The sequence below is a fragment of the Aethalodelphis obliquidens genome, unplaced genomic scaffold, assembly GCF_003676395.1.
Source record: "Aethalodelphis obliquidens isolate GAN/ISIS:26980383/991018 unplaced genomic scaffold, ASM367639v1 scaffold35, whole genome shotgun sequence".
NCBI classification, from domain to species: Eukaryota; Metazoa; Chordata; class Mammalia; order Artiodactyla; family Delphinidae; genus Aethalodelphis; species Aethalodelphis obliquidens.
In genome coordinates this window covers 7,843,644-7,915,022 of record NW_020837979.1, presented here as the reverse complement: position 1 = coordinate 7,915,022, position 71,379 = coordinate 7,843,644, and the positions used below count along the sequence as shown (strand labels likewise).

The 71,379-nt window shown below is 46.0% G+C and overlaps 1 protein-coding gene across 3 annotated transcripts; it reads left to right on the top strand.

Annotated features, from left to right (window-relative positions):
• The first annotated feature begins 15,321 nt into the window (after nucleotides 1-15,321).
• On the top strand, nucleotides 15,322-58,980 carry CNGA3 (cyclic nucleotide gated channel subunit alpha 3). Of its 3 annotated transcripts, XM_027128897.1 has the most exons (9): nucleotides 15,322-15,542; nucleotides 30,375-30,514; nucleotides 37,798-37,911; nucleotides 40,165-40,344; nucleotides 43,861-43,914; nucleotides 50,407-50,469; nucleotides 51,791-51,898; nucleotides 52,692-52,798; nucleotides 55,989-58,980. In XM_027128897.1, exons 2-9 carry the CDS (start codon nucleotides 30,411-30,413, stop codon nucleotides 57,377-57,379), a joined length of 2,121 nt encoding a protein of 706 aa, XP_026984698.1. In that variant the 5' UTR covers nucleotides 15,322-15,542; nucleotides 30,375-30,410; the 3' UTR covers nucleotides 57,380-58,980. The 3 variants fall into 3 exon arrangements, with proteins under 3 accessions (XP_026984698.1, XP_026984699.1, XP_026984700.1); XM_027128898.1 differs by lacking the exons at nucleotides 15,322-15,542; nucleotides 50,407-50,469 and adding an exon at nucleotides 51,220-51,228 and having other exon boundaries at nucleotides 30,411-30,514; nucleotides 55,989-57,472; XM_027128899.1 differs by lacking the exons at nucleotides 15,322-15,542; nucleotides 43,861-43,914; nucleotides 50,407-50,469 and adding an exon at nucleotides 41,384-41,392 and having other exon boundaries at nucleotides 30,411-30,514; nucleotides 55,989-57,472.
• Nucleotides 58,981-71,379: the final 12,399 nt, after the last annotated feature.

Here is a 71,379-nt window from a genome sequence, read left to right as displayed (position 1 = left end):
TTAGACATGAAAAGGAATGGGAAAATGTGTTCCATTCTAATGGCTAAAAGACAGTCAATAGAAACTTTTGAGTCCAGCTGTTGTATTTAACAAACTTCAAAGCAACAATCATAAATATGTGCAGAGAATTAAAGGAAAATCAATGAAGAAATGTATAGGGAATCTCAGTAGATAAATGAAGGTATTAAAAATGCAAAAGGAAAATTCTAGAGCTGAGAAGTACAACAAAACATATTAAATGGACTGAACAGCAGGAGGAGAGATTGGAAGAATCATTGAACTTGAAGATAGATTAATAAAAATTTCCCAATTCAACAAAAAGAACAGAAAGGGGATTGGAGAAAAGTAAACAGAACCTCAGAGACCTGTGGGATGATTTCAGAATACGTGAAATTGAAGACCTAGAAGAAAAGGAGACCGGAAAAGAGAAAGAAAAAACATATTTAGAGACAATGACTGAAAACTTCCAAAATGTGATGGAAAACATTAGTAGATCCTAGAAGCCTAAATAATCCCAAGCATGATAAATACAAAGAAAACCACTCCAGGCACGTCACAGTCAAACTGCTGAAAAATGATAGCAAGAAAATCTTGAAAGTGACCAGAGGAGAACAGTGTGTCACATTCCAGGAAATGATGACACAATATCAATGACGTCTCAAAAAAAACTATGGCAACCAGAAGATATTGGGACAGGAAAGTGCAGAAAGAGGAAAATAACAAAAATATGTAACAAGGAATTGTATGTTCAGTGGAACTAACCTTCAACAATAAAGGCAAGAGAAATTCCACTTCCAGTACATTTGAAAACGTAAACTCTTAACACAGAACCGTCTGACAGACAGCATACAAATAACAACTACCCAGAGATCCTGAAAAGTGACCAAAGACAGGCAGATTCTGATGTAGTGAGTTTCCTGTTATTATATTTTTTTAGCTTGAGGGAACCTGAGGCAGGACGTGGTCAGTACCATACGGGCAGGTTTAATCTCTGAATGAAAACATATAGTCTTTCTGTCTTGAAAAACCAGAAAACAGAGCTTGGAGAAACTATAGCTTCTGAAAAGTGCAGAGAGAATCCCAGCAAGGAGAGAGCCAGAGACAGGGAACCAAAAATATTGTGTATACAAACTCTTCCCATAGTTCTGACTGACATCTTAACCACACATGCACAATCAGCTTACAGGATCACCATCCAAGGTTAAAAAATTACATGGAAATTTGAGCTGCCGCCAAAGAGGCAGAGATTTCCATTTAAGTTCAACAAAGTTAATGTCTGTTAAAACAAAAATAACTAGGCTTCTGAGGAATGTTACAGAATCCAGCATCTCTACAAGCTAATATGCACAAAGTCTGAGATACAATTTTAAGTTATTCAATATATAAACATGTGATCCAGTTTCAAGAGAAAAGGCAACAAACTAACCCTGATATGACCCAGATGTTGGATTATCAGACAAGAACTTTAAAGCAGCTATTATAACTATGTCCATTAAGGTAAAGAAAAACATGCTTATAATTAATGAAAAGACAGGAAATCCCAGCAGAGAAAAAGACTGTTAAAAATGCAAATTCTAGAACAAAAAATTATATCTTAAGTTTAAAGGAAAAAAACCACTGACTGGACTTATGAGCAGAATAGACCAAGGAAAGAGTTAATGGAACTGAGGTTGATCAAAGAAATTGTTTGGTCTGAAAAAGAGATAAAAGACTTTTTTCATGGACTTTGGGAACTTTGGAGAATATCAAAAAATCTAATACCCTTTGTAACTGGAGAGAGAGGAAGGAAAGGATATTTGGAGATACACTGGCTGAAAAATATCACAAATTTCTTGAAAGATACAAACTTATAGATTCAAGAAGTTCAGTGAACCCCAAACAGAATAAATAAGAAGAAAATTACTCCATGTGGGTAAAATGTTGAGAACCAAACATAAAGAGAAAATCTTGAAAGCTTCCAGATGAAAAATGACACATCACATAAAGGAACAATAACTAGAAATCACTGACTTCTCATCAGAAACTATAGAAGCTAGAAGGCAGTGAAACATCATTAAATTGTTGAAAGAAAACAAAACCTCTCAACCCAAAATTCCGTATCATCTGAAAATATCCTTCAAAAATGAAATAAAAATAAAAGCATTTTCAGATAAAAGTAAATGAAGAGAAGTTATTATGAGAATACTTGTACTGTAAGAAATGCTAAAGGAAATTCTTCAGTCTGAAGAGAAATGATGCAATATAGAAAATCAGATCTTAAAGATGGAATGAACAGCTTCTGAAATGGTAAGTATCTAGGAAATATTTGTTAACTATTTTTCCTCTCAGTTTCCATGGTATACATATAGACATAATACATATGACAACTATGGCTTGAAAGGCAACTGGTAGAGTGGTAAATGGATTTACATGACTGCAAGGTTTCTACATTTTACATAGGTGTGGATACTAACTTTTTTCTTTTGGCACTTAAGTAGACTAAAATAAAATTTTAAAAATAAAAATAAAATAAAATATAAAATAAATTAAAATAAATAAACAAGATTAACTTAACCACCTCAACTTAAATTCCAAATCCTGGCAAACTTTCTTTTCCAGCATGCGTGGTAGATTTACCAAGATAGCCCATATGCTTGGCCATAAAATAAGTCTCAATAAATTTAAAGGAATTACAATCATACAGAGCACGTTTTTGGACCACAGTGAAATTAAACGAGAAACAAATGGCAATAAGATATTCATTAAAATCTCAAAATATTTGGAAATTAAACACATTTCTGAATAATTGATAGAACAAAGAGAAAACTACAAGGTAAAATGGCAAATTCTAAAGTTAGTCCTTTGAAAGAAATCAACAAAAGAGATGAACCTCTAATCAGTAAGACAGAAGAGAAACAACACAAATTAACACGAAGAGGAATTATCACTAGAGACCCTATAGGCATTAAAAGCATAATGGGAGATTGGTTCAAGATGGCAGAGTAGAAGGACGTGTGCGCACTCCCTCTTGCGAGAGCACCAGAATTACAACTAAATGCTGAACAATCATCGACAGGAGGACACTGGAACTGTTCTGGTGACAAGAAAGATACCCCACATCCAAAGACAAAGGAGAAACCACAGTGAGACGATAAGAGGGGCACAATCACAGTAAAATCACATCCCATAACTGCTGGGTGGGTGACTCACAAACTGGAGAACACTTATAACACAGAAGTCCTCCCACTGGAGTGAAGGTTCCAAGCCCCACGTCAGGCTTCCCAACCTGGGGGTCCAGCAAAGGGAGGAGGAATGCCCAGAGAAACAGACTTTGAAGAGCAGCGGGATTTGATTGCAGGACTTCAACGGGACGGGGGAAACAGTGACTCCACTGTTGGAGGGCACACACAAAGTAGTGTGCACATTAGGACCCATGGGGAAGGAGCAGGAGATGGAACAAGACCTACCTGCTTGTGTTGGAGGGTCTCCTGCAGAGGCGGAGGGTGGCTCTGTTTCACTGTGAGGACAAGGACGCTGGCAGCAGAAATTCTGGGAAGTACTCCTTGCTGTGAGCCCTCCCGGATTCTGCCATTAGCCCCTCCGAAGAGCCTGCAGGTTCCAGTGCTGGGTCACCTCAGGCCAAACAACCAATAGAGACGGAACTCAGCCCCACCCATCAGCAGACAAGCAGATGAAAGTTTTACTGAGCTCTGCTCACCAGAGCAACACCCAGCTCTGCCCACCACCAGTCCCTCCCATGAGGAAGCTTGCACAACCCTCTTAGATAGCCTCATCCACCACAGAGCAGACAGCAGAAGCAAGAAGAACTACAGTCCAGCAGCCTGTGGAACAAAAACCACATTCACAGAAAGGTAGACAAAATGAAAAGGCCGAGGACTATGTACCAATGAAGGAACAAGATAAAACCCCAGAAAAACAACTAAATGAAGTGGAGATAGGCAACCTTCCAGAAAAAGATTTCAGAATAATGATAGTGAAGATGACCCAGGACCTCGGAAAAAGAATGGAGGCAAAGATCAAGAAGATGCAAGAAATGTTTAACAGACATCTAGAAGAATTAAAGAACAAACAGAGATGAACCATACAATAACTGAAATGAAAAATACACTAGAAGAAATCAATAGCAGAATAACTGAGGCAGAAGAACAGATAAGTGACCTGGAAGACAGAATTGGTGGAAATCTCTGCCACAGAACAGAATAAAGAAAAAAGAATGAAAAGAAACAAAGACACCCTAAGAGACCTCTGGAACAACATTAAACACACCAACATTCACATTATAGGGGTCCCAGAAGGAGAAGAGAGAGAGAAAGGACCCGAGAAAATATTTGAAGAGCTTAGAGTCAAAAACTTCCCTAACATGGGAAAGGAAATTGCCACCCAAGTCCAGGAAGCTCAGACAGTCCCAGGCAGGATAAACCCAAAGAGAAACATGCTGAGACAGATAGTAATCAAATTGACAAAGATTAAAGACAAAGAAAAGTTATTAAAAGCAACAAGGGAAAAACGACAAATAACATACAAGGGAACTCCCATGAGGTTAACAGCTGATTTCTCAGCAGAAACTCTACAAGCCAGAAGGGAGTGGCATGATATAAAGTGATGAAAGGGAAGAACGTACAACCAGCATTATTCTAACCAGCAAGGATATAATTCAGATTCGATGGAGAAATCAAAAGCTTTATAGACAAGCAAAAGCTAAGAGAATTCAGCACCAGCAAACCAGCTCTACAACAAATGCTAAAGGAACTTCTCTAAGTGGGAAACACAAGAGAAGACAAGGACCTACAAAAACAAACCCAAAACAATTAAGAAAATGGTAGTAGGATATACATATTGATAATTACCTAAAATGTGAAAGGATTAAATGCTCCAAACAAACACAGGCTCACTGAATGGATACAAAAACAAGACCTGTATATATGCTGTCTACAAGAGAGCCACTTCAGACCTAGGGACACATACAGACTGAAAGTGAGGAGATGGAAAAAGATGTTCCATGCAAATGGAAGTCAAAAGAAAGCTGGAGTACCAATACTCATATCAGATAAAATAGACTTTAAAATAAAGAATGTTACAAGAGACAAAGAAGGACACTACATAATGATCAAGGGATCAATCCAAGAAGATATAACAATTATAAATATGTATGCATCCAACATAGGAGCACCTCCATACATAAGACAAATGCTAACAGCTATAAAAGAGGAAATCGACAGTAACACAATAATAGTGGGGGACTTGGACAGATCATCCAGACAGAAAATTAATAAGGAAACACAAGCTTTAAATGATGCAATAGAGCAGATAGATTCAATTGATATTTATAGGACATTCCCCGAAAACAGCAGATTACACTTTCTTCTCAAGTGCACACAGAACATTCTCCAGGATAGATCACATCTTGGGTCACAAATCAAGTCTCGGTAGATTTAAGAAAATTGAAATCACATCAAACATCTTTTCTGACCACAACGCTGTGAGATTAGAAATAAATTACAGGGGGAAAAAAGGTAAAAAACACAAACACATGGAGGCTAAACATTATGTTACTAAATAACCAAGAGATCACTGAAGAAATCAAAGAGGAAATCAAGAAATACCTGGAGACGGGCTTCCCTGGTGGTGCAGTGGTTGAGAGTGCGCCTGCCAATGCAGGGGACACGGGTTCATGCCCTGGTCCAGGAAGATCCCATATGCCGCGGAGCGGCTGGGCCCGTGAGCCATGGCCGCTGAGCCTGCACGTCCGGAGCCAGTGCTCCACAACGGGAGAAGCCACAACAGTGAGAAGCCCGCGTACCACAAAAAAAAAAAAAAAAAAAAAAAATACCTAGAGACAAATGACAATGAAAACACGACAATCCAAAACCTATGGGATGCAGCAAAAACCATTCTAAGAGGGAAGTTTATAGCAATACAATCCTACCTCAAGAAACAAGAAAAATCTCAAATATACAATCTAACTTTACACCTAAAGGAACTAGAGAAAGAAGAACAAAACCCAAAGTTAGTAGAAAGAAAAAAATCATAAAGAGCAGAGCAGATATAAATGAAATAGAAACAAAGAAAACAATAGCAAAGATCAATAAAAGTAAAAGATGGTTCTTTGAGAAGATGAACAAAATTGATAAAACTTTAGCCAGACTCATCAAGAAAAAGAGGGAGAGGACTCAAATCAATAAAATTAGAAGTGAAAAAGGAGAAGTTACAGTGGACGCCACAGAAATACAGAGCATCTTAAGAGACTACTACAAGCAATTCTATGCCAATAAAATGGACAACCTGCAAGGACTGGACAAATTCTTAGAAAGGTATAACCTTCCAAGACTGAACCAGGAAGAAATAGAAAATGTGAACAGACCAATCACAAGTAATGAAATTGCAACTGTGATTAAAAATCTTTCAACAAACAAAAGTCTTGGACCAGATGGCTTCACAGGTGAATTCTATCAAACATTTAGAGAAGAGCTAACACCCATCCTTCTCAAACTCTTCCAAAAAACTGCAGAGGAAGGAACACCCCCAAATTCATTGTATGAGGCCAACATCACCCTGATACCAAAACCAGACAAAGATACTACAAGAAAAGAGTATTAAAAACCAATATCCCTGATGACTATAGATGCAAAAATCCTCAACAAAATACTAGCAAACAGAATCCAACAACACATTAAAGGATCACACACCATGATCAAGTGGGATTTATCCCAGGGATGCAAGAATTCTTCAATATACAGAAATCAATCAGTGTGATACACCATATTAACAAATTGAAGAATAAAAACCATATGATCATCTCAATAGATGCAGAAAAAGCTTTTGATAAAATTCAATACCCATTTATGATAAGAAAAACTCTCCAGAAAGTGGGCATAGAGGGAACCTACCTCAACATAATAAAGGCCATATATGACAAACCCACAGCAAACATCATTCTCAATGGTGAAAAACTGAAAGCATTTCCTCTAAGATCAGGAGCAAGGCAAGGATGTCCACTCTCACTGCTATTATTCAACATAGTTTTGGAAGTCCTAGCCATGGCAATCAGAGAACAAAAAGAAAAAAAAAGAATACAAATTGGAAAAGAAGTAAAGCTGTCACTATTTGCAGATGACATGATACTATACATAGAGAATCCTAAAGATGCCACCAGAAAACTACTAGAGCTAATCAATGAATTTGGTAACGTTGCAGGATACAAAATTAATGCACAGAAATCTCTTGCATTCCTATCCACTAACAACGAAAGATCAGAAAGAGAAATTAAGGAAACAATCCCATTCACCATTGGAACAAAAAGAACAAAATACCCAGGAATAAACCTACCTCTGGAGACAAAAGACCTGTACTCAGAAAACTATAAGACACTGATGAAAGAAATCAAAGATGACACAAAGAGATGGAGAGATATACCATGTTCTTGGATTGGAAGTCTCAATATTGTGAAAATGACTATACTACCCAAAGCAATCCACAGATTCAATGCATGCCTATCAAATTACCAATGGCATTTTTTACAGAAGTAGAACAAAAAATCCTAAAATTTGTATGGAGACACAAAAAACCCCTATTTTTTTTTTGTTTTTTTTTTATGGTTAGTGACTTTTGGTCCTGTCTAAGAAAATTTTGCCTACCCCCAAATCATGAAAATACTCTGGTTTTTTGTTTCTATGCATTTTGGTTGCAGCTTTTATATTTAGGCCTATCTATGATCCATCTCAAATTAAATTTCCTGTGTGGAGTGAGATAGGAGTTGAGATTTGGTTTTATTCATACATATCCTAGTTGTTTCACCACCATTTCTTAAAAATGAATTTCCTTTCCACACTGAATTGCCTTGGCACCTTTATCAAAATTCAATTGACCATATATACATGGGGTTTTACTGGAGTTTCTATTTTGTTCCACTAGCCTGTTCTCAGGCCAGTACCACACTGTTTTAACTACTGTAGCTTTACAGTCTTGAGATCAAGTGGCATAAATCCTACAACGTTGTTCTTTTTTTTCAAGATGATTTTATCTAACCTAGATCCTTTGCATTTCCATAAAATTTTAGAATCCAATTTCTTTAAATAAAAAAAAAGCCTATTGGGGTTTTGATTGGGACTGCATGAAATATATAGACTAATTTTGTGGGAAATCTTTAAATGATTGAGATTTCATAAACATACCATAACATGATATATATTTACTTTTATTTAGGTCTTGTTTAATTTTTCTTAGCAACGTTTACAAGTCTTGCACATAGCCTTAGATTTATTCTTAAGTAATTATGCCTATGATGCTACTGTAAATGGTATTTTTAAAATTTCCTTTTCTGTTGTTTGTTGCTAGAATATATAGAAGTACAATTGAGTTTGTATATTAACTTTGTATTCTGCAATCTTATTACATTCACTTATTAGTTCTAATATTTTTATAGATTAAATAGGTTTTTCTACATACACAATCATGCTTTCTTTGAGTAATGACAGTTATGTTCTCACCTTCATGCCACTTGTTTATTTTCTTTTTTTCTGTATTGTACTGGCTAGGACTTTCAGAACAGAGGTGAATAGAACGGCTGAAATTGAACATTCTTGCCTTGTTCCTGATCTCTGTCTTCAAATTAAGCATGATGTTAACTGTAAGCTGTTCTAAGATGACTTTTATCAACTTGAGGAAGTTCCTTTCTATTCCTAATTTGCTGAGAGTTTTTTCTGGTTTTTCATTTCTTGTGGTTTTTTTTTTTTTTTAACATGAATGAGTGTTGAGTTTTGTGACAAAGACCATCTGGCCCGAAAGCCTAGAATATTTACTATCCAGACCCTTAAGAAAAAGTTTCTGACCCCTTCTCTAGAGAAAAATATAAAAGACACCCTGGTTCATATCACATTTATCAATTTGGATCTAATCAAGAGACAGAAACCACACAATAATTTAAACAGGATAAGGTTAATATAAAGACCATTCGGGATTCCCTGGTGGCACAGTGGTTGAGAGTCCGCCTGCCGATGCAGGGGACACGGGTTCGTGCCCCAGTCTGGAAAGATCCCACATGCCGCGGAGCGGCTGGGCCCGTGAGCCATGGCTGCTGAACCAGCGCGTCTGGAGCCTGTGCTCTGCAACGGGAGAAGCCACAACAGTGAGAGGCCCGCGTACTGCAAAAAAAAAAAAAAAAAAAAAAAGACCATTAACCCAGGGCTGAAAGGGAGTAACCAAGGAAGGACAAACTTGGAATGGGACCCCCCCCCACCCCGCCCAAGGCTAGCATTTAAGACTTTTTTGGATCTGGCATAATTGCAGCCCAGTAGATGGCAGAGAAGTTCACTGGTTTGCACAGGCCTGAGGTGATCTGCAGTTGCTGGGCCAGCAATAAGCAACTCACAGAATGCAGGTGGGGTAAGCCACAACCAGTGGCTGTGGCCACACCAGTGTGCAAAGAAAGCAGGGGCACCAGTGTAAGATGGAGATCTGGAGCTGTGGTGCTTGTGTCAGAAGGGTTATGGCGCCAAAAGTCCCAGGAGACAAACCTGGGGGGTGGGGCATAGGGAAGCAGATGGACTTGCAGCACCAGTGCCGGCAGGATGGGCTGCAGCATTCAGTGTCCATGCTGAGAGAGCTGCAGGAAGGCGACCACCAGCTTGGGCTGAGGCTGAGACATCATCAAAGGACTGTGTGTTCTAGGCGTATGGGGGGCGGGGGGAAAGCACCACTGGTCATTCTCACATCCTCATTGCTGACCGATGGTGCTGCCGCCAGAAGCAGAAGAGTCCCTTCCTGCTTCCTCTACTGAGAAAGCTTAACATCTTGCACCCTGTACAAAACAAATGCTTAAAGTAATACCGGGAGCAGGTAATACTGGGGAGCTAAAAGGTAATGACTTGATAACTGACATAGTATGGTTGAAGAACGGGGTATGCTGGGCAATCAAGTATTCGACCCACCCAGTATTCTATTAGAGCATCTTGGAATAAAAGTGAAAACTAGGTGCTTTTTTCTTTTTTAACAAATGAAGAACCTGAGTCCCACATTAAATTAATTGCTCAAATTTAAGAAATTTTAAGTAAAATTCTAGACTTTATGTCAAAATAAATCCAGTTGTGTTACAGAGTTAATATTAAGAATAAAAACATGTAAAACCATCAAAATAAGAAGAGTAGACATCATATGTGTAGTGGAATTTTGCTTCTAGGCCTTCAACGCATTGAATGAATCTCAGTGGGAAATGTTTGCAAGTCTGTAGAATAAATATTATCATAGCTCAAATAAAAAGGCAAACCAACTGGGGAAAATATTTTCATCAAATAAACCAGAGAGAATCTCTCCCAGAATTGCACAAAACCTCATGAAAATTGAAAGGAAAAACATCTTTTTTTTTTTTTTTTTTTTTTTTGCGGTACGTGGTCCTCTCACTGCTGTGGCCTCTCCCGTTGCGGAGCACAGGCTCTGGACGTGCAGGCTCAGTGGCCGTGGCTCACGGGCCCAGCCGCTCCGCGGCATGTGGGATCTTCCCGGACAGGGGCACGAACCCGCGTCCCCTGCATCGGCAGGCGGACTCTCAACCACTGCGCCACCAGGGAAGCCCAAAAAACATCACCTTTAATGTAAAGTTGGACATGAACAGATGATTCACCAAGAGGAAACAGAAGTAACAGACATGAGAAAATGTTCAATTTTACTACCTCTTATTGAGATGCAACTTAAAACTATAGTGGGGTACAGTTTAGCATGAAATGTGAAAAATAAAATAGAATGCTGGTGGGAAAAAATGGTGGAACTGGCAAATCTTTGATGGCAATAGAAATTGCTAAAACTTCTCTTGAATTCAGATGTTTATATCTCTGGAGTAATCCTACTTCTGGGAACCTAAGGAAATAATAATTCTACCATATAACCTAAAATAATTACAAAAAATAGGAAAAGGCTCTATGCATGTGTTTTTGGCAGTCATTTAAAGGATTGAAAAATAGGAAATAATTTAAATGTACATAAAAAGTTCAATAATTGTGTAAGTCATTCTATTGATCGTATAATTCATTTGACCATGATCGTGGCCAGTGATAAAAGATTTGGCCCCGACTAAAAAGCATTGGAAACCAATGCAGCAAGATAGGCTATTTCTCAAGATAATTAAAAGCAGAATAACAAAATTGTATTTACATGTTATTACGACTGTGAAAGAGAATATGTGTATGTGAAGAAAATCTAGAACATAACATAAAATGTTATGTTCTCACCTCTTTTCTATGTGATCTATTTCTATTAAGTCAGCTTTATTTCTCCTTAACTTTTTGCCAATTTTGTGGAGACACATCACCCTGAGGCTTAGCGTCACACTGAATGAGGTCTGCTAAGCCACGTCTCCTCTTCCTGTACTGGGGTGGCTGAGTTTTCAGGACCCTAATGCAGAACCTTATACTTGTTCCCGTTACATGTTTTTCTTGGTCTGTATTTTCAGCCCATTGCTGAAAGCGCTCAAGATGATTTTGGATCCCGATTTACACCCCTTATTTGCCATATTTCCTGAGTGCATGTTAGCCATACCTATATTAAAATGTCCAGGAACACTCCATATGTTTACCCCAGGCCCTGATGAGAATGTGGTCCTGAGTAGTACTGAGCTCCAGGGTACATCACATCTATTAATGAGCGCCTGTGATGACGTTCATGCTACCATCCACTAGAAGAGCCTGGCATCCAGTACACATTTGCCAGCTCTAACAATTAGCAGAGGTCATTGTCCTCTTTTGTGGGTGGAAAATGAAGGCTTTAGGCTTAGAGGAAAGCTCGTGTGATGTGCCCAGGCCAGGGCCAGGTTCGGTTGTAATGGGGGTCAAGTTTGCCCTCAGTGTCCAGTGTCTGTCACCTGGGCCCTTGACCCCTCTGATACCACCCACCCCTCTGCCATGGCATCCACGCCATCCCACCCTCACTGGTCTCTAGCATCATCAGATGCTCTCCTCAGTCTTATCAGAACTTTTTATTTGATTCTTTACCCACACTCTATCACCTGGAGCTATCTGCATTTTAACAGGGATCAAAGTTTGAAAATAGAGGGATGAAATTCTGAGGGTGGAATTGCAGGCACTGGTGGTCAGAGAGAGGAGATGGGGGCCTTTTTGGCAGCCCCTACCTGTCCACTGCCTGCAAGGCTGGCCTGAATGGGGTGTCTCCTGGGACAAGGTAGATTAGACCCTACAGCACCACGGTCCTCCTCAGGCTTTTAATGATATTTGGATAGAATTCATAACTCCTCACATTTCATTAATTTAAGTTAATTTTCCTTCTATTCTTCCAACTGCCAGGTAGGTGAGGGAAACATGTCATCATCACTGTCTGAGAAAGAAACAGGCAAAGTGAGCCTTAAAATCTAAAAACAACTGCTTCTTCCCACCTCGGGGACTTTCCTCCCCAGATGACTTTGCACTGATGGGAGAATTTTTGCTGGGGAAATTGGTTCATCATTGCTTCTCTTGTGAACCTTGCCTGCCTCTGCATAAATACTTTATTTCCTAAAAGCCATTCCTACAAATTGCCTTATCATTTACCAAGGATCTAGACCATCTGCCAGGGTAGGCCCACACCCTCCCCCTTACTGATAACTGGGCTTATCTGTCTGCATCTCTACTTCTCATCTGCTAGTCTGGCTTATCTGCTTATCCCATTGCGTGTTCTTTAGCACAATGGACACCATATGGCCCCCAGCAGAAGTAGCTGCCTTGTTGCCCACCTATGGGCACAAATTATGTGCCTTCCAACCCTAGCCTGTAATTATCAGGTCACCAGGACATCTGAAATTTGTTTGTACTGGGCAGATTTTCCGTAATTAGAATAGCAAAAATTGAGTTCCCCTCCCCAGTTTATGAAATCAAAGTGCATCACGTGCACCCAGAATAAATAACAAATTGTATATTTACAGAGTAAAACCGAAAGACCTAAAGCTGCAAGAAACATCACTGACTCTTAATATTGACTGAAAAAACAATCCCAGAACACTATATAGACCATAATTCCACCATTTCTAAATTTTAAAACAAAACTACACATCACTGGGGAGTCCCCTAAGCCACACCTATACAGGCTCATACTCAGACTCAATCCTTCTGGGCATGACGAGTACTTATCCTTTCATTTCTCTGGCATTGAAATCACAGGTGAATAGAACTGGTCTCACCAGTTTCCCTGGGGCCAGCCTTCCTCAGCTCCTGCCGGCTGGGTGCCACCGTTTTCCCCACAGACCCCTTCTCATTTCTTTAGTGAGTCCTGGCTGAGGCTGAAACAACCTAGGATCCACCTAGTCCTCCCCCACTCCCCGTCTCACCTGCCCCATCAGGATGAGGAAGTGATACCTTGTCCATAGCATCCTTCAAACTGTGGACTCCCTCTTCTGGCACAGGCTTTGGGTTTCTGAAGATCCCTCTGCTGGGTGTCTGGATACCATGGACCTGTTAGGACCTCCCACTAACTTGTCTGGGATTGCCTGGTGCTAACAGTGTCCTGCATCTTGATAAAGGATTGCTGACCCTTCCACACTGTGCCATACACACCTGCTTGTACCTCAGATGAAGCGTATTAAGCAATAGGACAGGTCCCCAGAGGCCACCCCACTCAGTGTGCCTTTGGCCCTATCTGGACCTTCCATCCTGGTGGCCCAGGATCTTGCCGCTGGATGCCTTTCCAGGCAAATTCACAGATATAGCTTCTCCCGTCTCTTTCTGCTCATTTCCCATCTCAGTTCACCTGTTTCCACATTTCAGGTGCCAAAAGTTCTTCAGTGGTAACTCTAGCCACCCACATAATTTCCTCCAGGGCAATTACATGCTCCGTCCTGTAGTGGATGCTCTACTTCATCAGATTCAGTGCACCTCTCCATTTTATAGTCAATTTTGTAAGGTCTTGCTTTCCCCCTCATATCTTAGAAATGGTCTGCATTTCAAAAACAAAGTCCAAATGGATTTTTCATTTTTAGTCTTATGCCTTAAAATTGTCTCATGATAACTACTACTTTCTCCAAAATCAGCATTTAAGATTCTTTAGCTCTGAAATGTTTCTGGGCAACAGAGGATTACCACCTGCTTCCTGTCTTCCCTGAGGACAAGGCAACAGGAGACGGCTTTAACTTGTATGGTAAGTTACAGGGATTAGAGGAAATGCAGCATTTCCCAATAATGAGGGCTGAAAACAAAATTGCACAGGGTAACTGATGTATGTGGGAGACTCTCTGGATTGAGGAGACTAAAGGTCTTAATGAGGCCATAGTCTCATGAATTATGTTTTCTCGTGTGTTAAATTCACTTCACATTTCTTCCAGGAGCCCAAATGATAAGAACTCTCCTCCAACATCTGTGGCTTCCGCTTTGTTTTGTTGATTCACCACTTCCATTCATTTGCTTTCATATAACCAGGATCCTTTGAATCTGAACAATTAAGCCTGGCTTTTCAAGGAAATTTTTGCTAGGCTTTACTCCCCTTCTCTAAGATGAATGTGTGTACGTGTGCACGTGCCATTCTAACTCTTTATTTCTCCAGTGAATAGTGTACACTTCATCTCTCCCTTGAAGTGTTGCATGAACTTGAAAACTTGTCTTCTAAAGACAATTTGCTCCATGAATAATAGACAGTGTGATATGTATATTCAGGAAATGCCACATACTTGAAGCCCTCAGGGAAACCTCTGGTTTTCAGGCTGCTGGGGGAACTGCTCCTTTGGAGTTTCTCACTATAAGAGTGTCACTCATGGGAACCTAGAACCCAGAGGCTTCTTGTCCCAGACAGGAAGGCTCCTGGGACCTGTTCCTTCCATCTAGAACCTAAGTGAGAGGGAGGTGAGATTAGGTCTTCATCCTGAATATGTCCTTAGATAAATGACTTCTATGGAGAAAGTGAGTTTGGAGAAATGTGGAGGTTTTGTTAAAGTTATTTTCTTTGAAAAGAGTTTAAGAAATTCATAAACTCTTCCACAGAGGACAATGAATACCAGCTGGATTGATGGGTTTTAATTTTTGATTCGGGGAATCTGTGTTGTCCGGTGTGATAGAAGGAAACCAACATTCTGCAAGGAGAATACACAATATCCCTAAGAGACATTTGTTTCTAAAACCCTCCCCCTAAGATTGTAAATGAGTTTAAGGGGATATACATTCCCATCTTTAAATTTCAAACTCCCAGATCTCTGCTGTGTCCTCATGCCGCATGGATTACACTACTGGTAAAACATCCCAGGAAGGAGTCCAAGGAGGCCGTTCGCGGTTAGGGGAGGGTCCGGATTTGACAGACAGACTTTTCTGCTTTCTTGCTCCTGGCTCGCCCCTCTTCCCTTGGAGGCCACGGTGATGCAAACGAGTGGCTTCTGCCTCTTCGGGGACCGCCTTTGAGGCTCCAGAGCCTCACCTGACTTTCGCAGAGAGAGGCGGGCAACCGGCTCCTTCCGCCACCTGAAGAGGAGGGTCCTGGGGCCCGAGAGTGTGGGAGGGAGTGAGGCCGGAGCTGCGGCCCAGAGCGGGGAGGAGACGCTCTGCCAGACGCAGGCGCGCCGCGGAGAGCTCAAACTTTGAAGTGGGGTAAGGATTTTAGGGGCCCTTGAGCTGGTTGTTCTTGGGGCGCTGGGAGGTGCGCGGGGGACGCGGACTTCAGTCACCGTGTGGATTAAAGAAGTACGCCCAGGGCAGTGGGGTGGCGGAGCCCTAGGGCGGGCGCGGCGCTGTCCGCACCCCCCCGGTGCTGAAACGGGCCACATCTCGGCAGGAAAGGAAGGAGCAGAAGCAAGAGCCAGCTCTGGCATCTGTTCCCACCCGCGGCACACACACAACTCCCTCCAGCAGGGATCAAAGGACTAGAAGGCGTCCCCTGCGCCTCCTAAGTCTATCGCACCCCTTTCTACTCACGTCCCGCAGACGCGCTGGGCCAAGTCGGGCTGAGCCGTCAGGGCAGGAGGCAGAAGAAGCTGGACTCCTTCAGCAAAAGGATGGACACCACCCCCGAGACATCTCCCCAAGAAACCCTGTACCCAGAGGCCGCGCCGCCTCGTTCCCCGGGCTCCAGATTCGGCTCCCGCGCAGAGTCTCCCCGAGTACGCGCGGCGCGGGGGGGAAGTTGTGTCCATGGCTTGGAGGGGGCAGGAGCCAAGGGGACCCCCGCCGGGGTAGGGGGACTGCCTCCGCTGGGCCCTGTTCAGCCGTGAGGATGCAAAGAGACAGGTGGGCTGCGGAGGAGGCAAAGAATGAAAATACTTTGGGGGAGTAAGCACTCTTTTTTTTTTTTTAACGACAAAATCATAATCCGCGATCTTGGCTGCTCTGGCCTTAGGGACTTAGTGCTCAGGAGCGAGGAGAAGGGGCGGGGTGGGGTGGGCCTCAGATCCTTTGCAAACCCCTAACCGGATAATCACACGGGCCCTCTGTCCTCGTCCTCCGGCTTTTCTCTCCAGCTCAGCCCTCACCCCCGCCCCCGACGCCCCGAGGGGGGCGCGGCTAGCAGCCCCTCGCTCTCCGGCAACCCTGGGCAAGGACTGGATGACTGGAGGAAGTGCCGATTCATTTTTCTCTCCGTGTGATTCCCCAGTTCACAGCTGCTCTGCTTTATGCTGTTGTTGAGACTAAAATTTGTCATTCTGAAGTGGGTATCTCTAGTTAGACATGGCATGTGGCCGAGGGTCAGTGGGGCAAGAGCAGAGGGGACCCGGGGCCCGCGGCTGGGACCCCGTGGCGGTGGACGCGGTGCCGGGGACACGCAATTCGCTCGCTCAGCGCTCTCCCTGCCAGCGGTTCCGCCGGCGCAACCCCTCACCCGGAAACCAGACGGCTCGACGGTGGGCGCTCCTCACCAAATGTTCCGGAGGGGCGAAGCTGGGGCCGGCGCCTTCCCTGGTACCTCACACCCTGGGGCAGTGACTGGCTACCTGGGTTCGGGCTCTACCCCGGAGTGTTCAGTCCAGACCCCTGTCTCTATGGACCTGTCCACCAGCCCCTCCCTCGCACACACACGCACACACACACTTTCATTCATAAAAACGGGCAACGACGTCGTTGTCTAGGCGTGGGGTGACATACTCCCTGAATGAGAAATCACTGGAGGGGGCGATGGAAAGCCGGGCTGGGAGGAGGGAGGTGACCCCTGTCACGGCCACTCCCTGCGCTAGGTCCTTGTACGCCAAAGTCCCGGATTCTTGACAATTCCGCTAGGTCAGGGAAGCGAGTTAGCATTTCACTGAGCTAGCGGGACTCCCTTGGCGGGGAGTGGGTGTGGCAGGAAAGACGCGAACTTCCCTTCGCAAGAACGCCCGAGCGCACGCACTTTTCCTTCTTAGCCTTTGTTCTGTCATAAACGGGGCCCTCGTCGGGCGTGGGATGCCAGGAGAGGGCGACTGGCTGCTCTCCGGGTGACTGGTCCCCACAAGATCTCAGTCACTTTATCTGGGACTTTGGCCGGGACTGCGTGTGCCTCTTGCCTTTGATGCGCCAGTGTTTCTGCCTTTTCGGTAGTCATTCACTATCGGCCCGCGATTGCTGCGGCTGGTTAATAATGGGGTTGCCACGGCGACCAATTTCCCGTCGCCATGGTACCCAGGAGGTAAACAGTTGGAAGCCACAGAGGCTCTTCAGTAGCTACCCCCCCCCCCCCCGCACACCCAGATCTTGCACAGGCTGCGGGTTTCCTGTGGTTGTGAGGGAGGGATGGCAATGATCAGGTGCTGTGGTCCCCTCTTCCCTCCCAACCCACACTGTCTAGCCGCCTGTTCACCTGAAACCCTGAAATCCCTGCCAATCACTGCGGCCTCCAGGTTGGGATGGGTCAAGCTTTTACCTCCATCCCCCAACTGCTACAATGAGGCCGGGGTAAATGGTCTTCCCTCTGACCTAATTCATGTCAGCTGCACACTGTCTACTCCTGAGTACAAATGACAAGACTAAGCCCTGCGGGAGACAAAATTAATTAAACAAACACAGCCCCTGGCCTCTGGACATCATGGTGTAGAGATGGCCTCTGCTCTGGGCTGCAATAAGGGTGATAACAGTGTCCCAGAGTAGAGAGAAGTGGGAGTGACAGACCCCCCCCCCCAGGGGAGGCCATAATGGAGTTGAAACTAAGGAATTTCAACTGCTGAGCAAGAGGGAAAACATCTCTCTAGGCAGAGGGACTAGCAGGAGCCAAGATGTGCGTTTGTTCAGGAGAGGATAGACCCTGTTGTGGAAACACATAGACTCGTAATAGGGGCAGAGCCGCGCGCAGCCCTTAGCGCACGACAGTTATCGCGAGACCCGAAGTGCACGAGAGCCGGAGCGCTCCAGGTGGTTGGAGGTCTGGCTGCCCCGAGGAGCACAGCTGTGGGGTTCCTCGTAGCAGAAAGTGCGGCGAGAGGCGGCCCTTGGCCTTCTCTCCTGGGCCCTCCAGGCCCTCCGGTCTCCGAGCCTGAGGGTGAGCTGAGGAGGGGGGCGGGGGGCCCGGGGACAGGCTGAGGGCTGTGTCCTCCAGAGCTCCAGAGTCCTCTTCACTGCCACCCACTGGCCGGGCCCAGGCCTTGAGGCAGCAGCGAACCCCTCCCCCATCCCCGCCTCCGCGACTTCGTGGCGGCGGCCGTCTCTGGGTCGCAGTCCCTGGAGGCCTCGGCAACGGGAGTATATGGACACAGCCATGAAGGTAACAGCTTCAACCAGCTTCAGTCTGTCCGTTCAAGTTTCTAAACTTGGTCCAGCTTAGATCAGTTGTCCACCCCTAGGAGGTGGCCAGAGGTCAGGGTTAAATTGCAAGGGCATTGCACGTCGTGACTGCAGGGCCACCTCTGTCGTGGGGCTGTTCTCAAAGAAGGGCAGCTGTGGTGAGCTGGGCATTCGCCTGATTGGCATTTGCTACACCATGTGCTCCTGTTGATGCTCTGCAAATGATTCTCTCCAGTTTAAATGAAAAGCCTGAGGGCCGACTGGGTGCGGCGTGCCTGGCTCCCTCAGTGATGACGGCTGGGCGGGGTCTGGGGACCTGGCCCCGAGGGCGCCGCCAGCTGAGATCTGCCTCCTCGGCGGAGCCTGGGCATTGGCCGCAGGACCCAGACTGGCCGCTGGATGAACACTCCCGGGCAGGGTAAGCGACCTGCACAGGCTCCTCTTAGGCAGGACCTGGACCTCGGAGGGCGGAAGTTGAGCCTTGGGCCCTTGCCCTTTCTTGTCAGAAAAGAGAAAGACACTTGTTTTGGTGGAGATTTAGGGGAACATCATGACCTGACCGAGACCCGACCTCAAGAACAAAGGATCAGACACCAAGAAGTTAGCAACAACTAACCACGCCCCTCCCTCACCTTTCCTACAAAAGGGCTTTGCTGAAAACTTTCAGGGAGTTCAGAGTTTTTAAGGCATGAGCCACCTGTCTCCTTGCGTGGCCCTGCAGTAAACCTTTCTCTGCTGCAAACTCCGACATTTCGGTATTGTTGGGACTCACTGTGTGTCAGGCACATGGACTTGCGTTCGGTAACAGACCCAGAACGTCTCAGTGGCTTAGCCCGTGGCCTATGCGATGTCTGAGTTCCGAGGCACTGGGGGGCCCTGCATCATGGTGGGGACTCTGCTGGCCAGATCCTGCCACCCAGCCCTGAGCTGCCCTGAAGGGGGACTGAGAAATACAGCCAGTACTAGGGTGGGCTTTGGTGCGCAGTCTCTGCCACCAGGTGGGATGAGAAAATTCATGCCACTCTTAAGGGAAGGATGAGTAATTTCATTTAAATGGAGCATCCCTTTTAGGCTAATATGATCCAGGTTACAAAAAAATCTTGAATGTCAGGCTAAGACTGCATGCTGGAGAAAATAGGCAACCTCTGAAAGTTTCTGAGTGACATGATTAGAACTATCGTGTAGAAAGACCCCGATGTTAGTGTAGAAGATTCATTCATTCTTTCATTCCACACTCATTGAGCACCTCCTGAGTGCCAGGCCTTGGAAGAGTTGCAGAGGTGAAACTAAAGATGGGAGATGCGCAAAAAGAATTGTTTCAGCAATCCTGGGGAGGGGGAACAGGGCCTGGACAGAGGTGGGAACAGAACTCACGGAGGTCAAGAGCTGTCTCTGGCTTGTTCGAGCCCTGGCACATGGTTAGGGCTCAGTGCATTTCTGACTTAGTGAATGGATGAGTGGGAGGCAACAGAGGGGACAGACAGTTGGTGGTGTAACTGAAGGACTTGGTGATGGTGGATCTGGGGAAGTGAGGGAGAGGGAGGCGTGGAAGCTTATGCGAGGCTTAGCTGGGTGATTAGTTGGCTCCACGGGTCGTTCGTGGGGCATTAACCAGAATAAGGCTCAGGGGAGGAAGGGCGGGGGAGCAGTTGGGACGGTGCCATTCAGGACATTTAGTTTTGTACCAACAAAAACTTCCTGGATATACTGTATCCTCCCTCACATGGCCCACACCTTGGACCTCATCTGATCCTCTTTTTGAGGAACTTCACACATTCCGTCTTGTATTATAATAATGCAGTGTAGGGATTTAAAAAACAAAACAGGCTTTTGTTCCCCAGTTCTGCCACTGGGTGACTTTGAATAAGTTGTTAACCATTCCCAAGTCTCAGTTTCTTCATGTGTAAGTTGGTAGTAGTAGTTATAACATCTGCCTCATTGAGTTATTGGGAGAAGAAATGAAGCAATTGGTGTGAATATCTTAGTACAGTGCCTGGCATGGCAAGTGCTCAAAGTTGGATATGACCATCTTATAATTTCCTGTAATGACAATGTATTATTTTTATATCATATCCCAAAAGTTAATTAAGGGAAAAAACACGCTTTACCTCCTGTGTCTGCAGCTAGCCTTGGGGAAACAGTCCTTGGGGAAGGAAGGGAGGTCCTTTGCCTGGCTTGATGACTCTGTGTGTGTGTGTGTATGTGTGTATGTGTGTCTGTGTGTGTCTGTGTGTGTGTCTGTGTCTGTGTGTGTGTGTGTCTGTGTGTGTGTGTCTGTGTGTGTGTCTGTGTCTGTGTGTCTGTGTGTGTGTCTGTGTGTCTGTGTGTGTGTCTGTGTCTGTGTGTGTGTGTGTTGGGAGGTGGAAGGAGAAGATGGAATTCTGGGCAGAGCATCTATAGGGCTGGCTACAGAGATACGGGTTCTCCGGCCCTAGATACATCTAGAAAGCACTTTCATCCTCTTGGAATCTCAACCTGAGCAGCTGAATCCTATTGCAAAATAGTCATTTAGAAACTGAGTGCACTTAAAGCTCAGGAAACCAGAGTCCCATTAGTTCTGAGTCATCTCTACAGAAGACCAAGACACTTTCTAGGCATGAGGCAAGCCTCTGTCTGGTGGTTGAGTCACATAATTGATAACCTTGTTACAATTTCGGTGGGCTCTCTTTTACCCAGAATCTCTTCCTGTCTGGGGGAACAAGGTTAGCTTTTCTTCTCAGGCAGGAATTGAAAATCTACAGCTGGTGTGTGCAGGCTTCCCTTTGCTTGTGTTATAAAAGTGCATAGAGTTGAGAAGAGGGAGGACTCCACCTCCCAGCCATTCAGAGGTTTCCTTGAAAAACAAAATTCAAGTCTCCTAACTCAGACTCATTCTTCCTATCTTGGTGCAGTGACATTCCTGGGTTTGCCTAGCCTCTACTCTGCAGAAAAGGGAGAACAGAGATTCTGACTTCCATTTCCCTTCGTCAACCGGGAAGCTCAGTTCCGAGCACAACTGGACACATCCTCATGGTCTAAGACCTGAGCTACCCTTTTGGACATTCCTTGGGCAGATGGAGGAAATGTTGATACTTACTGGTCCCAGAAATTGGCCTCGTTTCTTGAGAGGCAGTGGATTAAGCTTTCAGGCTTTACAGTTAGATTGCCTGCTACAGTCCTGGCTGTGTGAACTGTGTACCTTGGTTTGCTCATCTATAAAATAGGGATAATAGTTGTACTTACTTCATAGGGTTATTGTGAGAATTAAATAAGTTGATACATGGGGAGAAGTACCTAGCATCAGGTAAACTCTCAAAAATGTGATCATTATCAGTATTTTTATTAATATGATATTTTGACATTTCTCCCCTTTAGTATATTTATGTTTCATGAGTTTCTTGTAGCAGACATTGTGAGTTTTGCATTTGAAAAGTGTTTTGATTTTAGATTTAACACTACTTCTTTTTTAGGTATAACTCACATGTGATGAAAGTCTTCTAAAGTATATATTTCAGTTATTTTTTAGTATATTCACAGCTGTGCGACCATTAACTCGATATAATGTTTAAACTTTTTGTAGGGCCAGGTCACTCGAGATTGCTGTTCTCTTGCCCTCTGTTCATCCCCTGCCCAACAAATGCCTGCTTCACCTGTATCTTACACACCTGACTGACCTTCCTACTACTTGCCCCAGCCCCCAGCTAGTGATTATTCTTATGGAAGGGGTGGTGAGGGGCGTGCCCCTCTGCTGGTTTCCCTGGTAACTAATGAGCCCACCTGCCGTCAATTCTCCTATAAATGGTAATCCCCCCTTCCTTTTGGGGGCGAAGACTGCCACCAGGTCCTGTTTGCCCTGAGCCACACACAGTGGGGTGTCGCTCCAGGACCTTGCTTCAGACATGTAAGTTCCCCCCATCCATTAAACCATTGATGTCTGTGTTCCTGACTCCAGGCTCTTTGTTTGGTCTTAAAGCTGGGCAAGTGCAGGCCTTGTGGGCCTGCGGGGTGCAGCCCAACACTTTTCAACACTCCCAAAAGAAACCCTGAACCCATTATCAGACATTTTCTTTTCTGACTCCCCTCCCCATCCTTGCCCCTGGCAGTCACTAATCTATTTTCTATCTCTGTGGATTTGCCTGTTCTGGACATTTCATATAAACGGAATTATACAATGTGTGTATAGCTTGTTTATAGCTTGTTTGTGTCTAGCTTGTTTACTTAGCATAATGTTTTCCAGGTTCATCCATGTTGTAGCAGGTATCAGTATTTTACGCTTTTTAATTGCCGAATAAAATTCCACCTGAATAACATTTCATTATATAGATATACCACATTTTGTTTATCCAGTTATCAGCTGATGGACATTTAGGTTGTTTCCATTTGGGGGCTATTATGAATGATGCTGCTGTGAACATTGAAATACAAGTTGTGTGGACATATGTTTTCATTAGGTATATGCCTGTGAGTGGAACTCCTGGGTCACATTGTGACTATTTTTAGCATTTTGAGGAACTGCACTGTTGTTTTCCAAAGTGGCTGCATCATTTACATTCCCACGAGCAGTGTATGAAGATTCCAACTTCTTCACATCCTTACCAACACTTGTAATTGTCTGTTTTTTTAATTATAGCCATCGTAGGCAGTGTGGAGTGGTTATTTCATCATGATTTTGACTGACATTTATCCGTAACTAAATATGTTAAGCATTTCTTCATGTGCTTGTTGAACATTTGTAATTTCCTTCAGAGAAATGTCTGTTCAAATCCTTTGTCCATTATTTAATTGGGTTATTTGTCTTTTTATTATTGAGTTGTAGTAGTTCTTTATATATTCTGGGTACAAGTCTCTTACCAATATATGATTTTAAAATATTTTTTCCATTCTGTGGGTTGCCTTTTTACTTTCTTGGTGGTATCATTTGAAGCACAAAGGTTTTTGTGTGTGTGTGTGTTTTAATGAAGTGCAATCTAATTTTTATTTTAGTCACTTATACTTTTGGTGTAATATATAAGAAACCATTGCTTAATCCAAGGTTGTGAAGATTTACTCCTATGTTTTCTTCTAGGAATTTTATCGTTTTATCCCTTACATTTAAGTCTATGATCTATTTTGAGTTAATTTTCATGTATGGTATATATTCTTTTACATGTGAATATCCAGTTTTCCCAGCAACGTTTGTTGAAAAGACTATTTATTTTTTCCCCCATTGAATTATCTTGGCACCCTTGTTGAAAATCAGTTGGCCGTAGGTGTATGAGTTTATTTTTTGTACTCTCAATTCTATTCCATTGACCTATATATCTATCCTTACACCAGTACCACTCTGTCTTGATTACTGTAGCTTTGTAATAGGTTTTGAAATCAGAAAGTTTGAGTCCTCCAACTTTGTTCTTCTTTATCAGGATTTCAAGTTTGTTTTGGCTACTCTGGGTCCCTTGAATTTCCATGTAAATTTTAGAATCAGCCTGACAATTCCTGCAAAAATTCCAGAAGGGATTTGATAAGGATTGTATTGAATCTGTAGATCAATTGGGGAAGTATTGCCATCTTAACTATTAATTTTTCTAATCTGTGAGCAGGAGATATCTTTCCACTTATTTACATGTTTTTAATTTCTTTCAACAATTTTTATAGTTTTCAGCGTACAAACATTTTATTTCCTTGATTGAATTTATTCCTAAGTATTTTATTCTTTTTACTGCTACTAAAAATGGGACTGTTTTCTTAATTTCATCTTATTATTTATTGCTAGTGTATAGAAATACAATTGATTTTTCTATGCTGATTGTGTATCCTGCAATACTACTAAACTCAATTAATTCTAATAGTTTTTTAGTGGATTCCTTATGATTTTCTATATACCAGATCATGTCATCTGCAAATAGAGATAGTTTTACTTCTTCTTTTCCAATCTGATGCCTTTATTTATTTTTCTTGCCTAATGGCCCTGGCAAGCCATACCATGTTGCAGAGAGGTGATGAGAATGGATGTCTTTGTCTTATTGCTGATCTTAGGGGGAAAGCATTCAGTCTTTCACCATTATGTTGTTAGCTATGGCTTTGTCATAGATGCCCTTAATCAGGTTGAGGACGTTTCCTTCTAGTCCTAGTTTATTGATAGTTTTTAACTTGCAAATATGTTGGATTTTGACAAATGCTTTTCTTGTGTCTGTTGAGATGATCACATGGTTTTTACCCTTTATTCTACTAATATGGTGTATTATGCTGATTGACTTTGAATGATAAATCAACTTTGCATTCCTAGGATAAATATCACTTGGTCATGGTGTAAAATCCTTCCTATATGTTGCTAGATTTGGTTCACTAGTATTTTGTTGAGGATCTTTGCATATTAATATAGTTTTCAAAATGCCCTCTCACGTTAAGTTCTGATATTCAAGTTGTTTATACTTGTATTGTGCCATGTCCAGAGAATATTAACATTATATAGTTTTTTTCCCCTTTCTGTTTTTGAAGCTCTGGAATATTTTTATTTTCTCCACATAGGATCACACTCACAGAAAATATGAGAGGACCCTTGGGTACAATATTTGCACTGTAGAGTTTTGTCCCATCATGGAACTTCTGAAGCAGAAGGACCTTTAATAATCAACTTGGCCTTGGTTTTCAACTCTGTTCCACAGAGTTCCCTAAGGTATTCTGTATGCATTTTAAGGTTTTTTTTTTAAATGTATATTTAAGTATTTTAAAAGCCCAAATAAATAAAGACAGCATTGATTGACATGTATTCCATACCAAACTTTACTATATTGGATATCATGGTCAAAATTAACTTATGTCCCACTGCTTGTCTTTATAAAATTACAAAATACATTTAAATAAAATACTACAAGTGAATGTTTTATGCATTGGGTTCCTATGAAAGATTTCATCTGCAATAAGTCTATGTCCATCATTAGATGAAGAAACTAAAGTGCTGGGTCACTCGCCCAAATTGGAGGCTGAGCTGAGAAGAGACTCCAGCTCTCGTTTCTCTCAGTTGAGTGCCCTTGACTGCCTATATTGTCTTTCCAAAGTCATTTGTCTCAAACAAAAGATATTACTCAAGGGACTGCTTGAAAACACACAGCCCTCGTCATTGGGTTAGTGTAGTGACGTCTGTTCTGGTCCTTGTGTTTGTTCTCTGGCTGGTTCGCAGGTCTCAGAGTGATTCAGTGCCTCAGCATTGGACATTTTCCCTTCTACCCTGAAGTTCTCAGATGGAATAGGAAAGAAGGGAAAGGCAATTAGAAGTGTGCTTTAGACAATAGTTCCAAGGCATGCAGACCTTGTGGGAGTTATTGATTTATCTTTGGAGTTTAATTTGACACAGTGAGCCCGTCCAACCTCATACTTACTGAGAATTGGCTGAGTGCTTTTGCCTAGAACAATGATGAGAAAGTTGAGTTGTGGAGGATTGAAATGGATGAAGCCCAAAGAGAGGTTACTTCTGAGAAGAGCAAAGACCCCAGGTGGTAAAAGTGGTCGATCTCCATTGGAGAAGACAGAGACCTGGGCCAAGAGTGCACATCCAGCAAGACTATGGGGCTCCCCTCTGATTGGGGTTCCCATTTATTTGGCGTGGCTCTGTGTCTAGACTTGGGGCCTCACTAATTGGACCTGCCAGTCCCCAGCTGAATAGGAGTCATCACGCAGGACAGTGATACCTCGCAAGGACCTCCAGTGGGTTAGATGGGCGTGCACGTTGGGCTGCAGGCACCTCTCTATTGATGAGATACATTCAGGGTTTGAAAAATGACAATGTTTCAAATGACACAAATGGAAGCAGGACTGGTTTTCATGTCTAAGCCATAATAAAAAAGAGGACAGAACATGGACAATATTTTTTTAGTATGGAAAGTTAGTCATCGTAAGTGGGGACCAAGATTTTTTTTCAGAAGCACACTTCAGTTTAGAAGAAAGGGTTTCCCATGTTTTGACCTCCTTTGTTGCTCACTCGCTCTCTCCCTCATAAATTCCCATCCATTCTTAAATAGGATAGAAATGTTCAGTGTGACTCATTCACAGGAGTGCTGTGAGGATCAAGTGAGTAAATACACACTTAAATTATCAGAACAGGACCAGGCAAAGAGTAAATGCTAGTAAATATACTGTTGTAATTATCAGTGTCGTCATTACAGTTACTCACCTGGTCCTCCTCCATTTATGCCACCTACTTTTTATTACCTACCATGTGTATACGCTGAGTATTTTGGAGGATAAAATATTCTAAGTAAAAGGAAACAATTCTTGCCTTCAAGGCTTTTGGAGTTAATAAAGGAGCGAAAAAAATACATCTGGAATGCAGGCGAGCTTTGTTAGATTCCTGCCTACTTAGGTGTCCCAGCCGAGAACAGTGGAGAGAGTTAAAGATATGCACAAAAGACAGTCAGATCCTTAAAGGTGCACAGCACAATGGCTAACACATAGTGCATGTTGACTAATGTTAAATAATTCTTGTGATTGCTCCTCACGTGAGGAGCCTTCTCAGACCTCAGTGGTCCCTAAGGCAGAATTAGTGCCCCCCATCCACATTGTTCCCCATCATGTCTCTGTCTCTATTTCAGCACCTCTCTTTCCTCCCCCTGCTGTTTACATACCTGTTTTTCCAGGCAACTTTGTGCTTTCAAAGACAGGGACCTGTCTTCTTCATCATAATCCTCAGGGCCGGGTGCAATGCCTAGGACACTGATGGAGTCAATAAGTGTGTCGGTGGGAAGAAAATATGCTGGGTTTAGTGATGTTGTAAAGAAAATGGGAATTGTCTGGAATGGTATGTCCTTAGTTCCCAGTCAAGCCCTAGAAAACACACATTCATTTGGGAGATGCTCACAAACGGCTCAGGCCTGGGATCCACTTCAAGGTCACCCTGGTACTTGGCAGGATGCATCTTCTTCCCGTGCTTGAAAATTAAAATTGTATTTGTGCAGTTCTCATCTCCTGCAGCGGGCATGATAAACAAAGCAAACCACAACACAGACAGCAGGGTCAGACAGACCCTAGCCCGCATTTCCTTACCCGCGAAATCAGCCTCGCTATTACCTCTTGGGGTTCCTGAGGATGGATGAGTAATGGATATGCAGGAGCCTCACGCTCAGGGGGCCCTGGCTGGATGGCAGTTTCCATTTTCAGCAGAGCCTCAGGATCATCTATTGTACTTTCATCATCTCACTTGTGAGTTCTCCTAGAGTTTATGGGGCCGGGAGATGTGAAAACACTCTGGCGGTTGGGGAATCACTTAGGATGCCATGGCTTACAAGCTGGTAAATAAAGGGAAAGAATTAAGTGTCTATTCTGCCTTTCCTGTATGAACCATACCACTGAGCAGCCAAATAAGAAGTCAGATTTTCTTTTTTAAGAATACTTCAGCTAACTGATGAAGATGGAATGCTAGAATATCACCAATTTGCAACTCCTAATAAATCAATAGATCCAGTCAGTGATCACCAGTGGCTGCTAAAATCACCCAAGAAAATATGGAACCCAAATTTGAACAAGCCCTGAGTACAACTTCTAATTTACAGGAAACATCGTAGAGTTGGAATTGGCAAAAATCCATATTGTGGGAAATTCTATAGTACAAACAATTACGTTTCTTCCGTAAAGAGAAAGAAGAGAAACGCATAGAAACTTTAGATTTAAAAATACCAGTGAGATACATCAACCAATCAGAATATATAGACTTTGTTTGTGTCCTGATTCTTTTAAGTAATTTTTTAAGACAACCCTTATGACATTTATGAAGCAATTAGGGGAAAAAAGATCTTAATGATTTACCTTAAACTAACATTTTCCTTTAATGATGTACATTTTGCCCTGTCCTACCCAACCTTATTCTCCTGGATAAAGAACACGGAATTAAGAAGGAAATTAGGTTACTTCTAACCCTTGAGGTCAGGAGTGCACAGGGCCCACTTACCATGTCTAAATAACTAAAAAGCATTCTCTTAGCTGAGGTAATCCCCTCCTCCCACCATTAAAAAAAAAAAAAAGAATTTTTTGGGTAACGGCATGCTGGCAGGCAACTTTTTTGGGGAGTGGTTCCAAGGAAGAGAAGTAGGGGTCTTGGAAGAGAAAACAAGGGAGGCAGGGGAAACTACCCCAAGTGTACATTATCAAACTAATCACCACTCTGGGCAAGTCGTTTGATCCTTCTAGGGCTTCTCCAAAGAGCCATGTAGAATATATGTCTGAATTATCTTCCTGAGGGGACGGAAAAGGGGAATATTTACCCATGGTTCCAGGTTCTGTTAGTCAAGGGTTGCCCAAGGGGCGTTAACTCTCTAGCACTTTGGGTTTGCACGTGTGTCAGAATGGCCTTGGAACATAGTGGCATGGGGACATTTGATCTCTGGTCCCCCATCCATGGCCTGCCCCCTTCTATTCCCAGCCTTGAGTCCACCCCAAGCCACAGGGGGCCTTTCACACACATGAGTGGACAATCTGCCCACACCTTCAAGCTCCATTCACCTCACCCTCACAAATAGCTCCTCCTGGGCCACCTGTAGGTCTAGGGGCAGCACATCGACACCGTTCTCAGGAAGACAGACCTGGGAAGAGGCCCAGGCAGCCTCTAGAGCCTGTCCACAGAGAATTTGGGGGTCCCGGGCACCCAGAGCATAGGCTAGAGCAGGGCATGGGGTTCTGGGAGAGCATGTTCCCTTGGCCTCATGGGCTAGGGCTGGAGGGGAGTCAGAGTGGGGGCCTTTAAAGGTACTGGTCCGAGGCCTGTTAGGAACCAGGTGGCGCAGTGGCAGGCGGGCGGGTCATTGCAGTGCGTGGCCTTCTCGTTGCGGTGGCTTCTCTTGTTGTGGAGTACCGGCTCTAGGCATGCGGGCTTCAGTAGTTGTGGCACGTGGGCTCAGTAGTTGTGGCTCACAGGCTCTAGAGCACAGGCTCAGTAGTTGTGGCGGACGGGCTTAGTTGCTCCACGGCATGTGGGATCTTCCCGGACCAGGGCTCAAACCAGTGTCCCCTGCATTGGCAGGTAGATTCCTAACCACTGTGCCACTGGAGAGGTCCCTCAATTTAGTCATCTTTAAATGTAGACAAAAATTGTAAATATCTGATGAGGTTATTGTGAAGATTAAATGAGATGAAGTGTGTACTGGGTTGAACATCACATTGTAAAGGTTTTATAAATGTCAAGTACTTAGGTTTTTTATACTTTGTTTTAAAACAAGATTTTGGGGAGTTACTAAAACATGTGCAAAATTATAAGATTAACATAGGGTAAATGAGGAAGCCAGAGTTAGGAGGGACACTGCATCATTAAAGAGAATCATGAGGGTTTTAGCTTTCTTACATAGGATACCAACTTGGCCATTAATTCATTCATTTGCTGAATCAGCGCTTAACTTTGAGCAGCCCCTGGGAATTCCCTGGCGGTCCAGTAGTTAGGACTTCGCGCTTCCTCTGCTGGGGGCCCAGGTTCAGTCCCTGGTCGGGGAACTAAGATCCTGCAAACCAGGAGGTGTGGCAAAAAGCAAAACAAAACAAACAAACAAAAAAAACCTTTGAGCAGCTCTCAGCATGCAGCATATACAAAGGAGTAAAAGACCTTGTTTGTGCTTCTGGTTCGGACAACTAGCCCGGAGAGATCCAACTAAAACACAGTGTGGCAGGAACTGGGAGAGAAATGGAGGAGGGCACGTGTGCCAGGGCTTGCCTGGGGGAGTAGCCCTCCCATACCAGCTGGGTTTGCAGTTACTTCCTGGGGGGTCCTGATGACATATCTGCTTTGTGTTCATGTTTCAGCAACCACTCTGGAGCTGAATGTGACAAAGCAAGAAGATGGCCAAGATTAGCACCCAATACTCCCACCCTTCCAGGACTCACCACCTCGTGGTAAGGACCACGGACAGAGATCTCGATAGCATTGAGAACGGCCTCAGCAGGTAGGATGGGCTTTTAACTTCGTGCCTGGAACAGGTTATTTCCATAGCTGATCTAGACCTGGGGGAAAGACTGCCTTAGCCTGTGGGCAAGCGCAGGTCGGAGGGCGGGCTCTGTTCACAGCACTCCTTCTAACTTCGTTTTCCATGTCCCTTACTCCTCACAACCCACACTGAAGTAGTTTTTATTCTCATTTTAGAGATGTGGGAAAATGAGGCTTCAAAAGTTACATAATGTTTGTAACTTTTTTTCTAGAGGCAAGAAAATGAAGACTCATGTGCAGCTGATTAAATTCTACTGTAAAAATGTCCCCAAGCTGCCACACGTTCCCTTGTATACATCAAATATTTATCGGGCTCTGTCTGTGCACCAGCCACTGCCCTGGGCACTGGGGTGGAGTACAGATCAGATTAACTGTCCCTCACTTCCAGGAGAAGGCCAGGACTCAGCCGTGCTCATGTACCTGGGGGGAGTGGGCCGTGCCTTGCCAGCAAAGCCATCGGCCCCATCAGTGACATCCTGACACAGGCAGCCACATGGAAACCTGGGGCCTTGAGTTCTACTTCTAGCCCTGTTCCTAACTTACTAGTAGACCTGGGAAAACTCACTAACCCCTCCATGCCTCAGTTTCTTCAACTGCAAAATGGAGCAGCATTGGGAAATGGGAAATGGGAGAGTATCTATTTGGTGCAAATGGACTTACATTCTTATGTTTCTTAAATTCTCAGTGAGTTGATTGAGCTGAACAAGAAGAAGCTTTATTTCCAATATTTATGTTATTTTTGTCTCACAAATATAACACTTAAAACCTCCCTCCCATGAAAACTGCATATTATCTGACGGCCAAAAGTGCAATTACAGTCCTCAATCCTCGCATCCCTGGCACTAGGCCCTCCTCCATCGTTTCTCCTCACTAACTTATATATGTCACTTCCTCTCTCAAATGTACATTTGGTTTTTCCTACGTCTAGCTGCTTTGTCCCTGCTCCTTAGCAACTCGGCTAATAAGTGATAGACAGCAGTTTCCCTATCTTTGCAAACTTATGTAGTCTTTGGACCTCCACCTTCTGGGATTCAGGCAAAGGAAGGAAATCTCAAAGCATGGCAACAGATATTCCCTCCAACTCTTTTTAAGTTGGTGCTTGGACCCAGGAAATTTGATAGACTCAGGGGCATCAGAAATTCTCACCCTACTCAAATTTCTCCCTCCTAACTGGCCGACTGTCAATACTTGTGTTCCACAACTGAGGACTCCTTCCTTTAGGTTAAGGCATTGCCCTTATTTAAAAGGAAGAGGAACACTATTAGGACAGTTATCTGCTATTAAAACTTTGGTGTGCATTAATAGTTTCTTTCCCACACCTGAGCTAATAAAACCCCCTGAAGAGGGGCTTCAAAGAGGATTGCGGTAGAGGGGAGAAAAGTCCCAAGCGTGGAGGACAGCAGGAAGTCAGGCTCCCTGGGCAGCATCAGGCTCCTGGGATCTTGGGCCCAACGGGAGAAGGAGGAAGCTGTTAGGATCAAGAAGAATTTGAAGCAAATGGAACTTTTCCCCATTGCTCCCTTTTGCCTCGAGCGGGACAAAACCAGAGCATCTCGTGGAGCTTCCAGAGTCCCTGGAGTGTCAGTCTGGCTCCTCCCAGTGAGAAGGCGGGCCTGGCGAGTGGGCTGGGGCTCCTGCCCAGAAGGCCTGCTTGACCCGACACCACCACGAGCCAGCTGTGCCCAACTCGCCCTGGCTCTGCCTCGGCCGGTGGCCGACAAGCTCCGTCTGGCTTGCGGGCTGTTCAAGAGCCTCCGGCTTCCGAGAGCCTCGCTGTGGGCTCACATTGGGTCCATGCACGCTCCGGGGATAGGTTGTCCACACAGCCAGCGCTCTGAAGTGATGCTCTTGGACAGTACTCTGCCATCTCACGGGTGAGCAAATGCCCTCCCCTCCCCCACCCGCGTCCCCAGGCCAGCGTGGTGACCAACAGCACAGGCTCGGGGTCAGACTGCCGGGTTTGAAAAGTGGCTCTGAAAAGCTGCTCAACAGCTCCAAGCCTCAGTTTCCTCATCTGCAAAATGGACTAGTACTGACCTCAGGGCAGAAATGAGGGTAAAACAGGGTACCCCTGCCATGCAGTGAGAGCTTAATCGGTGCTCACTGCGGGTCTTGGAGATGCTGCCCCTCCTATGGGCCTTTTCTGGCGTCCCAGCTGAAGCCTTCTTCACCTCCTCTGACCTCAGATGGCCCCAGCTGTCCCGACACCTGGAATGGGCCATTTCCTGCCTGTGGCCACATCAGGCTGTCTCAGCCTGACCACTAGCCGGGTCTCAGTGAGCTCCACTTGGGGCCGTTCCCAGCTACCTACGTGGTAAAAGCTTGTTGACAGATTAGTACAGAATCCCGTGGAAACACTTGAGAGGTTTCAAAAGGAGAGAGAGGAAAAATGCTTCCTTCATGAGAAGCATTATCTCATGGAGGCAGGAGTGGGTTAACAGACAGAAGTTTCCAGAATGGCTCCTTAGCATCACCAAAGATTGAGAATAGGAGTTCAGGCTGGGGGGAGCAGCCTTGGGCCGGAAGGCTGGGGTCAGAGCCCTCCCCTTCTTCCCAGAGCAGCCCAACATCTGTCAATTCACAGACTAGTTTTCCCTGTAAGATTGATTTCAGCCAAGGACTCTGGCACAGTCACATAAAATTTTTAAAGTTTCACATCACTATTTGCAGGGAGGAAATGCTGTTTGAACAAATCGTAGATCTTTGCCTTGAAATTCCAATCCTTTTAGAAAACTTTTGGGAGAAATAATTATGAATGTGTGTCCTTAAATATTAATCACTCTTTATCCTCAATGATGTCACACAGCTGTGCTGGGAACATATGCATTAGTGTGGTCCTTTGCTGAGTGCCCCCCAAGGCAGGGAGTATCATTTCCCCGACCCCTGAGACATCCCGCCTCCCAGGTCTTTCACCAAGTTAGAGACCCAGGTTTCTGTTTCTCTTTTTAAATCATTGGGCCCATTTTCCTAGTGAAGAGTCATAAGGAAGGATGAATATGTTTCCTTTGAACAAAAAAATTAACTTTACACCTTGAAAAGACCAGAAATAAAAATGTCTTGAATTTTGCTTTTCCTATTTAGATCTGTTTGGTTGACTCAGTTATTTGAGAGCTGGCTGGCATGTTTTTGCAGATACTGCAATCGAGAAAGGCTTCACAGTCTGCCACAGAGAATTGCAGCTGGGACCGAGGGCACCCCAAACCCCAGATCAGTCTCCTAGTGTAGCTATTTTAGGTGAGCTTCTGGGCATAAGGGGTTGTGTCCTACAGAGAAGGAGACTTCTTCATGCTTTACCCTGAACAGAGCCCAAAGCAATTTCCACAAAAGAAAACCATTTTCAACCTGCTTCCCCAGGACCCAAGACAAAAATGCAGTGACTTCAGTTCCCTGGTCACACGTGGCCGGGGCAGTACCTGCCCATCACTCTAGTTCCTCAGGGCTTGAGATCAGGAAAAGTAAAATAAGGTATCATCTTCTCCACCCTTGTTCCAAAAGGCCACTTCTGTTTCCTCTTATGTCCCCAAAGTCAGTGAAAGAAGACACCAGATCCACAGAGCACAAAGTTAATCACCAGTTCCCATTCTGATGAGAACCTCTGCTCCCTCCCAGTGACGAAAAAGCTTCACCTTGTGGACATTAATTCCTCTGTATAAATAAACTCAGAAGATGAGCTTCTGAGCTCATCTTCATCATCTGAGCTCATCATCATCAAAGGTCCAGGCCACTTGCAGTAGCTTCATTTTACAGGTTGAAAATGACCTTGTCTTTCAAAACAGTCACTTCATTTTGTTTCACCAGTTGCCCTTGATCTTGCTAGTTACTAACTTCACAGGGCTTCTTCCTGCAAAGGCACCATCACCACAGAGAACCGGAGACTGCGGATAGAAGGCAACTTCATGTTGTCCTGGCCTGATCTGCTTGTTTTACAGAGACCGAAGCCTGTCGAGTCCTGAGCCAGCTCCCGGCCGGACAGTACCTGGCCCGCGCTCTCTCCTGCCTCTGTATTTCCCTGGGAGGTTCTGGATCCCTGATCTTGCACTGATTGCCAGAAGTTTCTCCCTTTTGGCAGTACCTGTGTGTCCTTGGGGACACAAAATATCACCTCAGACATTTGGTTCCTCTCCTCCTAGCCAATCTCCCCTTCCATTTACCTCATAAAATCAGTTTCTCTGAGGAATAACTAATTGGGTTTGCTATTTAAATTCCCCCAGGCATTTAACGAGGGTGGAGACTATGGAGCTGGGAGAAAGACAGCAGGGTAGAACTCTGGGCATCAAGAAACAAGTGGGGAGAGGCATCAAGAAGAAAAGGCCCCTTGGGTCCCTTGAACTTACATCGTATAAGACCCTTCCTATTCTTCACAGCTAAATGTGCCTTTCTGGACTTGGGTGTTTGACCATTACTTAAATCAATATGAAATCAATTTTTCCTTTGTTTTCTTTTCGAAGACCAGGAAAATTAAACTCAGGGAGGGTAAGTGACCAGCCCACAGTACACTTAGTTAATAGGTGCTGGGGTAGGAATTCGAACCCAGGCCTCCGGGCTCCCCACTACGCCGCCTCCCCTTCATGTAGGTGTCAAAGGTCCAGGCCACTTGCAGTAGCTCTCACTGCTGCCAGCTGCAGGCCTGCTTTGAAATCTGGGGTGAGTTCTGCCCTTCTCACCCACCCACAAGCCCTGATGTCGTGGGCATTGAGTCCTTTGCTGCTGTTGCAAATAAATCTGGTCTCAGGATGTACCCCCCCCCCCCCCCCCCCCGCGATGAACAGAATCCAGACTAGGCAGAAATGCTGGGCCGCCTGCTCGGGGCCTAGAGCTCCCTGAGGAGGGAGCTGCTGGTGGGGACGGAACACCTCGTCCTGGGATTGCCTCTAGATCTTCCAGGCACACGTTCTGTGGCAGAGCTAGAGCCCAGCTGTTAGTTGCTGCCCGCACCCCAACTCCCCATCCCCAAGCATGCCAGCTGCTAGGATCCAGGCACTGGAGAGATGGACTCACTTGTCGCCCTGCCGCCTCCTCCTCCTGTAACTGACCCAGGTGCCTTGCACATGCATTCCCACCTTTGTAGTACGCAGAATATTAGAAGCGCAAGGGTATTGTAGCTTCCTAACTGCAGCAGGGCTTCTGGTAGGGTCTCTCATATGTATAAGGATGAGGTGTGAGTGGTCTCTTATGAGTATAGAGAATTCAGTTAGGCGGTTTGGAAATAAAAAAGCCATGCCCACATTAGTGCAGCCAGGGGAATCAGAGCCATGTCTCTAGTGGCATGCCACAGGGCTCAGCTCTCAGCTGTGTCCTATTCAACTTTTGCTTTAATCAGTGCCATATATGAAAACAGAAGGCAGATTCATGGAGTAGGTGAGAGCAGGCTTTGAAAGGAGATGGAATGGCATACAAATCTCCGCTTTGCCGCTTGGCTATGTGACCTTGGGGAAGTTACTTAACCTCTCTGAACCTCAGTTTCCTCTCATACAGTTTTTATGTGGATTAAGTGATCAAATGTATGTGGCTGACATACAGCAAGCAGTCAATAAATGGCATATACTTCGGGTATCACATCTGTGAATGAGACGGAGTTGGGAGGACCCTGCATACCAAGGGTGCCAAAACATCAAGTGACTCAGATAAATGGGAGAGTCCAATACTTATTTCCAACAAATCAATTCTACATGCATAAGACAAGGCCTTCTGGCTTAGCAGCAGCACATGTTATAAGACATTGGGTTTTGGATAATGGTAGCTGGTGATGGGGTACCAAAAGCATGTCTTGGGCTCCAGTAACAGCAGGGTGGTTCTCAGTCTCTGTGCCCAGTCAGGCAAGAATACAGGAACCTGCTCACAGGAGAATGACCATGACAGGGAAGAGACTTGAACCTGATGGGGAAAGGCTGGGTGAGCTGATGCGTCTAGCCTGGAAAAACGAGGCAGCACAGGTGTGAGAGCTGTCCCTTCATGGAAGGCGGTCCTTTAGAAGATGAAGTTGCCTGACTCCATGTGGTTCCAGCCAAAAAAAACAAAAAAAGTGTATCCTCGATATGGGGAAGCTGAGGGAGAGAAGAACCTGCCGGCAATCAGGGCTGTGCAGAGAAGACCTGGAGGAGCCATGGAATGGTAGTGAGCTCCCCATGCTGGAGACGGCAGGGAGGTTGCAGAAAGGAAGAGGCAGCGGCTTGGCGGCTGAGATACGGGATTCTGACCTCGAATCACTCACTGGGGAGAGATAGAGCCTTTGCCCTGACATTAATTCTTGCTTGCTTCTTCAGCCGTGTTGCCACCTTGTTGAGAAGGCTGATTAGGCTGGAATAGGTCACGTGATCGAATTAATTTGTCTTGCCTGGGCTCTCCAAGACTCATAGAATGAAATGCACATCCCTGGAGGCCAATGCCTGGATGGCTTTTAATCAGGCTAATCAAACTTCAGCCCTAGGAAGTTTTAAAAGAAAGGGAAGAAAGGAAAATTACACCCCAGCAGAGAGGTCTTATTCCAGGAAGTTCAACAAACACGAGGCTCTGCTGATGCTCAGACTGAGCTGTGGACACCTGTCCTGTGGGTGCTGTTGCTTTTCTCCCTGAATTGCACAGGTGAGGTCCCCGCCCCCCTTCCCTCCGCATTACAGGGGACACAGGTTAGGGCTTGGCAAAAGGGCACAGCAGAAATGGATTTTCATTTGAAAGCACTACACAAATGCACGTGGAGGGCTAGGCCAATTCCTTACAGTATGGCCGGACCCTCCTCTTAACCAGTGGGCTCCTGCAGTACCCACACACTACGACAGGGGGCAAGGGAAGACCTCCTGAAGGAGACGGCACTTGATCCGACTTTAGGAGATAGGATCTCAGTATGCAGAGATGTGTGTGAACCAAAATCCTTGTTCTGGAATCCTTGCATGGAAACAGCTGCTGTGACTCCAGATGCAGGCCCGGGACCTCCCCACCACCACCCCGCCCCCAGTGCTCTAATAAGGACCATTTGCTGCTGGCTTGCCCTTTTCACCTGGGCTATGGGCAGTAGCCTCCTTGTCATAAAGGAAAAGCCACTTTCTCCTGAAAGCCAGGACCTGCTGGCTGCTGCTGGAGTATGAACTGAAGTGGGGAGCTCTGGGGTGAGGATCTGTGACAGTAGCTTTCCTCTTTAAGCAGGGCATCTGGCCATCTCAGTCCTCAACGTGTCCAGGAGGTTGGAAATCAATGTCAAGGATGAGCTTGAAATCAATTTCGCTTGCTGCATATTTGATTTCCTAGGACCCACTTGCCATGTGAGGAGACACCGTCAGAACTGCAAGAAGGCATCACCATGGAGACCAGAGGACTGGCTGAATCCAAGCGAAGCTCCTTCACCAGCCAGGGGCCCGCCAGGTAACCGACCGGTCTTAGCCCTCACCTTGGGAAAGGGCAGACGGAGGCAGAAAGAAGGTAGATAAGTCTCAGGAAGAAATGGTGGTTGAGGGTAGGGTTGCAGATTTGGAGAAGAAAGGGGCAGGAGAAGCAGAGTCAGAAATCTATCAGGGCGTCATTTCCTCTTGGGTCAGGTGTTCTGAGCTCAGAAAAGTCTAAGAAAAACTGCCTTTATCTGAAATTGCTCTCATAAAAAGTGATATTGAGGTACTTGCTCAATTCTGGAAGAATTCAAGGAAAAAAAAGCCAACCAGAGAAGTTTCAGAAAAGAATTCAGAAGAAAGATCAGCCAGCCGTGGGAGACCGTTGGGTGGATCACGGTGGCACACAGAGGGCAATCGTGGCTCTGTCGGAAATAGCCCCTGGCAGGTCCTCACTCGTATGGGTCTAGACTTCATAGCTTATGTCCTCACAAAAGTATTTGAAAGATTAACTAGGCTCCGAGCTCTGTCTCCCTTCTGATGACATCTGTCCTCCGGCTTCAGTAGCTGTACCACCTGAAGGGAGTCATTTCACCTTTCACGTCTCATCTAAAGATGCATCCAGTAACATGAGGGCTGCAGCAGAGCCCAGCGCTGCCTTACGACGGGCGCTCCACAAATGTTGGACTCATTATTTCCTTCCACTGATATTTTTTTTTTTTACCAAAGCCAGAGTTTCATACAGTCACGTGTTCTACAGGTTTTGCTTAAGAGTATTGCAAAAAAATTAATTTATCTAGTTATTCTTCATGTTTTTCATTGTGGAGGATTATTTATTTCACTAGCCACTTACAGCTGGGCATTTAAGTGATTTCCAGTGTTTTTTGTCTTACTAATAAAATATCTTACTAATAAAAGTCCTGTTGATCGTAAGTTAGAGAACACCTTCAACTAGCTCAAATGAAAAGGGTAGGGCTGGGGCAGGGGCTGGTGTAAGCTAAGATCCAGGCCACCTTGTGGAAACGGAGCCAGTGGGGCTCATAAGGGGCCGTGGGGAAGCAGCTGCCTTCCCTCTCTCGTTTCTCTAGCAGCATTTCATGATCTGTGTGCTTTTTGCCTGCGTGCCTCCTACATTTCTGGCTTTCTCTGTTTCTGGCTTACCTCAGCAGGCACAGGCTGAACACAGCCTTCACCATATGATCCTGAGTTGAAACACCCAACCCCATCTTGGAGTGGTTTTTAGTTCCGAGGCTTGAGTGACTCTGTGGGTCAGTCGTCCTGTTGGCTGAGGCTGGAGCTCCGGGGAGTATGACCTTGCTTCTCTCCCTCAGCAGAGGGAGGACGTGGGTGTGGGGAGTGTCAGAGAGGAGAGGTTGGGCTCGGCAGGCACCTTGCCATTCATCTGCAGCAGCCGCTGTAAGCATCTCTGTTCGTGGGATGTTGCCTCACTTCAACTTATTCCCTTAGGCTATGGTCACAGGTGTGTGATGGGGATCAAGGTATGTGACAATTCATGACTCCATGCCAGGTTGCTCAGAACTGATTTCTTGGGGACAGTGGCGTGCACAGTGGGTGCCCAGTCAGGAAAGCTGAACTCCAAGAAATAGTTGAGTCTCTCTTTCCATTCCCCCCCTGGCCAAGACGGGGAAGCAAGAGGCAGGGCTGAGGGAAGCTTTTTTACAGAAAACTGAAGCTAAGATGAGCTCTGGGCGTGGACTGCCTGGTCTCAGGTGCTTGCGGCCCGGGTGGTGTCCGCTCCAGGAGAGAGGTCAGGGCACGTTGCACAGGAACTTCTGCACAGGGCTGGGGAGAAAACAAGAGTTTGTATGAAGAGCAATTCATAGGACAAGGGTTGGGGAAAGAACCTAGGTTGTATCTGGGTGCTTGTTCCTTTAGACCTTGCTCTGAATTTTATCACTATTCGGAAATTGTATTTTTTACTGTGCCTATGCTTACCAGTCGTAACAAAGAGCTCTACATGGGGCAGAAGGAAAGATGAGCAGAAAAGCTTGCTAAATGGCCCATTGGCAGGATCGTGCCTTTGATGGAGTCCAGGTGTTAAAGGGACAAAGCCATAATGAAGAAATGTCCCTTATGGAGGAAGCTCCGTCCCAGGTGGCAGAGGTGGAGGGAAGAAAAGGCTCTGGAGAGTGGGGGCAGGGGGTGGCGTACAAACCTGAGACCAGCCCTGGGACCCACATCCTGCCGGCATCTCTGCCCCTGCCCCAGCCCTCTGGGAGGGGGCTTCCGTCTCCTTTCACACCGCCCTCGCTGCGGGTCTGTGCCCTTCCAGGTTGTCACGCCTCATCATCTCGCTGCGTGCCTGGGCCGCCAGGCACTTACGCCACGAGGACCAGAGGCCTGACTCTTTCCTGGAGCGTTTCCACGGAGCCGAGCTTAAGGAGGTGTCCAGCCGCGAAAGCCATGTCCAGAACAACGCGGGCAGCCAGGAGCCGCCAGACAGAGGGAGAAGGTAAGGGAGGCGGGGCTGCCTGCCCCAAACGGGGAGGGAAGCACCTGCTGCCCCTTCCATGCAGCGTGGATACCCGCCGCCCCCCGGGTGGCCGGGAGCACCAGTCCCTCAGCTGTTCCCTGAAGAAGGGGTCTGTCCTGGGGGAACACTCATGCTCTAGGAGTCTCCACACGAGCCCAAGAAGCCCTGCGGGAGCGGAAATCCTTTAACCGGAGGCGCCAGCCTCATGGGCAGCTGACCCTGTCTTCCGCGGAGCTCCCGCTAGCGCCCCCTGGAGTTGGTGCTCTCAGAATCGCACCCGGGACGTTAGCCTCACCAATCTCTCCGTTAAAGGACCCTCATCCTACTCACCTTGCACTGTGACCCACCTTGCTAAAAAACTGGGGCTTTTGTACCACGAACCTCAGTGAGTACCTAGATGGTACCCACAATATTATGGATGGGTATATGTACATTCTTCTGGGGAAAAGGTCCAAAGTTTGGTTAGAACTCTGAAGGGGAACCATCCTCACCCCAGGTTGGTTTAAGAACCATGGGGAGCACAGTAGGTGGGAGTAGGATGGGGGATGAGGAGAGTGTCTGCTTTTTAGTAGGAGAAGGGTCTGCAGAGCAAGGGCTCTGAGCACCTTGCACGGCCCCCTGCCCAGTGGGGAGCTTGTGGCTGGCGCTGTCTGGTGCCTGCAAGTAGAGAAATCTGCAGGGGCTGGACTGACACCCCCCAACCCCCCTGCCCCCACCCCCGCACAGAGCTGCTGCCTCCCCTCCCCCTCTTCTCGTGTTCTTGAGAAGTCACCCCAGCCTCTGGTGGGCGGGGAGACCACTGGGCGACTGTGGGTTGAATCCATTGTCGCTGAACAGCAGAGGGTCTCTTTAGGACCCTTGGGGCAGTTGGGGGAGAAGAGGTAACACGTTCAGGGGAAGCAGACCTCCTCTCAGCCTCACAAACAGGAAGACACTTGCTCAGAACCTGTTTTAAGGAAAAAGGGGCTTGAAAAAGATCTTCTGGCTGAATTCTCTAGGTTATGCCAGGGTTTAGAAGACGTAAAGTGTGAGAAAAGAAGCATGATTGTTGCAGAACAGACAGTCCCTGTATAATTTGCCAGAGAAAATGCTGTCTGTTTTGGAGTCAAAGGAACAGAAGGGCTTGGTTGCGGGCCCCTCGAAAAGGCAAAGAAAGCCCCTGGGGAGTAAAGGCCATGAAGCCTCAGGGGAAACAGATGAATCTTTTTGGAGCTTTGATTTTATTTCCAGATTTGGGGCAGGGGGTTATGTTTATTACAGGTTATGCAGTGCATTGCAAAATACAAGTGTATTTAAGATAAATTATGAGAGTTCAAAGAGATGCCTTGCCAGAGACACTAGGAGATGCACATTAGTCTTCTCTGCTGGGGAAGGTGTGAGAATCTCTGGCTGAGAGCCGGAGGCCCAGTGGAGCAGCGTTCTCAGGCTCCCTTTTCCCATGAGCTTGGACTATAAACCCTCGGGCTCCCTGGGCTGTGGGAAGGGGACCGTGGAGGGCCTGGGTGCTGGCTGGATGTGTGCAGGGCCATCCCAGGTTCCCAGGGCCAGGCATCCCAGGCTGTGAGGGAGTACCAGGACCACGAGGCCCACATGCTGTTCGCTGCTGAGCCAGAAAGACAGGAGGGCTGGCAGCTAAGGACGAAGGGAGGGTGGAGGAGGAGGAAAGAGTGGGGGAGGAAAGGAGGTTTGCTAGCAAACCAGCCAGGCTGGTTCAGTTCCTTTTAGGCAAGCAAAGACTTCCTTGGCTTAATTGATCAAACTTCTTCTCCACAACTTTAGACTCATGGAGATGAACATTAGACTCTGCCCATTTCCCTATATGACCAGATTAATGGAGGGATGACCCCATCAGAACCAGGCCCCAACTATGCCACCAATGCCTGGTCACTTGCTGGAAGGTTCAGAGTGGGCAGGTGAATGCATAGGTGCAGGATGGGAGCAGATCAATCAGGGAGGCTTCCTGGGGGAAGAAGACTTTGAATTTTCAAGGCCAAGTCCCATCAGCAAAGCAAAGTGTATGCAGAGATGGGTCTTAGTTCTCCTGTGGGTTTGGCCCGATGAGATTATGGCAGATTATGGTGCAGCTCACGGGCAACTGCACCCCAGAGAGCTAAACTTTCCTCCATAATCTCACAGTTTTGATTCCCCAGGGGAGTTTTAGATGATCTGAACCAATCCTGAAACAAGCAGTTAGAGCCACATCCTGGATGGGGAGAGGGAGGCTTGGGAGGGATGAGCAGAAGTACCAAAAAGGCATTTGGCTGGATGTTCAACATCATAGAACAGGTGCCCTGAGAGTCAGGCTGGAGTGTCACCAGCAGCTGGCTCCGGGCCCCGGGGTCTCCTGTCCCGTGAATGGTCTGCAGTCACCACAGACAGGCAAGCTGCCCTCTAGCCCTGTGAGGCCAGGCTGGCTTTCTAAAACCAGCTGTCAAAGATGTGAACTGGCAGGTGAGCTCAGGGAGATCACGCCTTTTCCTAAAGAACATCACCAAGTACTGCCCAATCCAACTTTCAGTAAACGTGCTTGGTTGTGAAACCAGCCCCCACCTTCCACCAGATTCTCACATAGATCTGGGATGGCAGGCCCTGGAGTTCTAAGATGAATGTGGGGCAGGGGAAGGGGGAGGATGGGCTGAAACCTGGGGCAGCTCTGCCCAGAGTCCTTTTTTTTAAAAAATTAATTAATTTATTTATTTTTGACTGTGTTGGGTCTTCGTTTCTGTGTGAGGGCTTTCTCTAGTTGCGGCAAGCGGGGGCCACTCTTCATCGCGCTGCACGGGCCTCTCACTATTGCAGCCTCTCTTGTTGCGGAGCACAGGCTCCGGACGCGCAGGCTCAGTAGTTGTGGCTCACGGGCCTAGTTGCTCTGCGGCATGTGGGATCTTCCCAGACCAAGGCTTGAACCCATGTCCCCTGCATTGGCAGGCAGATTCTCAACCACTGAGCCACCAGGGAAGCCCAAGAGTCCATTTTTTTGTCCTGAGAACTGGAAGCGGCCCCTGTGATGGGGTTTCCAAGGGAAGGGCCCTGTGACAGCCATGTCTCTGCAGAGGGGGCAGCAAGGTGCTGCTAACTATGTCCATTCTGGTCCAAGGAGCTTGGCCTGTTCACCCAGGAGCACCTAAGGGCAGGCGCCGCGCCGGGTGGTCTCTGTGCCCCCCCCAGCGCCTGGCCCACTGACTGGCACGTGCTAAAACTGGAGGACGTTGAGAGGAATCGAGGCTAGGATGCTGGGTGGGATGCAAAGAGTTAATCCTCAGTCATTCAGAAGCCTCAGTTTACCCAGGTGTTCATCCTCTCCCCTTCACCAACACTAACTGTCACAAAACAATGTCTGTCCCTGACAATAACAGTTCCCTCTGTTCAAGCTGTGTGGAAAGGCCCGTGAGACAGGGGATGGGAGTCCCAGAATAACCGCCTGGGGGCAAGGGGTCCCCAGCAATTGGACTTGAGTTCAGATTCCCATGCTGTGCTCTCTTTACCTCCCCGCAGTGACTGGCCCCTGGCCAGAAGCAACACCAATGCCTGCAACAACTCAGAGAAGGAGTGAGTACCTCTGCTCCCTCCCACTCCCTGCGGCCAACCACCTCCCTGTAGACACCCCAGCTTTGTACTGCTACCTCCCCCAAACCCCACCAGACCATTCTAGGGTCCTGCTCCTTCCATTGGAAACCCATCCCCGTGGACAAATGGGGAGAGGGACCTGGTCTGTGTGACTTCTTTGGGCAGGTCCTTTTATCTCTGTGTCTCTCATTGTTCTCATCTAGAAAGAGAAGGTGTTGGCTCGGTAAACATTTTCAGTGCTAACACCTCCGTTGCTATGTATCTGAAGGTGCAAAGCTGGAGTCCCTTTACAGAGCAGTGGCTAAACCTCCTTCATGATGAGAATGCACTTTCCATTCTGCATCCTCAGGCTCCTGTGTGCCGGTGAAGTGCCCTTGTCTTCAAGCCAAATCAGGCCAATGTGGAGGGCGTGATCGGGACAGTGGAAAGAGGAGATTTAAATAGTGCCAGAGATTAGCCTCTTGAAACCGTGACCCACCGTAATTCCTTCCTGCCACCCGGCGCTGAGCGGGCAGAGCAGTTTGCTGTGCGATTCTGGCAACATCTCCCAAGAGCCCAAGCACACAGTGTGCGTATGTGTGTGACCATGTTTGTGTGTGAACACGTGTGTGTGTGTGTGTGCCCCGCTCTCCAGCCTTCCTTTTTAGAACACCGTGGAGGTAGGTAGCGGAGGGGGGTCTCAGCTGGAGCTTAGGGGGGAAAACCATCCGTATCAGCCAAGAAATGCCAACTCCTTGACTTCCGGCCGACCGAGAACTGTGCCGAGGCTGCTTCTTGTTATTTCCCTTTGTTCTTCTGATAGAACTTCTTTCCATTCCCCTCCGTGAACCTTAGTTGCATTTGGGGGCTTCTTTGTTTGTTTTTTAAATGTATTTTTTTAATTGAAGTGAGTTTACAATGTTGTGTTAGTTTCTGGAATACAGCAAAGTGATTCAGTTACACATACATATATTCTTTTTCAGATTCTTTTCCATTATAGTTTATCACAGGATATTGAATATAGTTCCCTGTGCTCTACAGTAGGACCTTGTTGTTTATCCATTCTATATATAATAGTTTGCATCTGCTAATCCCAAACTCCCAGTTGATCCCTCCCCCATCCTCTCCCCCTTAGTTGCATTTTGTTTACATAAGTTGGGACATCAAATCCAGAGACCCAAATGCCAACAGTCAAGAAAAATGAAATGATTTAATCTGCAAAATGATAGCTACTGTGATATGTGTTTGATGCCCTTGGAAACCTGGTGTTGAGTCCCGCAGTCAGGCAAAGGCTCAGGGCACCAGAAACCATAGGTAGAGGTCTTGTGGGTGGGTCTCCAGGCTTCTCCATCCTGGGGCTGGGATGTGGGCAAGGATGGTGTGGATGCCGTCAGCTACATCAGGCTCTTATAAATCTTTTCCGATGGGCTCGTATCGTGGGTGCACACTGCAGCCAAGGACCGAGGGACAAAATTGGGGGCTGCCCCCAAATGGAGCCACCTGGGTACAAAGATACACAAGTAATTCTTGTGGACACCTTCCCCCATTCTTCCACCACATTTCTAGCATTTTCACTTAGTCCCATGGGTTCTGAAAGTTTCTTTCTCCCGATCAATCTGTTCTCAGCCAAAACCAGCCTCGTTTTGTAGCTCTGTGTAGGTCCCCTGGGGCAGTGTTGGGTGGATTCCGGGACACAGCTGGATGGCACAGGGTCTTCCCCAGGCCCTCAGCAGGTTGGTAGCCAGAGGAAAGTCCAAAGCTTGTAACCTGGGGCCACAAATCCTGAACAAGGGTGGCAGAGCCTGGTGTAATTAAACTCTCAGCAGGGCTAAGTGTGCCCGATAAGCTTGTGGGCAGCGCCCTCTGCTGGTGACTTGACATTAAGATTTCAGCGGCAGAAAGACCAGTAGATTCAAAACAGAGGATGGGTGAGTGTCCTTGCTCTTCTCACTTAAAGATTCTAACAACTTTTGTTCTTAGTTTATTAATATGCTCATTGTCAAAAACTTAGAAAACACAGAAAAGCACCCACGAGCATACACCCATAAAAAAGTACACTTTACGTTAGCAGTTGAACCCCATTATCAGAGACAACCCCTCTTCACATGTTGGCAAATATCCCTCCAAGTTTTCTCTAGGCACATATATTGAATAGATAGATACGTGGATACATAGATACACAGATACATAGACAGATGCAATATGTTTAATATAGGTACTGGTTAAGTGCATTTGCATCCCAACTCAACCACCTAAGAGCTTTGTGACCTTGAGCAAGTTACCTGACCTCTCTGTGCATCAGTTTCCCGACTTGTGAAATAGGGATTGTAACTGGCATCTTACAGAGTTTTGTTAAGACTAACTATTCTAATACATGTGAAGTGCTTACAACAGTGCCTGGTACATAGTAAATGATCAATCAATATTGACTACTGTGGGAAGCAGAGTAATTTCACTACCACAACCTCACCAAAAATGTTTTTCCATCCTAATCCCTGGAACCTGTGAGTAGATTATTTTACATGACAAAGGAAACTTTGCAAATGTGATTGAATTTAAGGACCTGCAGATGGAGAGATTATTCTGGATTATCCAGGTGGGCCCAATGTAATCACATGAGTTCTTAAAAGCAGAAGCGGGAGGTAGGAGAGTGAGTCAGAGATATGAGACGGAAGGAGGAGAGATTCACAGTGTGAGTGGGGCTGTCCTGTCATTGCTGGCTTTGAAGATGGAGGAAGTGGGGAGGGAGGCCTGAGCCACGGATGCAGCAGCCTCCGAAAGCCAGAGATAGCCCTCCATCTACAGCCAGCAGGAGAACAGGGACCTTGGTCCTGAGCTTCAAGGAGCTGGATTCTGCCTGCAGTCCCAGTGAGCAGGAAACAGATTCTCTCCAGAGCCTCCAAAAAGGAACACAGCCTGAGGGCACCTTGATTTTCATCCAGTCAGATTATACGACTTCTTCCAATCTCCAGAACTGTAAGAGAATGAATTTGGGTTGTTCTAAGATACTACACTTGTGGTAATTTGTTATGGCAACAGTAGAAAATCAGTAACACAGCTTTCGATCCCAGAAGTGGAGTGCTGCTGTAACAAATACCTAAAATGTGGAAGTGGCTTCAGAATTGACCCTAGGCAGGATCTAGAAGAACTTTAAGGAGCATGTTTTCGTTAAAAAAGCCTAGATTGCTTTGAACAGGTTGTTAAAAGAAATATGAATGTTAAAGACTCTACCAGTAGCACAGGGAGATCAGCTCGATGCTTTGTGGCGACCTAGAGGGGTGGAATAGGGAGGGTGGGAGGGAGGGGATATGGGGATATATGTATATATATATATATAGCTGATTCACTTTATTGTACAGCAGAAACCAACACACCATTGTAAAGCAATTCTCCAATAAAGATATAAAGAAGTGGGGAACAATCATCAGAAAAAAAACTATAGCAGTGAGGGTTCAGAAGGAAAAATGGGGAGCATTACAGAGAAAAACCTAAGCTGCCTACATACTTAATACCTAAATGGTCGAAACAGACTATTAGTAGAAACCTGGACTTTAGGGGTGCTGCTGGTGAGGGCTCCTAAGGACGTGAGGAGCAGGCTTTCAGAACCTGAAGGAAAGGGGATTCATGTTGTTTAGTGGCAAAAAGCTGAGCGGGATTATGTCCCACAAGTATGGGGGAAGCAGAATTCGTATGCAGCGAGCTTGAATATTCAGCTGAGGACATTTCTAAGCTAAGGTACCGAGGGTGCAGCCTGGTTTATTCTTGCTGTTGATGGTAAAACTTAAGAAAGAAATTGAGGCAAGAACTGATAAATGAAAAGGAGACAAGACTTGATGACTTGGGAAGTTCTCAGCCTGCTCAGATGGCAAAAGAGAATAAGTTTTAAAAAGTCCCTGTCAGGAAAGCATGCCTTCAGGCAAAAGCAGAGGATGCGGCTGAACTCTTGCTGATAACTCGAAGATCAAAAGCTCTGAGTCTTCAGTCACATAAAAGACCCTCTGAAGAGACCGAGGGTGTGAACCACGGCTCATCTCAACAGAAGCCAAAAATAGAGAAGGGATTTCTCAGGAAGATCTGTGGACAAGCCTCTGTCTAGCGGAGTGGATCCCTCCCGTATACATGACCCATCAAGGTCTAGAGGATTTTATGGCAGCAGAAACGCTGCCAGCTTGGAGCTGAAGGATAGAAACAGTATAAAATGAGGGAGAACTGTTAGATCTCTAAATTCTAGATGCAGAAAGCAGGCTGATAAAAAACTACTCAGCTACAAGCAGGTGCTACCTTTCATGAAAAAGGAAGGATGACTGAGGGCGGAGTCATGAGCTATAGAGGTTTATTCTCAGGCCTTGAAGCATACTGGCCCATGGCCCTGCTGGATTCCGAAATCACTTAGAACCACTGACTCCTTTTGTCCTCCCATCTTCTTCTCCCTTGCTGAACTAGAATATCTACACCTGGTGTCCTATGCCTTCTCCTGTGTTTATGGAGGTGATTCGTTTCTTTAGTTCCACAGGTAGGGAGGACTCGTGTCTCAAATGATTCACACCCAGAGTTCCCACACACCTGATTTAGATGATGAGATTTGGGACTTCTGAACTGATGAGACTTAGATGATAATTTTGGACTCTGAGTTGATGCTCTAATGGGATGAGGCTGGGGGATCTTGGAATGGGGGTGAAGTCATTTTGCACATGGGATGCAAGGAAATCTTTGAGGGCCAGTGAAGACTGTAGTACGTAGCCCGGAGGTGCCCATATGCTAATCCCCACATCCTGTGACTATGTTACCTTACATGGCGAAAGCGAGTTTGCAGATGTCATGAAGTTTAAGGACCTTGAGATGGGGAGATTTTCCTGGCTTATCAAGGTGGACCCAGTCGAATCACATGCATCCTTAAAAGTGGAGAACCTTTCCCAGCTGCAGAGAGATGGCATCTTGAGAAGGACTCAACCGGCTGTTGCCAGCTTTGAAGATGGAGGAAGGGCGCCATGAACCAAGGATGCAGCAGCCCCTAAAAGCTGGGAATGTCCTCAGCTTGCAGCCAGCAAGAAAGTGAGGATATTGGTCCTATAATTGCAAAGAACTGAATTCTGCAAACAATCCAAGTGAGCAGGAAACAGTTTCTTCCCTAGCGTCTTCAGAAAGTATTATGGCCCTGCCGACACCTTGACTTCGATGAGACCCCCACCAGATCTCTGACCTACAGATCTGCAAGATCATACATTTGGGCTGTTTTAAGCCACTAAGTCTGTGGTAATTTGTTCTGGCAGCAACAGAAAACTAGTACAGCTATTATTAGGAAATCTTTTGCAGTCTACTTTTTAACTTAGCGAAATCTGAGGAACATTTTCCCCTGTCACTGAATATTCTTCCACAACCTCGTCGTAAGTGGCCTCATAGAATTCTGTGGTTGATGAAGAATTTCCTCTGTTGTATGATCAGACTGTTTGTGCTGTGACTTAGAAATAATGGTGGTGATGATTCTTCTGTATGCATGTTTGCACACACCTTTGATTATTTCCTGGGGAAGTGCTGTGTAAAGTGCATTGGTCCTTTTCAACGAGTGTTTAATTAGCAGACACTTACTTCTCAGCCCTTCCTTCCTCCAGGGGCAGGAACAGGGGAATCAGAAGGGCCTGCAGGTGATTCCAGGGGTGCCCTGAGGCAGGCAGGGTCTTTTACCCTCCACCTTTGTTTCCTGGGCTGTTCAGTGGGTAATAACGCGTGCCTTGCAGGACTACTGTAACCGTTAATAGGTAACCCTTGTAACTGTGTCCAGCCCATGAAGGAGGTGCAATAAAGAAGGGGAAGCAGAGCAAAGCTGTGCGTTGAGGAAACATCTGCCCTTACAGGCCCTTCCTGCCGATGCAGACAGGAGGGCGAGGCCCCGCTTGCAGCGCCACATCCAGCAAAGTCTGGAAGCGTCTGAGCGCGGCTGCATTTGCCTCAGACGACTTGAAGACTCGCTGCTGCACAGCACACCTGTGCCTGCCTAAGGGTCTTGCTTCCTTTCTGTCCCCTGGCTTTCCCACCAAGGGCCAGGTTTTCATGTGACCCCAGAACAACGGAAAAGCCACCCCCTTCCCTCAGAACAAAGAGCGTTCCACGTGACTCCCAAAACCCTGAGTGACTTTTCCACCGTAAAGGTGTGGATTTGGGTTTATTTCCCATTACCTCAAAAGTTTCCAGTCTCAAGCTGCTGTGACTTTCTAGGGACTCACGGAAATAGGTCAGAAATTGTAGAATATTAGACTGACCCGTTGTGTACATTTCAATGTATACAATGGATACTTCAGTGGAGGTGGTACCCTCCCCCTTCAGGAATAATAATAATGATATTATTCAGGAAACCAACAACCTCATTTCATCCCAGTGTGCTAGAAAGATTGGTTTCCTGCACCACGCCCTCTCCCCCGTGTCACTGTGGCCTACCCTCTCCCCGTGGTAATGACCTTGGTATATGAAAATTGCTAAATGTCACCCTGTGTCATCCAGTGACAAGGCGAAAAAGGAGAAAGAAAAAAAGGAAGAGAAAAAGGAAAACCCAAAAAAGGAGGAGTAAGTACTGGGAGAAACTGCCCCCAAAGAGGGGGTTCCGTGGTCACAGCAGGCCTGGTTCCACACCACCCGGCCCTGGCCCTGGGGAGGAGAGAGAGATGCAATCAGGCCTTAGGGTCAGCCCTGGAGAGAGGGCTGCTTAGGGCTACAGAAAAGGAGTTGGTCTCAGGCAGGGATCAGGCCTGCTGAGATCACGTGAGGGTCTCGTTCTGCAGGGAAGGTCGGGGAGCCCAAAGGGGGGGCTTGTAGGTAGGCAGGTTTGTCTCCAGCCTCAGGTGAGCAGTTCGGGGCTTCCCTGGGAGCCTGCTCCGGTGCCCTCCCCTTGGGCATTCTGTTTGCCCACAAGATGGCTGTCCACACAGTGGAGTACGCGGAGCCCTTTTCCTGGGTACTAGAAAACACTATATTCACAAACTTTAATCCAAACCCAGTGGCAATGAGTGTTGGGAACGTCCAAAGCCCAGTTAATCAGCTGCTGATCTCGGACTTGCTGAGTTGAGGTGAAAACAGGCAGCTCAGGGTCTCCTCTGGGGCGCGGGAGCAGCTCTGCAGGCCTAGGCGGGCATGGGGGGCAGATGGGGTGGGGGAGGAGACGCGTGGACCCAAAGAAAGATCTCCAGTACCGCCTATAAATTCCAATCCTCCGAAAATCCTGAAAATAAACACCAAAAGCACCCTAAGCTATTTCTTCCATTCAGTGTTGGCTGACATACCTCGATGATTCCCAGGTTGGTGGTTTTTGGTGGAGAGGCAGGAAACGTCTTTAGAACATCTGCACGATTGCAGTTAGTGAGGTGGAGAGAGCATGTTCCCAAGGGAGAGCTCTGGGCTCCCAAGCTCCCAAGTTCAGTCCAGAGAGGAGCTGTCTCAGAACCACCCAGGACAGTGATTAAGTGCACATTTCCAGACCCCAGTCCTGGAGGGGTCTGGCTGGGCCTGAGAGCTGGCATTTTCACAGAGCTCCCCGAGGTGGTTCCAACATCACTGCTCCAGTTTCCTCCTCAGCACCCTGAAGGCTATGGATGATACCCCAGGACACGGGAATGTCATCGCTGTCGTTTTGTAGTCAACGGTGGCTTCCTGGGGCGCTGAGCTGGGAGAGAAGGCCTTCGGAGTCTGCCCTGCTCCCAGCCTGGGTGGGGGCACCCATACAAGGACACCCATGTGACCCCCCCGGGACTGACAGCACCCTATCTGGGAAGCCATCTCTAGCTGAAGCCCGCAGTTGTCCTGGGGTCTCTTAAGCTAGGCCAGGTCTCAAAGCCTTTCCAAAGCTGTGGTCTTCCAGCACACTGTGCTGCTTGTGTGTCGGTGTTTCCAGAAAGAAGAAGGACACCACCGTGGTGGACCCCTCCAACAACATGTACTATCACTGGCTGACCATCATCGCCGTGCCCATCTTCTACAACTGGTGTCTGCTTGTTTGCAGGTAGGGGCGTGGGGCGGGGCCTCAACACAGAGCTCTGAGTCCCTGGCAGCCACCATCCAGCTGCATGTGCCTCAGTTCCTCCTGGGTTCCCTGAAGCACTGGTGGAGGCCTGGCTTTGAGATCGAAACCATGGTCCTGGCACCTTGGAGCCTCCTTGATGGAGTTGCAGGAGGAAGATGCAAGGGCGAGCCGTTGCTCTTCTGAGAGGAAGTGGGAGGGGCTGGGTCACTCCTGAGCTGACCTGCAGGACAGGGATGCAGGCGCCAGGCGACATTTTCAGGCTGTTGGCTGTGGGCTTTGGGTTTTCTGAGCCGGTTGGGATGCAGGGTGAGCTGCTGCTCTTGTGAGGGTGGCCGGGGCCTCGGGGTGCTCCCAAACCGCTAATTTGTGGGGACGGATGTGGCTTGTTCTGTTGTTAATCTCTCAGAAATTGTTATATCTTCGTTGGCATTTAAAGGCCCCAGAAAGGGCAAGTTCTCAGCCCCTTCATCTGAGGCCTGGATAAACTGCTCCCCGGCCAGGGGAGGGGAGCAGTCTTGTCGCTACTGCTGCGAGGCAACGGGGCCCACTCTTTGGGGTCAGTCCCAGCTCTTCTTAGGAGCTCGGTGACCTTGAGACAGAAAAGCTTCTGAGAGCCTGGGTCCCCTCATCGGGGCTGGGACGCTGATGCTGGGGAGCAACCCTGTGGGCTGGGCTGTTAGCGGGATGAGCTGACCCCAGGTTTGTAGCACAGAGCTGCTGCCCGCCTTAGTCCCTCCCCGCTACACACCTGCCGCTTCTCACACTTGTTTAGGGCCTGTTTTGATGAGCTTCAGTCTGAGCACCTGATGCTTTGGCTGGTCCTGGACTACTCAGCCGACTTCCTCTATGGCTTCGATGTGCTAGTCCGAGCCCGGACAGGTGAGTGGGCCCAGGGCCGCAGACCCCACAGCATGATTCGGGGGCCACCTGGGGGCCACAGGGCAAGTTCAGGGAGATCCAGAATGGTAGCCCTTGGAGTTCCTCTTCTTGGACAGTCAGAGGAGCCAGGGCATGTTACCCCATGGCTTTTAGATGAGGTGTAATATACTAAAAGTATATTAGTTTCAGAACTGAAATCTAAAACAGGGCCTAGAGGGATATGACTTCCTTCGATTAAGACAGGCTGGGACCTGGGACCCTCTACCAGAGTGCTTGCACTTGCCGCTAGACAAACATCTCCTCTAGCAACGGGACACAAAGAATCTGTAAAGGACTAAAAATAACTACATGTATGTGCAGACCACCTAAGCCCCCCCCTCCAGCCCAACCCACCAATCCACCCCCATATCCTTTAAGGGACAAGCTCACTCTCCCCCCTCAGGGAGCAAGCAAGGCCACCTGCTATTGTTTTCGCTCCCTTGTGCTGCAGCATGAGTCCCAATAAAGGCCTGAATTCCTCATCTAGACTCTTGTCAATTTCTGTTGATTAAAGAGTCCAAGGACCCGTCGGTAACAAGATCACCTCTAGTTGTGAGTGGGGGCTAAAGCCCCCCCCATGCCTCAGTCTCCAAGCTGGGCCTCCTTGGGCCTCCTTTTTCTTATTTTCACAAAGACATCACATATGCTGGTGGAGGCCCTGCTTGTCATTTCCAAGATTTTTAAACTAAAAACTGTGCCATGGTTGTGGATGCAAAAACCACTGGATCACAGCGAAACCTCAGGGTGGCTTCATGGTGTACAAAGCATTCCAAGCACGTCTTGTTTTCTCATGAGAACTGCTGCAGAAGACAAGAAGTGTAGACATGGTTATCTCCATCTTACTGCTTTAGAAACGGGGGCCTAGAGATGCTGAGTGGCCAGCCTAAAGGCCACAGTCACCACCCAGCAGGCCAGATGGGTGGCCCCCCTGCTCCAGAATTAGTGCCCTGCATCATAACTTAGAAGATCTCAAGAACACAGCTTGAGGCTTGCCTGGGTGACTTGGCCAGTCCTGGTGGCCTGCCACTCCATGGTTACACGAGCCTATGGAGATGCAAGAGCCCCGTGGGTGGCTGACTGGTTGGGGGGACTCCCTGCATCAATCAGGCTTCGGTGGGACAGGCAGCCCTCACCCAGACATCGACCCCACCCCTTTTTGTGCTTGGTATTGTCCTTGGCAATCTAAGATTCAGCAGAAGGCTGGGAGAGAGAGGGGGACAGGTAGGCACAGACACCAAGAGGCCATGGATCATACTCCAGGAGAAAAAATAGTCAGAATTGAGACAAGATTATTAAGGAGGTGTTGAGGAGTCCCAAGGCACACGAGTGCAATGTAATGATCTGGGCACTCAGTAAACACGAGTGTAACCAAACAAATAGGGGATGGGGAGCTGTGAAGCCAGGTGTCCCTAACGTGTGATGACAAACTTGATGTTTGCTTTTCACAGAGGGGGCAGTCCTACCTCGGTCTAGCCCTCGAAGTGTGGCCCTGGACCAGCAGCATCACCTGAAAGTTGTTAGAGATGCCCCAGACCTATGGGACCAAACTCTGGGGACAGGTCCAGCTCTGTGGCTTACAGAGCCCTTGGTGTGTTGCTGTTGCTAACCCAGATCTAAGAAGCATTTGTTACATTAGTCTCTGCACTCTTTTGCATGTTTGAAAATGAAAGAAAGAAAGGAAGAAAGAGGGAGGGAGAGAGGGACGAAGGGAAACGGCAGGTCATGGCCTATTTGGTGGATTTCACCAGTAATAACGCTTCACGACTACCAAGGTCCAGCCCATCTCCAGACCAGGGTGGGTCCCAAGCTTCATGTGTTTTCAGAGCCCCTTGGGTGACAGTAATGTGCAACCAGGAAGGAAAACCACTGTGCTCCTGGGCAAGGTTTTAAAAAGATAGGTTGCAGGACGTCCCTGGTGGCTCAGTGGTTAAGAATCCGCCTGCCAATGCAGGGGACACGGGTTCGAGCCCTGGTCTGGGAAGATCACACATGCCGCGGAGCAACTAAGCCCATGCGCCACAACGACTGAGCCTGCGCTCCAGAGCCTGTGAGCCACAACTACTGAGCCTGCGTGCTGCAACTACTGAAGTCTGTGCGCCTAGAGCCCGTGCTCCGCAACAAGAGAAGCCACCGCAATGAGAAGCCCACGCACCGCAGCAAAAACCCAATGCAGCCATAAATAAATAGAGTTTAAAAAATAAATAAATATAAATAAATAAAAAATAAAAAGACGGGTCATACGCCATCAGTGATTTGTAAAGTCAGTTTGCTAGGCCATGACCAGGGTTTTCAATTTTTTTTCATAAATTTATTTATTTTTGGCTGCGTTCAGTCTTCATTGCTACGCGCAGGCTTTGTCTAGTTGCATCGAGTGGGGGCTACTCTTTGTTGCGGTGCATGGGCTTCTCACTGCGGTGGCTTCTCACGTTGCGGGCTCTAGGCGTGCAGGCTTCAGTAGTTGTGGCTCACAGGCTCTAGAGCGCAGGCTCAGTAGTCGTGGCGCAGGCTCAGTAGTTGTGGCGCACGGGCTTAGTTGCTCCGTGGCACGTGGGATCTTCCCGGACCAGGGCTCGAACTCATGTCCCTTGCAGTGACAGGCAGATTCTTAACAACTGCACCACCAGGGAAGCCCTCAAATTTTTTATTGTTAATATTTTCAAACATATACAAAACTGAGACAGTAGTGTTATGAATCCCAACATACCCTTACCCAGCTCCAAATGTTATCAACATTTTGCTCATCTTTTTTCATTTATCCTCCCACTCCCTGGTCTTGTATGGAGTTTTTTAAGGCAAATCTCAGACAGTAACCACGTTAGCATTTAACCTTAATTAGGGTCCCATTTTTTAAGTATAACTTTCATTTATCTCTGAAAATTTAATAAGCATTCCTTACTACCATCAAATACCCAATCCACATTCAAATTTACCTAACTGATCTATGTTTTTAATTGAATAAAATAGATTAGATCATTGAATAGAAAATACCAGAGTGCATTTCCTGTAGTAATGGTATGTGTGGTTTGTGGAAGTTGTTTCTTTTATATATGTATAACCAGGTTTTGTGTGGTCTTGAGGTGAGATACCTTTCTGCGGGCCATGGTCATAAAAAGGCCTCTTTGATGCCCACGTGATCTGTCTTCTTCATCAGGCTTCCTGGAGCAAGGCTTGTTGGTCACGGATGCTAACCGGCTGTGGAAGCACTACACAAAGACCTTGCACTTCAAGCTGGACATGTTGTCCCTGGTCCCCACGGACCTGGCTTATTTTAAGCTGGGCATGAACTACCCAGAACTGAGGTTCAACCGCCTACTAAAGTTGGCCCGGCTCTTTGAATTCTTTGACCGCACGGAGACGAGGACCAACTACCCCAACATGTTCAGGATTGGGAACTTGGTCTTGTACATCCTCATCATCATCCACTGGAACGCCTGCCTCTACTTTGCCATTTCCAAGTTCATTGGTTTCGGGACCGACTCCTGGGTCTACCCAAACATCTCCAACCCAGAGTATGGGCGCCTCTCCAGGAAGTACATTTACAGTCTCTACTGGTCTACCTTGACCCTGACCACCATCGGCGAGACCCCACCCCCCGTGAAAGATGAGGAGTATCTTTTTGTGGTCCTCGACTTCCTGGTGGGTGTCCTGATTTTTGCTACCATTGTGGGCAACGTGGGCTCCATGATCTCGCACATGAACGCTTCGCAGGCTGAGTTCCAGGCCAAGAGTGACTCCGTCAAGCAGTACATGCAATTCCGCAAGGTGACCAAGGACTTGGAGACACGGGTGATCCGGTGGTTCGACTACCTGTGGGCCAACAAGAAGACGGTGGATGAGAGGGAGGTGCTCAAGTGCCTCCCCAACAAGCTGAGGGCCGAGATCGCCATCAGCGTGCACCTGGACACCCTGAGGAAGGTCCGCATCTTCCAGGACTGCGAGGCAGGGCTGCTGGTGGAGCTGGTGCTGAAGCTGCGGCCTGCGGTGTTCAGCCCCGGGGATTATATCTGCAAGAAGGGGGACATAGGGAGGGAGATGTACATCATCAAGGAGGGCAAGCTGGCTGTGGTGGCTGAGGATGGGGTCACCCAGTTTGTGGTCCTCAGCGATGGGAGTTACTTTGGCGAGATCAGCATCTTGAACATCAAGGGGAGCAAGTCGGGGAACCGCAGGACGGCCAACATCAGGAGCCTCGGTTACTCGGACCTGTTCTGCCTCTCCAGGGACGATCTGATGGAGGCGCTCACTGAGTACCCTGAGGCCAAGAAGGCGCTGGAGGAGAAGGGGCGGCAGATCCTGATGAAGGACAACCTGATCGACGAGGAGCTGGCCAAGGCCGGGGCAGACCCCCAGGGCATCGAGGAGAAAGTGGAGCATCTGGAGTCCTCCCTGGACACCCTGCAGACCAGGTTTGCACGGCTGTTGGCTGAGTACAGTGCCGCCCAGATGAGAGTGAAACAGCGGCTCAGCCAACTGGAAAACCAGGTGAAGCTCGGCCTCCCGCCTGACGGGGATGCTCCACAAACAGAGGCCAAACAACGGTGAAGACACAGAGGTCTGTCTCCCGCTTCCCAGAGCCAGCTGTCAGTGTGATGCTGCACGGCGCGGGACTTGGCCGGGGTTGAATTCCAGCTTTCCTTACCCTTTGCGAGCTGCATGGCCTCAGTGTCCTCATCTAGAAAATGGGACTCTTTACATCTGCCCCCGTTAAGTGGCAGGTTGCTGTGAGCTCCACAAGAAGCACTGCGTGCAGCAGGGCTTTGTAAAGTGTGAGGTGTCCCCTGCTCAAGAGGATGAAAGTGTGAGCACAAAACTCTTTTAATATTTATCCCCGGGGAGTTTTTAGACTTTTGAACTTCATTTTTTTATTTTATAAGTGGAAGATGATTTAGTCACCCACCCGCTCCTGCCCCTCACTTCACCCCCTTCTGCTGAGGGAGATGTAACAGAATCTGAAGTACATGTGGTAACTCAAATTCAATACATGAGACAGTCTGGGGCTTGTTTCTGACTCTGGTATATCCTCGTGTGCTCTTTGGGATCCTAGAAACCCTGGCCATTGGTGCTGCAACAAGCACAAGGGATAAAGCCAGCTCTCCCCAGCTGAGGTCACTTCGAGTCTGAGAAGCAAATCCAGGCTCCCTGCCGTCCAGCTGCTGTGAAACCAGAATCTGTTTCATAGAAAAGAGCATCTCCGTTAGGGAAAGAGACATCTGCTAACCCGCCAGAGGGGTTCAAAGACAACCTCTCTCTTGGTACCTGAGTCAGGGTTCTGGGGCAGCCTGTTCTGACTTGGTGGGGAGAGTTATGTGGAGGGGAAAGGCTCCCAGGTTGGAGGTTGGAATGGGGTCCTAAGCCAAACAAGCTGACCACTAGGACTTTTAGGAGATGCGACCCTTAGGTCATGTCTTTGCAAACTGCTCCTTGACCCCTGAAGAGGAAGCCTTGCTGTCCCTTGGAATTACATCCTGAGGCAAAGCTCTTAGCTGGAAATGTGCAGAGTGTAGAACCTAGCTCTTTTTGTCTAATCCAGTAAATAGTATTGCATTAACATTTTATATAAGGTATCTCTAGATTTGGGTTCTATGTTTGTGAATTATTACCTTAACGGTCCATCCTTTGCTTAATACACATTGTAAATTACCCAAAGACGAGTCACGCTCCTGATGCAGAGAAGCCGTATATGTAGGTTTTCCTGATCCTCTTTTCCATCAATCTCTCTGTCTCTGTGTCCCCTTCTTCTTCCTTCTTTCTCTTCTGTTTCTTCTCCTCTTCTTTCTTCCTGTTCTCTCTTGTTCTCAGACAAGATGCTCCATTTGCTTTGAAGTCTCTGTGGTCCACTCTTATATAATCCATGTTCTACATAACTCGGCCCTAATGTAGTTCATCCAAAAGGTGCTGCCTTTTCACGTATGTATTTTGGATTTACATGGGTCTCTTCTGGTTTTTACTATGGACCATTTGACCGTTTTAACTTTCTAAAAGGAATTTCAAAGGCCTATTAAAGGAAAGTGTGATCCAAGCTCATATCAACAGCAAAATGTAACTAGCAACGTGTTATCAAAATGCATATATTTTAAAAAGCCTTTTGACTATTAATTTTGCCTACATTCATGTTTGCACAGGAAAAATAGAGACCTGGATTTTAAAAATACTGGATGACTCCTGCTTCATAGTTTGTTAATAAGGGAAGATTCAGTCCTGGGGTATGTTTCTAGGGCAATGAGCCCGGCTTCCCCAAAAGAACGGGCGCTGGTGAACAGGGACAGCACATGCTCAATGTGAAGGGGATAAGTACAAAAGCAGGTAAGAAAATGCAACTGAAGCGGCAGCGTTTGTCAGAGTGAGTGATTCAAAGAATTCAGATATATAAGAAGTGTATCCCAAGCAGGATGCCAAGATTCCTGGCATCACTTGTCCCGGGTCACCATGGGGGGTTGGTCAGGCAGTTCAGGAAGGCATGGATGGACAGGAAGCTAGGTAAGCGTTTCCCCAGCTTTGTCCTGTGCTTATGCCCAAGGAGTTTGGGTGGCAAGTTAAAATATGGGCCTTGGGGAATCAGGACTGCTGTCGTTCAAGTCACAGCCCTGCCCCTTGGGCAGGTTATTTTTCCTCACTAGGCCTCGCTTTCCCCAGCTGAAAAATGGGAACCATATTGCCTACCTCACAGAGTTGTTGTGAATAAACTTTAAAATAACACAGTATAATGGGGATGGCCCGTTCAACTTCTTGGGTGCACAAAAAGTCACGTTATCGTCCTAGAGAAATAAATGAATACAATTTCATCTAGTTAAGATGAAAAGATTGTTCCAAGATTGTTGGGAAGTTGGGTCTCGGGTTGTTTTCAGGACTGCCCTTCACTGTCTTGGAACCTGAGACAGGGTTTGTGGTCGCCCAGCCATCGTGCTGCCCCTGAAGGCCGTTCTTCCCTCTGTACTGGGTTCAGCCATGGGGATCTATGCTGGGAGATAGCTTCTCTTTGTGCCTTTTGTGGGAATCTAAGCTCATTGAGGTGTGTGTGTGTGTGTGTGTCTGTCTGTCTCAAGAGAGAGAGTCTCTGAAACAAAAAAGAAAGAAAATGTTGGTGGGCACCCCTCAAGGTATGGACTGATGCAGGATCCCTGGCAGAACCCTGGGGAGGTGAGAGGTGGCAGGACCTCAGATGAGCGGGCTGGAGCTTTTTGGCTCTGGGGAAACCAGCCTGGTAAAGAGTCCAATGCCTCAAGCTTGGAGAGTCCCAAAGCTTCCAGGCCTCAAGGAACCACACAGAGCTGCGCAAAGGATATCTTGGCAGTAACAGTATAAGGAGCATCTGAAAAAACGTGTAACTCAACTGATTCAGTAAGAGAGAAGACTGCTCCATCCCCCCTGAAATACTGGCCCTCGGACATCTGATGCTACCAACTCCCAAAATTAAGCAGGACCAGAGACCTGCTGTAACTTTATCAAGCACACTCTGGTCCCTCTCAGACCCTTCTGCCAGGGTTCTATCAAATAGAAGGAGGCCAAGGCAGATTCCTTCTCTGGGTCTGGGGCCATTAGCAATACCCTGAGGAAGGAGAGGTGAAATGCAAACCCTGAATGAATAAAATGGAGAAGAAAAATGCTTATCTGAAGCGCCAGGAGTGATTTTGTTGAGTAAAGTTGAAGACTTATTCCTGTAACATAGCAACCACACTTCTGGCTCCCATACACAGGTAAGCTTTCACACATGTGTACCCAGAGACATGTACAAATGTTTATTGCAGCGTTATTTTAATACAAAAAAGAAAATAACCTAAATACCAGAATCTAAGAACACCCTTGCAGCCCACAGTCATTACAAGGGTTGGGGGGCACCCCTCTCCTTTCAATTTAAAGCCGGAAACATCCTGTGATCTTGGTCCTAAACGGGCTCCTCCTCTCCCTCCCACTTTGCACCCTCGGTCCAGCCTCTCTTCTGACATCACACACGAGCAACCCCTGTCCCTCACTGGACACTGGCCTCGCACTCAGCTGCACACAAATGCAGTCAAGGTTGGGGGGGCCTCCGAGACCCACTTCTGAACCCCTACAATGCTCCCGGAGCCCTCCAGAAAGTTTTTTTAAGTGCCAAGCAATTGCCAGGCCCCCAGGGTGGGCGCTCCCTTGCACCGCGGGGGCACAGCTGGTTCGCAGAGTGCACTGGTACAAGCCCGGGAGCCTAAAAGAACAGAAGGAGCACCCCTGCGCTTCCCAACTGTGCAGCCTCCTCTGCAGAGAAGAAAAGCGAGTGGCTTTCGGCACCTGGATTGTGGTTTTCTTCTGTCTGGTGTCTGCCCCCTGGTGGGTGAGGCTGGTCTGGAAGCTGGTGCAGGCTTCCACCGCTGGGTGGAGCTGGGTCTTGGCCCTCTGGTGGACAGGGTAGTATCTAGAGGTGGCTGTGCGCTCAGGAACTCTTCAGGCAGCCTGTCTGCTAATGGGTGGGGCTGTGTCCCTGCCTAGTTAGTTGTTTGGCCTGAGGCTTCCCAGCACTGGTGCCTGTAGGCTGTTGGGCGGGGCCCGGTCTTGGGCCTAATGAGCCAAGGTGGAAGCCCCAAGGAGCCTTGTTCCCGCACTAGAATGTTCGCCAATATTGCTGCCACCAGTGTCTATGTCCCCCAGGTGAGCTGCAGCCACCCCCTCCCTCAGCCTCTCTGGGACACTCTCCAAGACCAGCAGGTAGGTCTGGCCCAGGTTCCTGTCACATTACTGCTTTTGCTCTGGATTCCCGTGAGCGTGAGATTTTGTGTGTACCCTTTATGAGTGAAGTCTCTGTTTCCCCCAGTCTTCCCAAAGACTCCTGAAATTAAGCCCTGATGGTCTTCAAAGCCGAATCTGGGGGCTCATCTTCCTGGTACAGGACCCCCAGGCTGGGGAGCCCGAAGTGGGGCTCAGAACTCTCACTCCTGTGGAGAATCTCTACAATATAATTATTCTCCAGTTTGTGGGTTGCCCACCCAGGGGTATGGGACTTGATTATATCACAAGTCTGCCCCTCCCACCTGTGTTGACATGGTTCCTTCTTTATGTCTTTAGCTGTAGAAGATATTTTCTGATAGGTTCTGGTCTTTTTTATTGATGGTTGTTCTGCAAATAGTTGTGATTTTGTTGTGCTCGTGAGAGGAGGTGAGCTCAGGGTCTTTCTACTCTGCCTTTTTGGTCATTCTCCCCTCATCCTCTCAAATCTGACCTGCACTTTGTCCCTCAACCTTGGATGTGAGCCTGGATATAACTTGAACCTCAAAAATAGTCATGGGCCTTGAACCAAATCCTGGATTTGGACATTGGAAGTAGACTTTTGACCTTGCACCTGAACTTTGAACCTGGAACTCAGACCTAGCCCTAGACCTTGGACCTGATCTTTGGACTATACCTCAGATCTCAACCTGGTCAAAGGCCTTGGCTACTGACCTTGTCTTTGGACTTGGACCTGAAAACCAGACAGCAGACCTCAGCCATGTACTTGGATTAGTCCTGAACCTTGAATCTGGCCTTAAATCTGATCTTTAGTTATAAATCTGAACCTTGATACATGGTCCTCAAACCTGGACCCTAGACCTCAGTCCTGGACCTAGATATGACCTTCATCCTGGAACTTCATACTGAAACTTGATCTGCCCTTGAACATTGAACCTGGAGCTTGGACATGAATTTGAAATGAAACATGTGCTTGACATTATTATAATTTGGACCTAGAACCTAGAATTTGGAACTGGACTTCTAAACTTGAATGTGGGAACTTCCCTGGTGGCGCAGTGGTTAAGAATCCACCTGCCAGTGCAGGGGACACGGGTTCGATCCCTGGTCTGGGAAGATCCCACATGCCGCAGAGCAACTAAGCCCATGTGTGCCACAACTACTGAACCCACATGCTGCAACTACTGAAGCCCACGCACCTAGAGCCCGTGCTCTACAACAAGAGAAGCCACCGCAATGAGAAACCCATGCACTGCAACAAAGAGTAGCCCCTGCTTGCCACAACTAGAGAAAGCCCGTGTGTAGCAACGAAGACCCAACGCAGCTGTAAATAAATATATAAATAAATAAACAAACAAACAAATAAACTTGAATGTGGACCTTTGGTTTAACCTCAGATTTGGACCTAGACCTGACCTTGTTTATAGACATGGGCCTGGACCTTAGATCTGGACGTGGATACTGAACTTGGACTTTGGACCTGCGTGAAGTCATCAGGGCTCGTGGCTGAACTGTTCTCCTATACTTTGGTAATGAACCTAGACCTGGACCTTGAACCTGCACTTGGACACTGGTCCTTCATCTTTGATCTGGATTTGTCCAGGATCTTACGGTTCGCTAGACCAGCCAGTGGTGAAGTTAGAAAAAAGCTAACTGATTATTCATTGCTATAATCATGCTTTCTTTATCCAACCCAATGAGAATCGTGGATTCAGTGTTGAAAATAATCAGGTATTTTAAATGTCAGTCCATTTCAAGGTCCTGGGCTCTAGGCATTGATTCCTCCTCCTGTCCTCCAACATTGTATTTTGAAAATTTTCAAACATGCAGCAAAACAGAAATAATTGTGCAGTTAAACAACCATATACCCACCACCTAGATTCTACCATTTACATTTTACTGTATTTATTTTATCACTATCCATCTATCCATTCTTCTATCCATCCATTAATGCACCTAATTTTAAAATATATTTCAAAGTAAATTGCAGCTATCGGTATTCCTCCCAAATACTTCAACATGCATATCATTAGAGTTCTGTGTTTACAGATTTTTTTTCTATTGAGGCAAAATGCATGTGTGAACTATGAAGTACACAAATATTAAGCATATGTCCTCTGAGTTTTGATAAATGTATACCCTGCAACGTACCCCTATCCAGATGTAGAACATTAACAACACTCCAGAAAGCTCCTCATACTCCTTCCCAGGCAACCTCCATTCCACTCTCAGAGGCAACCACCTTTCTGAGTTGTTTCCATCAGAGATTGCTGGTTTTTAAAAAATATCTAACAAAGGTTTTATACTAACCTTTCCTGATATATGGGGCCCATGTGTCCGTGGTCATGGCTTTGAGTGGCTTTTTGTGAATAGTGATGGGAAAGTGAGACACCAGGCTAGGTCAGGCCCTGATGGCTCATCAGGAGGATCTTGCATTTGCTGATGGATAACCTAGAATCCAAGAATGGGGGCTGGCTTATGACCAGAAAGTACTAATTTGCCTTGGGCCGGCATAGAACTGGGATTTCCCAGACCCAGGCTCTAATCAGTTAAGCTAATAGGAAGAGAGTTGGAGACACATGCCGTAATACTCCCTGACACGCGGAAGGCACTTGCTTGGTGTCTGGTACCATATCAGGTGCTCTGCATTTCTTTTATATTCAACCCTTGAAGGCAAGGAGTAGAATCCCCATTCTACAGCCATGGAAACTAAAACTCAGAAAAGTTAAATGTCCCACCCAGTGTCAAATCAATTGAGATAGAGAAAAAAGCACCAAATGTTGGCATTGAATTCACCCATATGCATTATCTGTGATCAGAGCATAAACATTTATTAGTATATATTTTGTGGCCAATTTTGGATTCACGATTTTTCTTCTAGCAGGATAGCATGCCTGCTAAACAAAAATGAAGTTAAATGCAGCCCAACAAAAACCTGGACTAATGAGAATTTCACATTCTCTTAATGATTTACTAGGATAATCATAGCATAGAAGATAGAAATTTATCTGAATTTTAAAAGTTTTCTTTGAGCCAGTCATCGGATGAGTCTGTAGCTCAGTTGTCCTCACCCTCATCCCCACTAAGACTTCAGTATGTATTTTATAAGAAAAAGAACAAGAACATTCTTTTACCACAGTGCAGTTTTCAAAAGCAGAAAGTTTAACTACTTCCTGATTTAATACTTTTATCTGATCCGTGATCCGTATTCACATTTCATTGAGTCCCAAGAAGCTCTCCTTTTTCCATGTCCAGGATCTAATCCAGGTCCAAATTGCATTTATTGTCACATCTCCTTAACCTCCTTTCATCTGGAACAGTTGGCTCCTCAGTCTTTTTTGGTCTTTTGCTCCTTTGACAGTTTTTTGTGTTTTTTTAAAATAAATTTATTTATTTATTTTTGGCTATGTCGAGTCTTCGTCGTTGTACACGGGCTTTCTCTAGTTGCAGTGAGCAGGGGCTCCTCATCGTTGCAGTGCGCAGGGTTCTCATTGCAGTGGCTTCTCTTGTTGTGGAGCACGGGCTCTCGGTGCGCGGGCTTCAGTAGTTGTGGCTCGCAGGCTCTAGAGCGCAGGCTCAGCAGTTGTGGTGCGTGGGCTTAGTTGCTCCGCGGCATGTGGGATCTTCCTGGACCAGGGAATCAATCCTGTGTCCCCTGCACTGGCAGGTGGATTCTTAACCACTGCGCCACCAGAGAAGTCCCTGTGCAATTTTAGGCCCTAAGATTTAAATGGTTAAAGGTTGAACATCAAATTGGGCTCCAAGGATCCAAACAATGAAAGTAAAAAGGCAAACACTGTAAGTCACATGACTTGTCATCAGAAACCAAGAAACCATGCCATTCTTATTCAGGAGGCTTCCACATTTAGCATTTTTATACATCCTGCCTGAGTCCCCCACCCCGCAACAGCTCTATCAGTGTACACGCCCACCCCCCGTCTGAAAGAGCAAATTCTCCCAGTCTTGCTGGTGGTGAGTGCGGTCAGTCTTTAATCACACATCTCCACCATTCATTTCTTATTTTGTGAATGATTTTTTTATTCTCTTTATTCATTCTTCTATTGAGGTTTCATCTGATTACCTCCTACGCTAAATTCCATTCTGACAAAGATCGGGTCTTTTTTTTTTTTTTTTTCTTATCACAGTTTACCCAGCAAAGGGCCAAGTGCAATAATAGGTGTTCTGTAATTAGGTGCTGAAAAGTTGAAGGATTGAAGCTCCTTAGGGTAAATTCCCGGAAGTGGAATTAGTGAGTCAAAGTGTAGAAATTCTCCAAAAAGGCTTTTGATGCCCATTAAGTTGCTCCCCCAAAAGTTTACATCATTTTACAGTTTATAAGGGTAACTGTGTGTTATCATTTTTTCTTCTTTATCAAGCTGATAGCTGGGAAATTATCTTATTTTAATGTGATTTATTTCACTATAACTATAAATGGATCTTTTATATAATAATTGGTTATTTATCATTCTTTTTAAACCCTTGTTTATAACTCTTCCTATATTTCTGTTTTTCTTCTCTTTCTTATTCATTTGTGAGACCGTATTAGGAAAATGAATTGGTATTCCTTTGTCAACATGTGATACAATTTCCCCTCTGCTTAGTTTTTGTCCACAAAAGTTTCTACATTTTTATGTCATTGAAGTTATCAATCTTTTATTCGTTTTGGCCTTTATGTCATAGTTAAGCCTTTTCATGCAGGATATAGAAATATCCGCCCATGTACGCCTCTAGGATTTTATGGCTTCATTTCATATATCTGAATTCTTTATCTATTTGGAAAGAATTCATTTTGGTAAAAGGAGTTAAATGAGGTTGAGACCACAAAGTTCCAGAGCAAAGGTTTTGATGTAGATAAGATACACACAGTGAAGCGGGGAAATCGTAGATGTAGAGCTTGATACATTGTTAAATGTGGACATGAACTCACAGGCATAGAAGAGTTACAGCATCAGGAAAGACCCCCTAGTGTCCCTTCCCAGTCTAGAACCCCCTGAAAGATAACCATTTTGACTTCTATCACTAGAGATTAGTTTTGTCTGTTCTCAAGCTTCATATTATAGAATCATATCATATTTGCTTTCTGTAGCTGACTCCTTTTGTTAAACATAAAGTTTTCAAGATTCATCCATGATGTTATATATAGCTGTAGTCCGTATTCTCATTGCTGTCCACTAGTTCATTGGGTGAATAGAACATGATTTATTTATCCATGCTGGTAGTGACGGGCTTTGGGGCTGTTTCTGTTCTTGGTCATAATGAGTAAGGTTGCTATGAACGTTCTTGTGGTGGATGTATGCGTTCATTTCTGTTGGGCAAATATACCTATGGATGATATGTTTTTATCTCATGTTTTCTCACAAAGTAATGGGATGGCTCATGAAGTGAGAAGCTCCTTTCAAAAGTTCAGCTACGTTATCACTGGTAGACTTTGACCACCACACTGTGGAGTTTCAGGATCACTCAGTACCAGGAACTCTGTTTTGGGAAGAATAAAGAATCTGTTGCTGGGAGCCGCATGGTTCTACTTCAAGGCCACTGAAAGGAGGCAGCAAACAAACAGATGCCTTTATTAAGGATTCTAATAGTTATTTCTTTGCCTATTCTGTCTACTTGCCAAAATGTAAAGATTTGACCATGTAGAAAAAGATAAATCATGTTCCCTGTCTCCTTTCTAAAGTACAAAAAAAGTATAAAGCACATTCAATTCACTTAAAATATGAGCAACAGAAAAGGATCACAGCCAGATTCCAGGCAAAGTCATTATTAAAAGAGAGAGAGAGAGAGAATAAGATAGAGTATAAGGTCTCTCTATATAATGAAATCCACCAAAAAGACATGCTCACAAAACAGATGTAAACTGTGACCTGACATTTCAAAATCAGCCCAAAGAGATTAGGAAAACGATGGACACTCTAAAGAACAATGTAAAGCAAAATCAGGATTGAAGTGATTGAGGAAAAGGGAGAGTCAAAAAGAGAGGTCATAGAACTCAGAAGAGTATTGGAAATAAAAGAAAAAAAATCACTTCAAAATAAAGACTGAAGTAGAAGAAACACTGAAGCAAATAAACACAATAGATGATGAGAGAAATATCAAAGATGGAAAGGAGGAATACTTTAAAACTCAAAAGTAAATGAAAAAATTGAAAAGATTTGAAAGCGATAGATACAGAGGACAAGCAACAGAGATCTAACATGTTGGCAAAAATTTCCAGAGAAGTAAACCAAAACTCTGGAAAAGAGCCGACACTATAACTTATAATTTAAGAAAACTTTCCTAAAATAAGTCAGCTTGAACTGTATATTGAAAAAGCATCCTGCATCCTGACAAACTGACCCAAGAAGCTGGCATTGAGACATATTCTTGCAAATCTTATGGATCTTTCTTTAAAGGAAAAGAAAAAAATATTTTAGGCACTCAAGCAAAAAGACAAAATCACTTGTAAGGGGGAAAAAACAAGGGGGACTTCTATAAAATAGCACTTGATGCTAGAAGACAATGCAGTAGCACATTTAATATATTTAAAGAAAGAAAATATGAGCCACAAATTTTATATCCAGCCAAACTGACCTTGAAGTATAAAGGCCACAGATAAACAGAAACGTGCAGCAACTCAGAGAATACTGTTTCAATGAGCCCTTCCTGAGTAATCTCCCAAAGTACAAGAAGCTTCTGAAGATCAAAAGATTGGGAAGATATTGGCATAAGGAGTGTCCATTGAAAAAGCTCAGAAACAATGACAATTCGGTAGTATGAGTATCCATAGAACCCAGACTGCAGTCTTTAAATGCATTTTCACATTTAAGAAACCAAAGCGAACCTGGACATTTTGTTTTGCCAGAAAGCAAGGGAGCTATCAAAGACTACTTATTGGGGTTACATCCATAGGACACGGGAGCCGGCCTGAATGAACTTCCAGTGGCCAAAGATGGGAGATTTGAGCATTGAAAAGAAAAGCAACTACAGTGGTTTGAACTAAATCAAATATATATACATATGTATGTATATATATTTTTTTAATCTGTGAGTTGATAAGTATACTAAAAAGTAATCTATTGGTCACCATTGCAACTCGACATTCTGAAAACCGTTGAGGGGAAAGAATCAAGCACTTATCCTGATCTTCCTGTACAAACTGTATTTCAGAGCAGCCTAAACAGTTGAGGAAGGAAAGTTCTTCTTTATAGAAGAATTCCAACTAAAAAAATCACCTTATGAAATATTGGATCTAGGCAATAATATTAAATGGATGTCAAAACTGCTAGTTGAGGGCTTCCCTGGTGGCGCAGTGGTTGAGAGTCCGCCTGCCAGTGCGGGGGACACAGGTTCGTGCCCCGGTCCGGGAAGATCCCACATGCTGCGGAGCGGCTGGGCCCGTGAGCCATGGCCACTGAGCCTGCGCGTCCGGAGCCTGTGCTCCGCAACGGGAGAGGCCACAACAGTGAGAGGCCCACACACCGCAAACAAAACAAAACAAAACAAAAAAACTGCTAGTTGAAAAGTTGATGGGGAAACTTATTGTGGATCAGACTGACAAATCTGAACTCAGTGACCCCCTTTAACGTCACCACAGGTGGATGAATCAAGCATTATGGGCCCCCTCACTTATGTAATGAAAAGGACACACCACCAGTTATGAAATGTTTTCACCAAAAGTGAAAGGAAGGAAGCAAAGGAAGGAGAAGGGAGGTAAGGAGGGAGAAGGAAGGAAAGCGCTTCCTCCCTATTACCTCAGCCCCTGATTTATGACAGTCTTTACGGAGAAGATGGCCTTGGAGATGTTGCAGAGCCTCAAGCTCTACACCTGGATCAGGTGAGCGTGAACAGCAATGTTACAGCGATGAGGACAATCGGAGAGAGGCCTGGTAGGTACAGGAGAGCTTTCTGCCATGTACTTACCACCACCAGGCTGTTTTCCTGAAGCAGTGAGCAGCCTTCCAGAAAGCCTGTTCAGGGATCCTCACAACCATTTTCTCATGGAGTGTGTGTGTGAGCTATGCTAGTACTTTGCTCTGAAATTTAGAAAGGGCAGTCTTTTGCCAATGAACAGAAAACAGTAATGGCCTTATCTTTTCATTTTCCTCCTTAAAGTTGGCTGAAATTTTTGCTCCCCGGTACTATTTGTGCTATTAGCAGACAAAATGCATTAACCATTAGCAAATCGTATTAAGATAATGCTAGCTGCTGTGATAAATGAACTCCCAAAGGTTTGTAGCTTGACGCAGTACAAGTTTCTTACTCTGCAACAGGGCAATGGGGGTGCTCCTGGCTGGCAGGGATCCAGGCGCTGTCTATTTTGGGGGTGTGCCCTCCCCTTGGGTCTCAAAGCTCTGAAGCCTGCAGATGGGGGGCAAGGGAGATAGGGAAGGCACCCCTGCTTTCATAATCACCTCAGCCTAGAAGAGATGTACATCACTTCTCTTGGCAAAAATTTGTCATGTCTAGACACACAGGAATACAGGGAGGGGAGTGAAAATTATGGTCCTTGACTAGGCAGCCCCTTCCTGGTGACAACTCTACACTCTGGAAGGGAGCACAGTCTTTTAATAGACCTACAGTTGTCCATGCAAACTAAAATTAGCAGAAAAATCCTTCAGAATTCATGTAGCTCACCAGCTTCCTTTTATGTCCTCATACTTGCTCTTGAATTTGATGTATTTCATATACATATAATAGAGTCAGTCCTATTCTCTGATGACTAAACATGCCAGGGAAACAGGATCACCCTTTACATAAAGGCTGGGTAAGGAAAAAATCAAGTGTAGCCAAAATTACCCTAGGAAATGTTTCAAATTGCCCTCTGTGTACAGTCTAGGATTGTGTTAGGTCCAACATGCCTGTATTCCTTTCAGTGGAGCAGATTGCTCACTCTTTGGCTTGGGAGCCAGAGGAAGGCATTGGCTTGCTTTTAGTGACTATATTCAGGGCTGCCACATATGGTTGCTCTAGTTGTGTACAGCTCAAAACTGTCCCTTCTAAAGAGGCATCCTGCCTTGTTAGCATCACAGATTTTTGTATTTTTTATGACATATTTCCAGCAGATGGCAGTAGAGGGTCCTTTTTTTTTTTTTTTTTTTTTTAATAGGAGTATAGTTGATTTACAATGTTGTGTTAGTTTCAGGTGTACAGCAAAGTGAATCAGTTATACATATACATATAGCGACTCTCTTTTAGATTCTTTTCCCATATAGGTCTTTACAGAGTGTTGAGTAGAGTTCCCTGTGCCATACAGTAGGTCCTTCTTAGTTATCTATTTTATATAGAGAGAGGGTCTTGTTCTAATATGACAAGTATAGTATGACAGTTCTCTAACAGGGTAGGTAAAGAGTCTTGTCTGGACAGGGCAGCTGTATATCTTTCCCTTCCGTATAACGGAGAGACGTGAGTTCTTAATGGAGTCATTTTTTGACTCCCACAAGGGTGTTGGAGCATACTTGCAGTGATGATTTACTGGATTCATTTCTGAGTTCTTTTGTATATATTTATATACAAAATCAGTTAGCCAATACCAGTTGTCAGTAGAAAATGTAGCTTCTTAAGGTTTACACTGCCACAAGAAAAACTGGCAAATGCAGTGATCATTTCCATAGAAAAGAGATAATGGACACACCACCATTAAAACTGGCAAAGCAATAGGTGTATCTGTTTCATAACAAATTAATTTTTCTTAGTGATTTTGAGTTTCCAACTCATTAACAATTCAAAATTTCTATTTTATGTTTGATAATTAGCTTCATATAATTTTTTTAATTAATGAGTCTTTATTGTATATATATTTTTTATATCTTTAGTGTCATATAATTTTTTTTTTTTTTTTTTTTTTTTTGCTGTACGTGGGCCTCTTACTG

Excerpts from the sequence above, each read along its gene's own strand:
- CNGA3 (XM_027128897.1), top strand. The coding sequence starts at position 30,411 with ATGGCCAAGATTAGCACCCAATACTCCCACCCTTCCAGGACTCACCAC. Across the intron at positions 30,515-37,797 it reads ATTGAGAACGGCCTCAGCAG|GACCCACTTGCCATGTGAGG; the intron begins GTAGGATGGGCT and ends TTGATTTCCTAG. Across the intron at positions 51,899-52,691 it reads TGGTGTCTGCTTGTTTGCAG|GGCCTGTTTTGATGAGCTTC; the intron begins GTAGGGGCGTGG and ends ACACTTGTTTAG.